At 38.9% G+C, this 72,089-nt stretch overlaps 3 protein-coding genes and 1 long non-coding RNA gene across 6 annotated transcripts; 2 read left to right on the forward strand and 2 right to left on the reverse strand.

Moving 5' to 3' along the window:
• The first annotated feature begins 14,689 nt into the window (after positions 1–14,689).
• Positions 14,690–21,131, forward strand: LOC104100491 (uncharacterized). The gene is made up of 3 exons (XR_687265.4): positions 14,690–14,799; positions 15,437–15,547; positions 20,873–21,131. It is a non-coding gene; the product is annotated as an uncharacterized lncRNA (long non-coding RNA).
• A 1,310-nt stretch (positions 21,132–22,441) lies between these two features.
• Positions 22,442–22,852, reverse strand: LOC104100496 (uncharacterized). Its single transcript, XM_009607733.1, has one exon. The coding sequence runs from the start codon at positions 22,850–22,852 to the stop codon at positions 22,442–22,444; it is 411 nt and encodes a 136-aa protein (XP_009606028.1).
• A 6,330-nt stretch (positions 22,853–29,182) lies between these two features.
• On the forward strand, positions 29,183–30,492 carry LOC104100493 (salicylic acid-binding protein 2-like). Its single transcript, XM_070188905.1, is given in 5 exon segments — positions 29,183–29,191; positions 29,280–29,356; positions 29,616–29,941; positions 30,232–30,371; positions 30,463–30,492. Coding segments are annotated over 5 exon segments (582 nt in total).
• A 21,687-nt stretch (positions 30,493–52,179) lies between these two features.
• Positions 52,180–63,672, reverse strand: LOC104100729 (DEAD-box ATP-dependent RNA helicase 10). 3 transcript variants are annotated; one of them, XM_009608037.4, is made up of 14 exons: positions 63,543–63,672; positions 62,668–62,826; positions 61,322–61,445; positions 61,167–61,236; positions 60,881–60,943; positions 59,330–59,404; positions 58,461–58,580; positions 57,862–57,903; positions 57,700–57,774; positions 55,238–55,384; positions 55,016–55,153; positions 54,210–54,321; positions 54,013–54,101; positions 52,180–52,502 (listed from the first exon to the last, which is right to left on the reverse strand). In XM_009608037.4, exons 2-14 carry the CDS (start codon positions 62,801–62,803, stop codon positions 52,371–52,373), a joined length of 1,323 nt encoding a protein of 440 aa, XP_009606332.1. In that variant the 5' UTR covers positions 62,804–62,826; positions 63,543–63,672; the 3' UTR covers positions 52,180–52,370. The 3 variants fall into 3 exon arrangements, with proteins under 3 accessions (XP_009606332.1, XP_009606340.1, XP_018627808.1); XM_009608045.4 differs by having other exon boundaries at positions 62,668–62,841; positions 63,543–63,644; XM_018772292.3 differs by having other exon boundaries at positions 63,553–63,624.
• Between the last annotated feature and the right edge of the window lie 8,417 nt (positions 63,673–72,089).

Below are 72,089 nucleotides of genomic sequence, written 5' to 3' on the forward strand. Positions count from 1 at the left end.
AGCAACCTTCAACATCAAATATGTGGAGTTCCACCTAGTAGGAACATCCAAGCACAATAATTTTTTAGAAGTTATCCTATCAAGATCACAACATTCTTTAAACTTTTTCCATATTGCGGGAGATTGTCTTATGTACCTAACAACTTGTCTTATTCGTTCAACAGACACATTCCCTTCTCTCAACCCATCTTGAATAATTAGATTGATGATGTGAGCCATACATCTCACATGAACATGCTTACCTTCCATCAAGTTAGTGTTCCATCTAGTAAATTGCTTGGATAACTCTCTAACCATCACATCATTAGAACTCGCATTATCAACTGTCACAGTAAATACTTTATCCACTCCCCATTCAAGTAAACACTTAGCAATACTACTAGCTAAATCTTGACCTTTGTGACTAGTAATTGGACAAAAATTCAATATCCTTTTATGCAATTTCCAATTCTTGTCAATGTAATGGGTTGTAACACACATATAATTAATTCTTTGAATTGAAGTCCATGTATCAGTCGTAATACATATTCTCTATTTTTATTCTTTAAGAATTGACTTCAAAGCAAGTCTCTCTTCATGGTACCTCTCAAGACAATCCCTAGTCATAGTAGTACGAGATGAAATATGAAATAAAGGTTGAAGAGTTCTCACAAAGTCTCTAAATCCATCTTTTTCAACAGAAATAAAGGGAAGTTCATCTTTAATAATAATACGAGCTAAAGCCCTCCTACATACCTCTTGATCAAATTTCCAAGGGATAAGTGAAACATCACCTGTTTGACCTTTCTGTTGAAAAGCTAATGTTGTCTGACTTGTTTCTGCCTTGTTGGGATTGCTCGGACATTTGGGAATATGCGATAACAAATTACTTGTGCCGCTATTCTTGGTATCAACTACATATTCTTCTGAACAATACTTGCATTTCGCTTTTTTCACACCCTCAGCATCAGTGAACTTGGTGAAGTGGTGCCAAGCAACTGATCTTTCTTTAACCATTTTTCTTTTCTTCGAACTAGATTGAGATTCACTATTGTTGGTTGTGGAATCATTTGAAGCATCACTTTCACCAAATTTTTCAACAATTTGAAGTTCATTCGGTGTCTCTGCCTCATCACCCTTGCAAGTTCAATAAATGGGGCAAGTTCAATAACAATCGTAAAGCACAATTTGAGCAGTAAATGGGGAGACAGGGTTGTAATACTCGAAACGATCGACCGGGTCGTTACAATCTCCTTCTCTTAAACAAATGTTCGTCCTAGAATGGGTTTAGAATTATACCTGGAGTCTCAAATAGGTGTGGATATTTACTCCGAATCTCCCGCTCAGTCTCCCAAGTAGCTTCTCTGATTGGCTGGCCTCTCCACTGCACTTTCACTGAAGTTATGTTCTTTGATCTCAACTTTCGAACCTGCCCGTCTAAAATGGCCACTGGCTCCATATCATAAGTCAAATTACCATCCAACTACACTGTGCTGAAATCTAAAATATGAGACGGATCCCTGACATACTTCCAGAGCATAGATACATGAAACACTGGATGAACACTCGATAGACTAGGCGGCAATGCAAGTTCATAAGCCACCTCTCCAATCTTCTTAAGCACCTCAAACGGCCCAATATACCGAGGGCTCAACTTGCCCTTCTTCCCGAACCTCAACACACCCTTCAAGGGTGAAATCTTGAGCAAAACCTTCTCCCCAACCATGTAAGCAACATCACGGACCTTCTGGATGGCATAACTCTTCTATCTAGACTGCGCCGTGCAAAGTCGCTCCTGAATCAATTTAACCTTCTCCAAAGCATCCTGAACCAAATAAGTACCCAGTAGCCTAGTCTCACCAGGCTCAAACCAACCCACCGGAGACCGACACCATCTCCCATATAAAGCCTCATACAGAGCCATCTGAATGCTCGATTGGTAGCTGTTATTGTAAGCAACCTCTGCCAGTGGCAGAAATTGATCCCAAGAACCCCAAAATTTATAACACAAGCGTGTAGCATATCTTCCAATATCTGAATAGTGCGCTCGAACTGTCCGTCCGTTTGAGGGTGAAATGTTGTACTCAGCTGAACCTGTGTACCTAATTCTCGCTGTACTGTCCTCCAAAACTGTGATGTAAACTGTGTACCTCGATCTGAAATGATGGACACCAGCACACCGTGTAGGCGAACAATCTTGCGGATATAAATCTCAGCCAATCGCTCCGAAGAATAATCAGTACCAACTGGAAAAAAATGCGCGGATCTAGTCAACCGATCCATAATCACCTAAACAGTATCAAACTTCATCAATCACATAAGCCTAGTTCGGCAACGCGAAACCTTAATTTCCTTAGCAAAATGTTTTTCGGGGTCGTTACACATAAGTCAACATCCGGTCAACCTTTTCAACTTAAGTTTTAAACCTTGGAACTAAGTGTTCCAAATCATTCCAAAATCTTACCGGACCCAAACCAATTACCCCGACAAGTCCAATAACAACCGTAAAGTACAATTTGAGCAGTAAATGAGGAGACGAGATTGTAATACTCGAAATTGCCGGGTCGTTACAGTAGGAGGTCGTGATGGCACCTAGTCACTAAGACTATGTAAGCCTGACAGATTTGCGGAAATACATAATATAAAACTGAAGCCCAATTCTCAACACATGAAATAATTACAAAACTTTCATTCAATAATTACAACTCTCAAAACCCAGTGGAAACAAGTCACAAGCTTCTAAGAGCAAATAATAAGTGTCTCTATACATCAGAGTCTAAAGAAAATAAGAAAAACAATATAGTAAGGATAAAGGGGGACTCCGAGGTCTACGGACGCTAGCGGATATACCTTGAAGTCTGCACGTGCAGTCCAACTCACTAGTATCTGGTATGGTGGGAAGAACCTGGATCTGCATAAAAAAATGTGCAGAAGTGTAGTATGAGTACACCACAACGGTACCTAGTAAGTGCCAAGCCTAACCTCGGTAGAGTAGCGACGAGGTCAGGTCAGGGCCCTACTGGTTTAAAAGAAGAGTAAGGCAGAAGATATAATGATATTTTGAAATGACTGAGAATTTAAACAATAAGAAGTTTCAGACAATATCAGCACATTAAATAGAGGTAAACAACAAGGGCACTCTCGAGGTACTGCCTCGTAGTCCCAAATGTAAATATGCATGACATGGGGGGATCTCCCGAGGAACCGCCTCATATTCCCAAAGTAAATGTACAAGACAGGGGGATCTCCCGAGGTACCGCCTCGTAGTCCCAAATGTAAATATTCACGACAGGGGGGGATCTCCCGAGAGAACCGCCTCGTAGTCCCAAAGTAAATATGCAGTACAGGGGGGTCTCCCGAAGAACCGCCTCGTAGTCACAAGGTAAATATGCAGTAGGTAATCGAAGGAAACACGAATTTACAGCAAGAAATCTTACAGTTAAAGATTTAATTCAAATCAATGATAGCATATAATTCAACTAAGCATGTTGCACAAATTGAAAGTAAGAGTTAAAGCACGTAGACATACGATACTAGGCTAAATATGATCACTACATATGCTAAGGCAACTCAGTCAATGAATTTAAAAGAAGACAACCATGCAAAAACTAAAATTTCCACAATTAGATCATGTACGCACTCGTCACCTTGCGTACACAGCACTCATGTATCACATATTGTTACAACAATACCAAATCATAAGGGGATTTCCCCCACACATGGTTAGACAAGTCACTTACCTAAAATCTCGCTCAATTAATCGATAAGGATGCCTTTCCCTCGATTTTCCGACTCCGAATGGCCCAAATCTAAGCAAAAGCAATTATATATCATGAATACAACTACAAGAAACTAATTTAAATACTGAAACTACGACTTAAGCAAAAAATTAAAAAATAACCCAAAAACGTCGACCCGGGCCCACGTCTCGAAATCGGATAAAAGTCACAAAATACGAACATTCATTCAATAACGAGTTCACCCACACCAAAATTTCCAAAATTAGACACCAAGTCGCCACTCAAATCCCCAAATTAAATTCTCCAAATCCCTAGCCTAAAACTCCCATATTCTACCTTAAACACACACAATCTAGCTCAAAAATCCCTCAAAATCACCAAACCCGAGCTTAAAATATTTGAAATGAAGCAAAAATCGCGAACCCTTGTATTTAATTTTCTGTCCAGCATTTCCGCTTCTGCGGACACTTAGCCGCATCTGCGGCGTCACAAATGCGACAACATACCCTCTTATGCGGTTCACTTGCTTATGCAGTCTCCCCTTCCGCACATGCAGAACTTCCGCTCCTGCGGTCCCAAATTTGCTTCTGCGGACTCGCTTCTGCGAGATGAAGGCCGCTTCTGCGGAGCCCCTCATGCCAGTCCCTTCCGTTTCTGCGCTGCCTCCTTCGCATTTGCGATCTCGGAGATGCGAAACTTCCCTCGCATCTGCGACCTCTACCCACACTGCTCCAGACCACTTCTATGCCCAAATTCCCACTTCTGCGGGCTCACATCTGCGGTCAATCTTGCGCATGTGAGATTATACTAGAGCTGGTACCTTCAGCCATTCTCCCAAATCCAAATTCGATCTGTTAGCCATCCGGAATCCACCTGAGGCCCCCAAGACCTCAACCAAACATACCAACCAGTCCTAAAACATCATAGGGATTTAGTCGAGCCTTTAAATCACATCAAACAATGCTAAAAACACCAACTGCGCATCGATTCAAGCTTAATGAGCTTCAAACTTCAAACATCTACATCAGATGCCAAAACATATCAAATCAAGTCCGATTGACCTAAAAATTTTTACACAAGTCATAATTGACATTACGGACCCACTCCAACTTCTGGAATCGGAATCCGACCCCGATATTAAAAAGTCCACTCCCGGTTAAACTTCCCCAAAATTATCCCATTTTCCAACTTTCGCCAATTGACGCTAAAATGACCTACGGACCTCTAATTCAACATTCGAACACGCTCCTAAGACCAAAATCACCCTACGGAGCTATAGGAACCTTCAAAACTCCATTCCGGAGTTGTCTTCATACAGTTCGAACTACGGTCAATTCCTATGACTTAAGCTTCCATTTTAGTGACTATGTGTCCCATTTCACTCCGAAAACAAAAACCAAGCCTCCCGACGAGTTACGTAACCACAAAATGAAATAGAAAAAGCAGTAATTAAGGGTTCGTGGCTAATTCTCTCAAAATGACCAGTCGGGTCGTTACATCCTCCCCTTCTTAAAACATACGTTCGTCCTCGAACGAGTGTAAAAACATACCTGAAGTGGTGAAAAGATGAGGATAGCGGCTACGCATATCTTGCTCAGTCTCCCAAGTCTCCTCCTCGACCTGATGACCCCTTCCCCTCCACTAAACCTTCACTGAAGCGATGTTCTTCGACCTCAACTTCCAAACCTGCCTATCCAAAATGGCCACTGGCTCCTCAATATAAGATTGATCCTTCTCCAACTACACTGAGTTGAAGTCTAACACATGAGGCGGATCACCGTGATATTTTTGAAGCATGGAAACATAGAATATTGTATGAACTGCAGAGATACTATGTGGCATTGCAAATCTGTAAGCCACCTCTCTAACCCTCTCAAGAATCTCAAAAGGCCCAATATATCTATGGCTCAACTTGCCCTTGTTTCTGAACCTCATAACACCCTTCACGGGCGAAACCTGGAGCAGAACCCACTCCCCGACCATGAATGCAACATCGCGAACCTTCTGATCTGCATAACTCTTCTACCTGGACTGGGCTGCATGAAGTTGATCCTGAATCAATTTAACTTTTTAAAAGGCATCCCGAACCAAGTGTGTACCCAATAGTCTAGCCTCGCCTGACTCAAACCAACCCACTAGAGACCGGCACTGTCTACCATACAAAGCCTCATACGGCGCCATCTGAATGCTCGACTAATAACTGTTGTTGTAGGCAAACTCCGCAAGTGGCGAGAATTGATCCCAAGCACCCCCAAAATCAATCACACACACACAAAGCATATCCTCCAATATCTGAATAGTGCGCTCAGAGTGTCCATCCATCTGAGGGTGAAATGCTATACTCAACTCCACACGAATACCCAACGCACGCTGTACGACTCTCTAGAACCATGATGTAAACTGCGTACCCCGGTCAGAGATGATAGATACCGGTACGCCATGAAGCCTGACGATCTCACAGATGTAAACCTAAGCCAGCTGCTCCGAAGAGTAAGTAGTAACCACATGAATGAAATGAGCTGACTTGGTCAATCTATCCACAATCACCCAAACTGCATCAAACTTCCTCTGAGTCCGTGGGAGCCCAACAATAAAATCCATAGTGATCCGCTCCTATTTTCACTCTGGAATCTCTATCTTCTGAAGCAATCCACTCGGTCGATGATTCTCATACTTCTGCTGCTGACAATTTAGGCACCGAGTGACATACTCCACTATGTCTTTCTTCATCCGCCTCCTCCAATGGTGCTGCCTCAAGTCCTAATACATCTTCGCGGCACCTGGGTAAATGGAATAACGCGAACTGTGAGCCTCCTGGAGAATCAACTCACACAAACCATCTATATTAGGCACACATAGTCTGCCCTGCATTTGTAATACACCGTCATCACCAATAATGACCTCTTTGGAATCATCGTGTTGAACCGTGTCCTTAAGGACTAGCAGATAGGGGTCATCATACTGACGCTCCCTGATATGATCATAGAGAGAAGACTTAGAAACCACACACGCCAACACTCTGCTCGACTCGAAAATATCCAATCTGACGAACTGGTTGGCCAAGGCCTGAACATCCAAGACTAAAGGCCTCTCTACTACTGGTAGATATGCGAAACTGCCCAAACTCTCCACCTTGCGACTCAAGGTATCGGTCACCACATTGGCCTTCTCGGGATGATAGAGAATGGTGATGTCATAATCCTTAAGCAACCCTAACCATCTCCGCTACCGCAAGTTAAGATCCTTCTATTTAAACAGATGTTGTAGACTCCGGTGATCGGTGAAAACCTCACAAGGAACACCACACAAATAGTGCCACCAGATCTTCAAGGCATGAACAATAGCTGCTAACTCAAGGTCGTGGATATGATAATTCTTCTCATGCACTTTCAGCTGCCGCGACGCATATGCAATCACTCTACCATCTTGCATTAATACTGCACCAAGCCCAATGCGGGACGCATCACAATACACTGTATAGGACCCCAATCCAGTAGGCAAAACTAACATTGGGGATGTAATCAAAGCAGTTTTGAACTTTTGAAAGCTCTCTTCACAATCCTCGGTCCACCTGAATGGAGCACCCTTCTGGGTCAATCTGGTCATAGGTGCTGCGATAGACGAGAAACCCTCTACAAATCGACGGTAATACCCCGTCAAGCCAAGAAAACTCCGGATGTTCGTAGTTGAGGACGGTCTGGGTCAACTCTGTACTACTTCAATCTTATTTGGGTCTACCTTGATCCCCTCACTCGATACTACATGACCCAAAAATGCCACTGAGTCTAGCCAGAATTCACACTTCAAAAATTTTGCATATAACTTCTTCTCTCTCAAGGTCTGAAGCACAGTCCTCAGGTGCTGCTCATGATCCTCCCTACTCCGGGAGTACACCAGAATATCGTCAATAAATACAATGATGAAGGAGTCAATATAGGGCTGAAACACACTGTTCATCAAGTGCATGAATGTTGTTGGGGCGTTGGTCAGCCCAAAAGACATCATAAGGAACTCGTCATGAACATACTGAGTCCTAAAAGCAGTCTTCGGGATATCTGGCTCCCGAATCTTCAACTGATGATAGCCTGAACGCAAGTCAATCTTAGAGAACACTCTAGCACCCTGAAGCTGATCAAATAGGTCATCAATACGTGGCAATGGATACATGTTTTTCACTGTAACCTTGTTCAACTGGCGATAACCATCCTTCTTCTTCGCAAAGAAGACAGAAGCACCCCAAGGTGTCACACTGGGTCGAATGAAGCCCTTATCGAGCAACTCTTGCAACTGTTCCTTTAACTTTTTCAACTTTGCTGGGGCCATCCGATAATGTGGAATAGAAATGGGCTGAGTGCTCGATAATAAATCAATGCAAAAGTCAATATCTCTATCGAGCGGCATGCCTGGAAGATCCGCTGGGAATATATCTGAATAGTCCCTCACTACCGAAACTGACTCGACGATAAGAGTATCGACACTAACATCTCTCACATAGGATATATACGCATCACACCCCTTCTCAACCATTCGCTGAGCTTTAAGAAATGAAACAACCCTGCTAGGAACATGATCCAAGGTACCTCTCAACTCTAGTCGCGGTATACCTGGCATAGCCAACGTCACCGTCTTGGAATGACAATCAAGGATAGCGTGATAGGGCGACAACTAGTCCATGCCCAAAATAACATCGAAATCCACCATAATGAGCAATAATAAATCGGCTCTGGTCTCAAAACCACTAAGAACAATCAAACACGACCGATACACACGGTCAATAACAATAGAATCACCCACGGGTGTAGATACATAAATAGGTGAACTCAGAGAATCACGGGATACACCCAAATATGAAGCAAAATAAGATGACACATAGGAATAAGTGGAGCCTGGATCAAATAAGACTGATGCATCTCTATGATAGACTGGAACAGTACCTGCAAAAATAGAATATGATGTAACTGCCTCCGTCCTAGCAGGAAGGGCATAATATCTGGCCTGGCCTCCCCCTCTAGGGTGACCTCTACCTGTCCGACCTCCACCTCTAGCTGGTTGTGCAGGTGAGGTGGTAACTATGCTGTAACCATAGCCTGAGGACCTGAGCTAACATGATGCCTGAGAAATCTATGGAGGCGTACCCCTCTTAAATATGGGGCAATCCCTTACCACATGACGAGTGTCGCCATACTTAAAATAAGCTCTCGGAGGACGTGACTGTTGTGACTGGATCGGGCCCGATCGACTGGACTGACCATAGAAAGCACCCCGTACAGGAGACACACTAGACACTGACAGTGCATAATAAGGATCCCGGGGCCTAATAGTGGCCGGTGAACCGCTGGCGGCTGGAAGTGCTGAATGAACAGGGTGACCCATATAACCCCTACCCTGAGGAGCTACCGATGGGGCACGAGTACCACTGTAAGTGCCAGACTCTCGAGACTTCTTAGCCTATCTCTCCTCTCTATCCCGAGTCAGCATACCCTCCAACCTCCTAGCAATCCCTACTACTTGCTAGTACGTAATATCCATCTCCAACTCTCAATACTGGGGTTAAGCCCCTCAATAAATTGATGAACCTGCTCTCGAACCGTAGCAACCAAGGCATCTATATTCCCAGCCAAATCACTGAATCAGACAGCATACTCTGACACGATCATAGCACTATGGCGTAACTGCTCAAACTCTGCGCGCCAAGCATCTATGAGACTCTGGGTAACATACTCCCTCAAGAATATATATGAGAACGAAGTCCAAGTGAGTGAGGCTGCCTCAGCCAGACTATCCAACTCGTATACGTGCCACCACTAATAGCTCGCTCCTCTAAGCTGGAATGCAGTGAAAGAAACCCCACTAGTCTCCGCAACACCCATAGTGCGGAGGATACGGTGGCACTCCTCAAGAAAACCCTGGGAATCCTCTGACTCCAAGCTACTGAAAGTAGGAGGGTGGTACTTCTTGTACCTCTCGAGCCTGAGCTGCTCCGCCTCAAACATTGCTGCCCTAACCTCGGGCTGAACTGGAGCTACCGTTGCATCGGTAAGATCTCTGGAACCTGGTCGGCTTGAACCTGCTTCTCTGGGGTACCGGCGACAGGAGTCTGTGCTCATCCCCGGGCCTAAGATGTGGCAGGAGCAAAGGGTATCAATCCTATTTGAGCCAATATGTGGAACATGCTCAGAAACTAGGTTAGAGTCTCCTGGAGGGTTGGTGCAGTAACAGGCGTCTCAGGTGCCTGTCTTCCAACTGGAGCTACTGGTGGCCCCTTTGTAGTAGCTCGTGCGGGTGCTCTGGCTACACCACGTGGACGTCCTCAGCCTTTACCCCGGCCCCGGCCTCTCAAGGCTCTAGCAGGGGGCGCAACTGTCTGATCATCCGATCCAGCTGTACGTGTCCTCACCATCTGTGAGAGAATAGAAATACAGAAGTTTAGAGTCCGAAGTCAAAATCTCGCACGATAAGGAATCAAAAAAAGTGAAACTTTTTCTAACAGTTCCATAGCCTCCCGAAGATAAGTACAGACGTCTCCGTACCGATCCGCAAGACTCTTCTAAACCTGCTTGTGACTCATAACACCTATGAACCTAGAGCTTTGTTACCAACTTGTCACGACCCCAATTCACCCTCCGTAGGATGTCGTGATGGCACATAGTCTCTAAGACTAGGTAAGCCTAACAGATTTGTGAAAATACATAATATAAAACTGAAGCCCAATTCTCAACACAAATCTCAACTCATGAAATAATTATAAAACTGTCATTCAATAATTACAACTCCCAAAACGCGATGGAAACAAGTCACAAGCTTTTAAGAGCAAATACTAAGTGTCTATATACATCAGAGTCTAAAGAAAATAAGGAAAACAACCTAATAAGGATAGAGGGGGACTCCGACGTCTGCAAACGCCGGCAGATATACCTTGAAGTCTCCACGTGTGGTCCAACTCACTGGTATCTGGTCTGGTGGGAAGAACCTGGATTTGCACAAAATGATGTGCAGAAGTGTAGTATGAGTACACCACAATGATACCCAGTAAGTGCCAAGCCTAACCTCGGTAGAATTGTGATGAGGTCAGGTCATGGCCCTACTGGTTTAAAAGAAAAGTAAGGCAGAAGATATAATAATATTTTGAAATGATTGAGAATTTAAACAATAAGAAGTTTCAGATAATATCAGCACAGTAAATAGAGGTAAACAATATGGTCACTCCCGAGGTACCGCCTAGTAGTCCCAAAGTAAAAATGCAAGACATGGGGATATCCCGAGTAAACGCCTTGTAGTCCCAACGTAAATATGCAGTACAGGGGGATCACCCGAGGAACCGCCTCGTATCCCAAAGTAAATATACAGTACAGGGGGATCTCCCGAGGAATCGCCTCGTAGTCCCAAAGTAAATATGCAGCAGGTAATCGAAGGAAACACGAATTTACAACAAAAAATCTTACAGTTAAAGATTTAATTCAAATCAAGGATAGCAGGTAATTCAACAAAGCATGTTGCACAAATTGCAAGTAAGAGTTAAGGCACGTAGACATGCGATACTAGGCTAAACATGATCACTAAATATGCTAAGAAAACTCATTTAATGAATTTAAAAGAAGACAACTAAACAAAAATCGAAATTTCCACAATTAGCCCGTGCAGGCACTCGTCATCTCGGGTACACGACGTTCACGTAGCACATATTGTTACAACAGTACCAAATCCTATGGGAATTTCCCCCACACAAGATTAGACAAGTCACTTACCTCAAATCTCGCTCAATCAATCGATAAAGATGCCTTTCTCTCAAATTTCTGACTCCGAATGGCCCAAATCTAGCCAAAAGCAATTATATATCATGAATACAACTACAAAAAACTAATTTAAATACTGAAACTACGACTTAAGCAAAGAATCGAAAAATAATCCCAAAAGTTCGACCCCGGCCCACGTCTCGAAATCGGGTAAAAGTTATAAAATACGAACACCCATTCGATAACGAGTTCACCTATACCAAAATATCCAAAATCCGACACCAAGTTGCCATTCAAATCCCCAAATTAAACTCTCCAAATACCTAGCCTCAAACTCCCACATTCCACCTTAAACACACACAATCTAGGTCGGAAAATTAATGGGGAAATAAGGTTATTGATAAAAAATAAGTACAAGAGACTTACCTCAAGAAATCCCTCAAAAACCACCAAACCCGAGCTCAAAATGTTTGAAATGAAGCCAAAATCGCGAAACCTTGTGTTTAACTTTCTGTCCAGCATTTCCGTTTATGCGGACACTTAGCCACATCTGTGGCGTCGCAAAAGCGACAACATACCCGCTTCTGAGGTTCACTCGCTCCTGCAGTCTCCCCTTCTGCAACTGCGGAACTTCCGCTCCTGCGGTCCTAAATCCGCTTCCGCGGACTCATTTCTGCGAGACGAAGGCCGCTTCTGCAGAGCCCCTCATGCTAGGTCCCTTTCGCTTCTGCGCTACCTCCTTCGCATCTGCGATCTCGCAGATGCGGAACTTCTCTCGTATCTGCGACCTATGCCCACACTGCTTCAGACCGCTTTTGTGCCCAAATACCAGCTTCTGCGGGCTCGCACCTGCTGTCAATCTTGTGCATGTGTGATTACACCAGAGCTGGTGCCTTCAGCCATTCTCCCAAATCCAAATTCGATCCGTTAACCATTCGGAGTAAACCCGAGGCCCCCGGGACCTCAACCAAACATACCAACCAGTCCTAAAACATTATAGCGACTTAGTCGAGCCTTTAAATCACATCAAACAACGCTAAAAATACAAATTGTGCATTGATTCAAGCTTAATGAACTTCAAACATCTACATCGGACGCCGAAACCTATCAAATCAAGTCCGATTGACCTTAAATTTTGCACACAAATCTTAATTGACATTACAGACCTACTCCAACTTCCGTAATTAAAATTCGAATCTGATATCAAAAAGTCCACTCCCGGTCAAACTTCCCAAAAATCATCCCATTTTCCAACTTTCGCCAATTGACGCTAAAATGATCTACGGATCTCCGATTCAACATCCGAACACCCTCCTAAGACCAAAATCACTCTATGGAGCTATTGGAACCGTCAAAATTCCATTACGGAGTCGTCTTCATATAGTTTGAGCTACAGTCAATTCCTATGACTTAAGCTTCCATTTTAGGGACTATGTATCCCATTTCACTCTAAAAACATAAACCAAACCTCTCGGAGAGTCACGTAACCAAAAAATGAAATAGAAAAAGCAATAATTAGGGGTTCGAGGCTAATTCTCTCAAAATAACCGGTCGGGTCGTTACACTAGGTTGAAATCCCCTTCTTTAAAGATCAAAATCGCCCAAGAATGCAATAAATGAGCTAAAAATAGTCTAAGTCCCGATTTAAAACAAGGCACTACCCAGATGCCCCTTCTTCGCGAACGGTGAAAGGGCCTTGCGTTCCCGAAGGCAAATGGCCCAGGCCCAGAAAACTTGGCCATCACGAACGCGGAGGCTTACCTGCCCTGCCCTGCCCTACGCGAACGCGGGGGCACCTTCGCGAATGCGAAGAACAACGGTGCCACCCCCTACCCAGCTCGCCTTACCCTTCGCGAACGCGGATCCCCTCACACGAACGCGGAGCATAAATTTATCCCAACCCAATTCCTTCATCGCGAACGCGAGGGTCTTTCCGCGTTCCCGAAGAAGGAAACCAGAACTGGAAAATCTGATTTTTTCAACTTAGCTCCGGGTGGTTCGAAGCACACCCGAGCCACTCGGGACCCCGTCCAAATGTACCAACAAATCCATAAATATAATACGGACCTGTTCAAACTCTCGAAATGCGTAAAATAGCGACGAAACTAAGAATCGCACCCCAAAACTCAATTGAATCAATTTATGAACTTCAAGTTTCCAAATCGCTCCAAATGCGCCGAATCATGCTTAGACTACTCGGAATGACACCAAATTTTGCGTGCAAGTCTTAAATTACCATACGGAACTATTCCTCAACTCGAAATCCCAAACGGGCCTCGATAACACCAAATCCTACTTCAAACTAAATTTAAAGAACTCTAAAACCTCTAATGCGGCAACTTTCACTATTAAGCGCCGAAATGCTCCCGGGTTATCCAAAAACTGATCCGAATATACGTTCAAGTACGAAATCATCATACGAATCTATTGGAACCGCCAAATCCCGATTCTGAGATCGTTTACTAAAAATGTTGACCAAAGTCAAACTTAGCCTTTTAAGGCCAAACCAAGGAACCAAGTATTCCGATTTCAACCCGAACCTTTTCAAATCCCGAACTAACCATCCCCACAAGTCATAATACAGTAAAAGTATATGTGGGGAGTCTTATTTAGGAGAACAGAGATCTAGAAAGCAAAACGACCAGTCGGGTCGTTACAACTACGAGTGCTTGTTGCTCTCTTATTTCAGTTCAAAATAATTAATCTCTTCTTTCATGTATTTGATATAAAATTTAAATAACTACGGATAGTAAATTTGCTAAAAGTATAATTACGAATGATAAGTATAGTATAAATATTTGATGTGTCTGAGTAATTTTTCTTTGTTGGCCTCAATTCCTACCCTTGTCTTGTTTTCTCTTCTTGTCACTCAAACCAGAGCTTAAAGTAGAGTATAACAAAAACTGAAGCATTATTTCTTAGCTACATCATAAGATACATGTATAGTTATGTTTACGAGAGTTATCAACTAAGTATGAAAATATTTTGTGTCTCTCTCAACTAACACAAGTTGGTGTGAGACCTCTTTATTTTATTTTTTAACTATATAATATATAATAATAAACGAAGGCTTTATGAACGACGAGGGTAAAATAGTAAATGACTGCAGGAATATATCTGGAATTTGGGTAAAAATTGCTCAGACGGAATCCACAAAAATGGACACGTGGTTCTTTTCCTTAGTTTCCATTTTTACAGCTAGGTCCTTATATGACTATTGTTCTCTGAAAAAAATGCGCTTCTATTGAGAATAAAAAGGTCACTCTCCTTCTTTTCTTTTTCTTCTTCAATACATTTCTCTTTAGTTGCTTGGATTCGTCTTCTTCTTTCTTGCTCAACTCTATCTGGTGAGTTTTACTTCTTCCTTTTCCTTTTTGGCTATGTATTTGGTGAATTTCGCCGGTGACTTTTGGATTCATCGCTACAGAGAAGCAGTGAAATTGATATCTTCTTTTCGTTTCCTTTAATTATTTTTTAACATGTGTGTTTCAAAGTAAAATTTTCGGGTTTAGCCTACTCTAATTTTCACTTGATTGTTCTTTGTACTGCATGTATTAGCTATGGCTTGTGAAAATTAATTTATAGGGGTCGACTAATTTAGTTTCAATTTCTTCAATTTGAAACTAAAATTTAGGGCATCTTGAACTTTTGGGTGATTTTTTGTTGGATTTTTCACATGCAGATTAATAATTTTGTCTAATTTGCTCGTGCATATTTCTTTTCTCACTATCAACCAATTTTACTAACAAAACTATATTTCTCCTTTTCTTTCTCAAAAATTATTATTACTTTTTTATTTCTGATGACATTTCGACCAAACTGAATAGTTTGTCACTATTTTGATGCTTCTTCTGACAGAAGAATTTGTTTTGAGGAAAATTTTCATTCTAATCAACAAATTTTCTTGGAAAGTAACCTTTTCTTCCGTGAATTCTTGAATTTGCTAAAAAGTTTTAATACTGTATCTACTCTTTTCTTTCATAGATGAATCTCAAAGAGGCCGTGGCAATTTTTGCTTAGCTGGGATATAAAGTATAAAATTATTTGGGCATAGAGATCCCGAAACCAACATCTTGCCTTGGCAATCCCTCGATGGTATGTGATTTAAGGCATCTCCATTAGGGGTGTCAATGTTTCGGTTCAGACGGTTATTTTCTAAAATTTGTACCATACCAATTTTTCAGTCATTGATCATGCCTAACTAAAAAGGACTAAGCGGTCGTTACAAATATAATCCGGTTTACAAGTCCGGAGTCGAATTTCACAAGGAATTAATGTACTAATCACAATTTTTAGTTCAGCAAGAATTCAAATAATCAACTTCCAACAAGATTGAATAATGACTTAGTGTTTACTAACAATTAACAAGGTAATTAAAAACTATAATTTTATTACTAACAAAGCAATTGTCGTAGACAAGATTAGGAAAATCTAGAGTTACGATTTTCCCTCTTATCAGAATCCTCCCTGCTACGTCTGCTACAAATTCGCCTAGATACTCTCTACCGATCGTGAGAACTTTAGGCGTCGTAATTCTCTTCCGAGCAAATACAACAATTTACTAAACGTATTCTTCCGAACTATGCTAGCTAGCACTCGTTTACCGCTCACTACAATCGCACCAAGATTTCGTTATTCCTAAACCCACCTTTAAACCCTCCGTATTGATCCCTCATATACGTTAGGAGTGATGTTCAATAACTACCTAAATATGTACCCTTTTTTCAAGTAATACACACTAAATAGGTATAGCCGATTGAGGGCCCTTCAATCAACCACAATAATCACGTAGTTGAACACGTAGGGAAAATTCAATGGCAAATTTATATTAAACGCATCAAAGATTCATCCTCCAAGAGGTTCCATCAACAACCCTATAATAAAGAGTTTAGCTACTCATAATTGTTTTAATAATCACAACATAAGAATTCATCATCAATGATAAAAAAGGGAGAAAGAAAGATAAAAACTCGTTTCCGAATCTTCCGTCTTGCTCCTTGCATGTTCTTGTCTTCCCAATTCTCCTAAAAATCAAGATACCCTCTTTTTGGGAGAGCTGGGCTTCATATAGGTCAAGGACAGTCGCCTATGAAATTATAATTTTAGCCCTGGACTAATTTTTCTCGAAAGGACGTGCGCGGCCGCGCACCTGGGCAGGTGACTGCGCATCTGGCCGCGCACTTTGGCTAGTTTCTGCCTGACTTGCGCGGCCCAGTGCGCGGCCGCGCACCTAGGCAATTTTCTGCACTCTTCTTTGTTCTTTTTAAATGCGCTAACCTCTTTCGATCCTCGAACAAACTCCCAATTTACTCCACAAGCCTTTACTTGGCCTTCAACGCTCCATATTATCTCAAAACACTCCTTAACCTCATTGTACCCCGGAATTTCTCCTTCAAAGCATAAAAATACTCAATCAGAGTAATTTACTATCATTTAGCGCTCAAACATCAGTGAAGTGCAGCCAATTTAGAGTGCAAATAGTGGTCAAACTACATAGTTATAGCCTACTATCAGTTATTCTATGATGCATAACCAAAATTAGAGTTTTCGAAGGTATCGGTACGGTTCGGATAATTTTCGGTATATTTTTTAAATGTCATGTAAAAGTCACTAGTAGAAGTAGAATGCAATAACATACATACTTTTATAGGACTTAGCAAACTCTCTAGATATTTTTACTCTTTAAAGGGTGATGAATTAAGAAAGCATTAAAGATGACCAGAGTATAGATCAATCAATTATTTTACAGCAGCGTAAAAGAAACTAAACAAAGATATTAACCGAGTGAAAGATATTAACCAAGTTGGAACTCAAGAATAAAGTCTATAGAAGATTAAATATTCAAAAAGATAAATCTAAATCATATGAAAGGAAACATATTCAATACATTGTAGTTTGCTACTAATCGCTAGAATAGCTTGTGTCTTGCTAGTGAATATGTTGGAAATAATTTAGTTTCAATAGGAGTAGCATTATAGGTTTGGAAATTAAGATTTTGAGTTTAATCACTTGTTTGCTTGTAACCGTTTTCACAATTCTAAAGCCCAAGAAAATTTTTAATACATTATTATTATTCTTAAACTTAATATATAAATATATTTTTCACATGTAAATTTATTCGGTACGGTTCGGTATTTTTTTGGTTTATTTTTATAAAATAAAAAACCTACCCTAATTTTCGGTACAGTTATAGATTTATAATAAAACCTACGGTTTTATTAAAAAAACCTAGAAATCGATTCGATACAGTACAGTTCGGTCGGTTTTTAAATATCCATGGACACCCCTAATCTTCATCATATGAAACATTTTCTAAGCCATAATATGGTCTCTTTCTCTTTCCCCCATTGGAAACACAGGTCTAAGTCTCAATTTAACTCAGCTCATAGAAAGGCATCAACTTGTTCTTACAGTTACATGATTCCAATCGTTTTTCTAATTATATTTAGTCTTCTTGGGGCCATGATAATTTTGGAACTAAATTACTTTTTAAATTTTGGGTATGTTTATTTTCATCCTTTCCTATGTTCATATTTTGTGGATTTTAATTTTTCAACACATAACATTACCGGGTATTTGTGATCCACTTAATTGGGATATAACAATAGTACAATTTGGATTTCACAGGCTTTTAAAAGTGAATTGCTCTAGGTGGGAAAAAAGGGACAATACAAAAACTTCTCTCCTCTTAGTTCATGTTGATGTTTTAGAATAGACTCCTCTTTACTTCCTCTAAACTAACCGAATTTATGATTGTTATGTGCATATGCAATCTTTACCAGATAAAAACTTTTTGATAAGTGCCTTGGCAGTAAAGTTTCAATTGTCTAACATATTGTATTTATTCAGATAGGTCATATAATATGCAAAGGAGTATATGAATTTTATAGTAGGTTCTCTAAGGCATTGCCTTTCTTCTCATTGTTCTGTTTTTTTTATTTTGTAAATAATATTATTATGGATTTCCATAGTCTCTATTTTTTTAGAGTTAGAAAATAGGATGAATCCCTTTTAGAGTCTCCTCGGCAAGCAAAAGAGCCATCTTTCTTTTTTCCTCATGTGCGCGGTTGTATGTCAACATAAGCATTCAATTCCATGGATATATCGGATGAATTATTCAACAACGCATTTTATAAATCCACCTTCCAATTACATAGATAAGGGGCCTCATTAGTTTGAACATGTAACGACCTGGCCGGTCGTTTTGAGAGTATTAGCCCCGAACCCCTAATTATTGCTCTCTCTATTTCAGTTTTTGGGTTACGTGACTTGCCGGGAAGATTTATTTTTGGTTTAAGAGTGGAATGGGACACCGTCCCTAAATTGGGAGTTTAAGTTTTAGGAATTGACCTAACTCGAATTGTATGAAGACGGCTCCAGAATGGAGTTTCGACGGTTCCAATAGCTCCGTAGGGTGATTTTGGTGTTAGGAGCGTGTTCAGATGTGGAATTGGAGGTCCGTAAGTCATTTTAGCGTCAATTGGCGAAAGTTGAAAAATTGGATGATTTTTGGAAAGTTTGTCCGGGAGTGGACTTTTTGATATCGGGGTCGGATTCCGATTTCGGAAGTTGGAGTAGGTCCGAAATGTCAATTATGACTTGTGTGCAAAATTGGAGGTCAATCGGACTTGATTTGATAGGTTTCGGCGTCGGACGTAGCAGTTTGAAGTTTTAAAGTTCATTAGGCTTGAATCGATGCGCGATTCGTGTTTTAGTATCATTTGATGTGATTTAAAGGCTCGATTAAGTCCGTATGATATTTTAGGACTAGTTGGTATATTTGGTTGAGGTCCCGGGGACCTCGGGTTGATTCCGGATGGTTAACAGATCAAAAGTTGAAGTTGTGAGATTGATGAAGACTAGGCTCTGCTGGTGTAACTGCACCTGCGGATCTTTGATCGCAGGTTCGGGTTGTGTTGCGCAGATGCGGAGGAATGGACTGGGGGCTGTGTTGCGCAGATGCGAAGGAATTCCGCAGGTGCGGACTCGCACCTGCGCTTGGAGGGTCGCAGAAACAAAAACAGGGGTGATGAGGCTGGTCCGCAGAAGCGGGTTCGTTTGCGCAGATGTGCGCCCGCGGAAGCGAGGACTTGATCGCAGAAGCAGTTGGGCGGCTTAGTGGCCTCCGTAGATGCGAAGGACGGCCGCAATTGTGGTGCTGCAGAAGCGGCTAATGTGGCCGTAGAAGCGATTTCGATGGGCAGAAAAGGGCCAATTCCGAGGGTTTAATTTCATTCTACATTTTTGAACCTAGAGAGCTCGGATTGAGGCAAAATTTGAGGGTTTTTCAGAGAAAACATTTGGGTAAGGATTCTTGACATGTTTTTGATTTATTTTCACTAAGATATCATTTATTCTTCATTTAATTAAGGATTTGGGTTGAGAAATTTGTGAAAAAGGTGAAAAAATTCTTAGGCCAAATTTTGAGGTTTTGATTGAGAATTTTATATCGGATTTGAGTAATTTTGGTATGGTTGGACTCGTGGTCGAATGGGTGTTCGTAGTTTATAACTTTTACCCAATTCCGAGACGTGATTCTGGGTCGACCTTTTGGGCCAAGTTTCAATTCTTTGCTAAAGTCGTAGTTTCATTAATTAAATTAGTTTCTTGTAGTTATATTTATAGTATATGTAATTATTTTGGCTAGATTCGAGCCAATCGGAGTCGAAAAGTCGAGGGAAAGGCGTTCTTATCGACTGATTGAGCGAGATTTGAGGTAAGTGGCTTGTCTAACTTGGTGTGGGGGAAACTCCCCTAGAATTTGGTATTGTTGTAACAATTTGTGATACGTGAGCGTCGTGTACGCGAGGTGATGAGTGCGTACACGGGCTAAATATAAAAATTCTGATTCTTGCTGAGTAGTCTTCTTTTAAATTCCTTAACTGAGTTTCCTTAGCATGTGTACCTGTCATGTTTAGCCTAGTATCGTATGTCTACGTGTCTTAACTTTTACTTGAATTTTTTGCAACATGCTTAGTTGAATTACTTGCCTCCGTGATATTGTATTCAGTCTTTAACTGTATGATTCATTGTTGTAAAGTTATTGTTCCATAGGTTATGAGTTGTGTGTTTACTTTTAGGACTACAAGGCGGTACCTCGGGAGCTCCTATTGTCGTGTATTTACGGTACCTCGAGAGATCCCCCTGTTGTGTATTTATATTTGGGATTACGATGCGGTACCTCGGGAGCGCCCTTGTTGTTTACCTCTATTTGTTGCGCTGTTACCTTTATGTAATTTCTCGTTGTTCATTTCTCAGTCATTTCATTGTATAATTATATTTTCTGCCTCATTTCCTTTTATTCCAGTAGGGCCCTGACCTGACCTCGTCACTACTCTACCGAGGTTAGGCTTGGTACTTATTGGGTACCGTTGTAGTGTACTCATGCTACTCTTCTGCACATCTTTTTGTGCAATCCAGGTTCTTCTTACCAGGTCAGTTACCAGTGAGATAGCTTGTACGTGGAGATTTCAAGGTATATCTGCCAGCGTCTGCAGAACTCGGAGTCCCCCCTCTATCCTTATTATGTTGATTTCCTTATTCTATTTAGACTCTGATGTATAGAGACATTTAGTATTTTCTCTTAGAAGTTTGTGACTTATTTCTATCGGGTTTTGGGAGTTGTAATTATTTAAATTGCAGTTCTTGTTTATATTTCATATGTTGAGATTTGAGTTCAGTTTTATATTCAGTTATTCCGCAAATTGTTAGGGTTACCTAGTATTAGAGATTAGGTATCATCGCGACATCCTACATAGGGAAACTGTGGTCATGACAGAACCCAAAAAAAATCCTTTAGGCTAGGTGCTGAAAATTGAAGGTATGGTATAAGCTTCTTACTTTGAGTTAAGAGTTAGGATTAGTGTTAGTTGGTTGGATGTGTACAATATTACAGTATGCTTAAAAATAAAATATGAAGTTTTTGCACTTCTCAATAGCACGTAAGTGGCCCACTAGCCCTTCTCATGATAACCTCACAGCACTATGACATACATTTGTGTTTATTTTGCTTCTATTGCCACTTTAGTTTATGACTGAACTTTCAGATGTCTCAAAACATTATTATCCATCAAAAGTTTTGGATAGACTATCTTATAGCAGGTTAAAACCCATTAATGTTTAGTCAAAATAGCAGGCTTAAACCCATCAATTCTTAGTCAAAATCTTTCAAACATGCAGTACCTTTCTATATCTCTACATCTGCCACTAGAGTTAAGTTTCTATCCTACTTGATTGATCAAAATGCTCTTGATTATTGTTTTGTTGACCTTTTGAAATGCAATAACATAAGATTTTTTTTTTTGATAAAGTAATTGATTTCAATAGATGGCATCAAGAAGATGTAAGAAGTACATGATTTGGCATTTGAGCTTACAAAAAATATTCCGGCTCTTATACATAATTGGCTAAACCAGAGCTAAGGAACTAATGAAATCCAAAAGATGATCAATATTGTTGATAGGGTACAATCTAGACCAACAGAACAAATTGGCAATACACATAACCTTTAAAGAACCTATAGGAGTTGAGTTTCCATCAAAATATCTCTTGTTTCTCTCTGTCCAAATGCATCAGAAAATACAAGCAGGGACCATTGACCAAATTTTCCTGATGGCTTCATCAACTTTCCATAAACTCCAGCTCTTATAAGCGTCCTTGACTGTGTAAGGGATGACCCATTTGAGACCAAAAAGGCAAAAAAATGTACCATAAGTCTGAAGCCACCTCACAGTGTAGGAGCAAGTGGCAGGTACTTTCAGTTTTCTTTTGACACATGTAGCATCTGTTAGGTAACTGAAAGTTCCTTTTCATCAGGTTATCTTGTGTGAGGCATGCCTCATATAATGTTGTCCAGGTGTAACAGATAATTTTTGGTGGCATCTTGGTTCTCCAAATAAGTTTCCAGGGTCAGTTATCTATCATGGGATTACTAGAACACATCTGTTGATATCCCACCTTGACTGTGTAGATGCCTCCACCATGATTCCCCTATTTAAGTCTATCCACAGCTCGGGAGTTAATACTGCTTTGTTGTAGTCTTGCATAAAGTTCTAGCAACTCATTTATTTCCCAATCATGCATGTCCCTTCTGAACTTCAAGTCCCAATTGACCCCTTCCATGTATGCAGCAATAACCGCATTAGGATCTTGGCCTATGGTGAACAAGTTAGGGAATGAAACTTGGAGGGTAGAGTTTCCGAGCCATTTATCCTTCCAGAATCTGATGTATGTACCATTCCCAACTTCAAAATGGATGTTCTGAGCAAAAGTACTCCATAATTTGTTGATGCCTTTCCATAATCCCACACCGTATGGAGCACTTGAGACTTTTGAACACCAGTGATTCAGCTCTCCATGCTTGGCTTTGATGACAACTTTCCAGAACCCAGAATCCTCCATATTGTATCTCCACAGCCACTTCATCATCATGCTTTTATTGTGTGTTGCTAGATCTTTGATTCCCAACCCCCCCTTGAGTTTTTGGTTGGGTAACCTTTTTCCACTTGATCAAATGGATTTATGTCGTTCATTATTGCCTCCCTAGAGAAAGTTTCTTCTTAGCTTATCAAGTTGCTTCAAAACCTTTGTTGGGATGGAAAATAAAGCCATGTAGTAAGTAGGTATGCTGTCAAATACACTGTTAAGTATTAATCTGCCCCCAAATGAAAGATATTGCATTTTTCATGATGTAAGTTTCTTCTCAAACTAGTCTATGATCCCATTCCAAATTTCAGTGGATCTAAATTTTGCTCCCAAAGGTAAACCAAGATAAGTAGATGGAAATGAACCAATTTTACATCCCATAATACGAGCCAACTCAGCCAGATTTGGGACTTCATTAACAGGATAAATGGTACTCTTCGACATGTTCATGTGCAAACCTGAAATAAATTCAAAAATGAATAAAGTTAGGTTTAGCTGGATCACTTGAGACCTCTCAGCTCCACAAAAAATCAGTGTATCATCTGCATAAAGCAGATGAGATACAATTGTTTGAGTCCCAACATTTCTCCTAATTTTAAAAGCCTTTATCCACTGTAACTGACTGGCTTTCTGCAGCATTTTACTAAGCCCTTCCATGGCCAAGATAAAGAGGAACGGTGAGATAGGGTCACCCTGTCAGATACCTCTTTGTGGAAGAAAGAAACCCATTGGACCCCTATTCACTAAGATCGAATACTTAACAGTAGTGATGCTGAACTTGATCCATCTTATCCATCTTTCCCCAAAGCCCATGTGCCTCAGAATTGTGAGCAAGTATGACCAGCTCACTTTGTCAAAAGCTTTCTCAATGTCCAGTTTAAATAACCCTGGCTCTCCACTTTTAAGTCTCTAATCTAGTGCCTCATTTGCAATGAGAGCAACATCTCTGGTTTGTCTCCCTTTTACAAAAGCATTCTGACTCCCCGATACCAACTTTCCAATGACTGTTTTAAGCCTTTCAGCCAAAATTTTAGAAGCAATCTTACAAACACTGTTTATAAGACTGATTGGTCTATAATCCTTGAGCTCGGTTGTGCCTTTCTTTTTAGGAATCAGAGCAATTAAAGAGGCATTAATAGATTTAACCATTTGGCAGTTGTGGTGAAAGTGATTCATTACATCAATAACCTTCTTTTTGATAATCTCCCAAGCATATTGAAAGAATTCCATAGTAAAAATATCAGGTCCTGGAGTCTTATCTGGAGCACATTTTCTAATAGTTGAAAGAATCTAATGTTCCTCAAACTCCCTTTCCAAATAGTTTCTCTCAGCTTCTGAATTCCTAGCTAGATTGTCAAATCTAGCTGACGGCCTCCAAGGTTCATTCTCTGTGTACAACTGCTGGTAGAAGTTCAGGATTTCACTTTTGATTTCCTCCTTATCTTCAATGATGACTTTCCCCATCTGTAGCCTATCAATGAAGTTGTTTTTTCTATGAGCATTAGCCATCTTTTGGAAGTACTTTGTATTTCTATCTCCATCCTTAAGCCATAAGCATCTTGATTTTTGTCTCCATGAAACCTCATCAATCTTTGCTAACTGCTGAATTTGTGATTGCAGGTTGATCATTTGAGCCTTCTCAGCTTGTGTTTGAACTCTGCCCTCACATGATTGTTCCATTATAGTTAGTTCATTAAGTGCCTTATATTTTTGAGTTTCTAGTTTTCCAAATACCTCCCTCTTCCAGCATGAGATGCCTTTCTTCAGATTCCTCAGTTTTTGAGTCAAGATGAAGTCTGGACTGCCCACTACCTGATAACTGGACCACCATTCTTTAACTGAGTCTATGAATCCCTCTTCTAGCAATCACATATTCTCAAATTTAAAATAAGATGAATTGGAGTCCCAATCCCCACATTCAAGCATTAATGGATTATGATCAGACTCTACTCTGGGTAAAGTCACATGCTTTATTGCCTTAAAGCTGTCATTCTACTCAGATGAGATTAAGAACCTATCAATTCTAGAAGCCTAAAGTTGTTCTTCACCTCTAGACCATGTATATTGAGCTCCCTGTAGGGGTAAGTCCAACAGTTCCAATTCCAATATAATTTCAGAGAAAGATTTCATTGCTCTGGACCTTCTAAGACAATTGAATTTTTCATGCTCATATCTGCATACATTAAAATCTCCCCCTATCACCCAATGTTCATCCAAAATACCCCTTATTGCTGCCAATTCATGCCAAAGATCCTTTCTTGCTGCATTTGAATGTCGCCCATATACCCAGTGTAACACCACCTGAATTGTTCTTGGAGACTTTCTAGAATAACAGAAACCGAGTATATACCTTGCTGAATGTTAATGCTTTTCCACAACCTCCTGTCCCACAAAATGATGACCCCACATCTTGTGCCATTTGCTTGCAAATTTGCCCAGCTAGCCCCATCTATTCCCCCATAAAGAACCTACTAATTGTCGTGACCACTCTTTAATTTTTGTCTCCTGCAAACATACTATATCTGCCTTCCACTTCATAAACAAAGATTTGATGATCCCCCTCTTCTTACTCTCATTCAACTCCCTAACGTTCCAACTAAGGATTTTTAGTTTCATCCCAAATGAGTTTTGTGAATCCTGCCCCTTACCCTACCTTCCCCTTTACCTTGGCTTAAATTCGAAACTAATATTTTCAATTTTGCCACCCCTTTCTTCTTTTTTGTCTTTGAATAACCCCCTTCTGACTCTCTTTGCTGCAATTGAGATTGTCTTCTCTAGTCCATTCTTAGAATCATATTCAATAATTCGTGTTCAAAACTAGTTGCATTAACCCCAAATGCTCTGCATGCCTTCACCATAACCAACTTTGTCCATTTCGAAGTAGCTATAACAGAAGGAGTATTGACTAAAAGAGTTATCATCGTACCAAGGAAGGGAGAGAGTATCACTGTGAGATTGAGAAGAGTAATCAGATTCTGAGCCAAACACTGGTGCTAATTCCCTGATCTGTGGAGGAATAGAAGGAAATTCTATATCCTGGGGCAATTTTCCTTAATCATCAGCATCGCAGAGGCTTAGGCAAACACTCCCTTCTGAATTAGACATCATACGCTTAATTTCCAGAGCATGGAGTTCTATGGAAAGGGGATCAAGATTATGTGGTGGAGGTGAAGAGCGTATTTTAAGAAGGCATGGGTCTTGGGTTCTGGCCTTCCAGATCTGTAACTTCTTATTTCTTCTTTTTGGGCCTGTGTTGTAATAAGCATGATCTGTTTTCTTTGTGTTTGAAGGCCCAACTTCATTAATAATGCATGCCCCTTTGTCTGGTTTCTTAATAATAATTTTTTTAGGCCCAACATCCTTAATAATACTGGACCCTTTGGCTGGATTATTAAACCTACTATAGGGCCCCACCTCATTTGCATATGGCAATTTTGAATTAAAGGCTAAAGGCATGTGCTGTGCCTGTGGCCTATGTACTGATTTGACAGCTGCAGACCTCGAAACCATAACCCCTTCTTCTTCAATGAAACCTTTGTTGCTGCAATCCACCCCATCCCCGGCGACCCATAATTTAGTGTGAGCATCTGAAATTATAGAAATTGCATAGCTTAGTTCTCCCACTTTCAATTCAAGTTTACTAGGAATATGTTCAATTGATTTGTTGACACAAATCCTAGCCCAGTGCAGGTGAGTCCTTTTCTTGGTGTTTTCGTCGGTGTCAACGAAGCCGCCACACAATTCACCAATAACTCTGAAAGAGCTTTCCAACCAAGCATGGAGAGGAATTCCAAAAGCTTTTATACATCTACATTCGGAGTTTGGTTCCGCCATTGCCAATCCTGTGACCGCTGACTACCACTCCAATGACAACCTTCTTCCATTCCAGTACCAATCACCTGGCTTGACTCTAACTACTTCTTGGCGAGAAGGCATCTCAAAGAGGAAGAGATTGTGCGCAATCGGCGTAACCTTCAAGCCTGTTGCCACTTTCCATCTGTTAGTAAATCATTTTTGAATAACTTCATGGTTTGGAGACATGTTGAATGGGTCATTAAATCTCCCAACCAGACATTTAGCAAGAAAATGAGAGCTATTTGCTTCAGCCTCTACACTAGTTTTGATTTTGTTCTGATCTGCTACTGCACCATTCATCTCCATTGAAGGCCAAAGCTCAGGACTAGCAGCTTCAAAATAAGATCTTGACTGACTTTAATAACTCCAGTTCGACGCTAGTCTTTCTGGCCTCCAAAGAAATCTCAAGATTTTATCTGTAATGTCGCACCAACCTCCGTTTTTGATAATTTCTAGGATAATCACCGATGATTTCCTGTCACCCAACCATGCCTCAATACGAAAAAATCTATCGTAACTGTTGAAATTCTTATATACTCTGTAAATATAAGCCTCAATTTTCCTTCCCTATCTTCTGCACAAGTTCCCCTCTCCCCGTGAAGCATCTTTCAAAGCAGCGCATACCCATCTTAGATTGTTTTCATCGATTCTGATCTTGCCGATGAACCTCCTACTGTGTTCATAGAGTAAAAACCATCTAACCCGATTTTCACTGATGTCGATTAGTTCGAAAGACTTATCTCCTGCTGAAAAAAAGGCCCTCCCCTCCATCATCCTTACTAGGTTTTCACATTTCTTCTCAGAATACTGTCTGTTGGGCAGATTTAAAGCTTGTATAATAGTAATTTTACCATGAGGTTTTACTGAGTGCTCGCTCTTGTGTCTGAACTGGTAGCGAGCAGATGAAACTAGCCACTAGAAATAATTCTGTTAAAACTCTTTTTCTTCTACTGCCTACCCCTCTTGTTTATTTTTCAGTTGAAACAAAAGCTAGAACATATGATGTCTGAACAGGGGCATACGCATATAACATAAGACTTGCCCTTTCTATCCTTTGCTTTGCAATGATCATAGATTTAACTTGGTATTATCTTCTTATTTGAATTCTTAGTTTTCTTTTCTTTCAGTGCCAAGGTGAACGAATCTGCTATTAATTGCAGCAGACCCAAAGGAGTTTGGTGAAAATGGGGTGTGACACTCGCTAAGAAAAATTAGGTGTATAGAGCAGTGTGTCGTCTCCAAGCAAAAGAGATATTAAGATGGCCTCACAGACTACCGTTTCATAGATCAACAAATGTCCGTCCTCAGGAACTTCATGATATTGAATCCAAGGTAACCTTTCCGAAACATGTCTTTGTACTTTCAAATTAATAAATTTGTCTTCACAGCCATGCCATATGTGAACAAAATTTTGATCATTTTCAGGAAAAGGATTGTTAAGCGCCAAAGGTTTAAATTCCCATTTACTAAAAGCCACAAGGAAGTCGCTACAGAGGTTGTTGAAAACACTTCTGCTCTGAAACTTTTCCTGTCAAAATAATATGACATATCAGCTTGTTAGCATGAAAAGAGAATATTGCAGTAGTGGTGAAGTCGAATTGACCTTACCGAGGTAAGAAATTGAAATCCAGGTTCGTTCTTTAAAAGCTCTAAGTCCTTGGCAGTGAAGCATGTAGGATTTGAATTATCAGCAGAGGAAGAGAGTGATGATTTTTGCATCAACCACCAATGCAATAATCTAGAAGCATATCTTGAAACCAACGTCTCATCGTCCTTTGTTAGAGAATTTGGTAAAGAGGGCCATTGGTAATTCACAATGGGAACTACAAATGCCACTACTGCTAACCTACCAAGTTCAAGAAATTATAGGGAAAAAATAGAAGACCTGAATACATATTGTGGATATAAATATTGACCACAACAAAGACTTGTAACAATTCAACTTGACATTTTGTTCATTCGGATTTCATGGTATTTCTTAGCTATATGATGCGAAGCACAATTGCCCCGCTCGCTAAGCTACCAAGTTGAAGAAAGCATAGGAAAAAAGAAGACCTGAAGTACATTGTGGATACACATATTGACCACAATAGAGATTTGTACAATTCAATTTGACAAGTTTGTTTATTCGATTTTCAGTATAACTCTTAGTCGTCTCAGTTTTTTGATGCTTTCATCCCTTCGAGATCTATCGAGAATGTAATTTTACAACTTTGTTCCGCAAATTAATGTACATAGTATGAGGTGTGTTATGTTAATATTTAGTCAGCTTGATGGTTTTCTTTGGGTAATCATACTAAACAATCAAAACAATTATAAAATTATCTTTCTCAGTGTCAGACCATTAGCTGACTGAATCCATAAATCTAGAAAGTCGTCGTTACTGATATTTTTTTATTTTAATTTGACTTTATAGGTAGGTATCAACTGAACTTGTGTAATGTAGTTGTTATGGTTGAAGTAATGCCATTTATTTTATAAAATCTATTGAAGTACCAAAGGCGATCCATCTTTAAGTTCAATATATTAAGACTTATATTAACCAAAGAAAAGAAACTTACAAGGCCTAAAAGTGGAGGTTATCAAGAAGCAATTAGGAAAGCACTTTGTTTTGGTACTTGGTGCCACGGGCGGACTTAGGAGGCGGAAGGGGCTGAACCCCTTTTGCCAAAAAATAATAATATATATATAAGACAAAATATTATTTTTTTACCTCTATATATTATGTTTTGAATCCTCTAGACATAGCCCAAAAGCATAGCTTAGTGGTCAAGGAGGTTCAAAACCTTTGTGAGGTTATTGGTTCAGTTCCCACCAGCTATAATTTTTTAAAAAAATTTTAACTTCTTTTTTTTTAACCCCCTTAGCAGAAATTCTGCCTCAGATGGCATGGAGGTTAGAGCTAGTACAAGCTAAAGCCTCTGCTAGAAGTTTCGGGCGACAAGGTTACAACCCTTGATCTAGCAGCTTCTGGCATTGATTTGAGAAAAATAGACGAGCTTCGCACGCTTCATGACTATAATTTACCATTGATAGAGTTTATGGAAACCCAACTTCCACAAGAGGAGAAGGTTATATTAGTTGGGCATAGTCTTGGTGGTATGAATCTTGGACTTGCTATGGAAAAGTATCCACAGAAGATCTATGTTGCTGTTTTCTTGACTACTTTAATGCCTGATTCTGTTCACAACTCCTCCTATGTTTTGGATCAGGAAAATATATACCTGGATATTTTTATTCCATTTACATGAGGATGTTTATTATTCGTAAACGAGTTTTATTTATTATATATGTATGATTTTCTCACAATATATGTGGTCCTAGTTGGACACAGTGCCTCGCTTCATCTAGTCTAGATCTATTACTATGGTCTATGTATGTGGATTGCAAAAGCTTGATGTGTCAATTCAGATGTGTCAATTCGATTCATATGTAATCAACATGTTTGTTAGAAAGAAAAACAACACATTTGTTATGTTGATTCTAATGTATTTTTGTGAAGTATGATGAACGGACACCAGCAGAGAATTGGTTGGATACTCAGCTTTTAGAATTTGGTTCCCCTAAAGAGCCACTAACATCTATATTTTTTGGCCCCAAGTTCTTGACTTACAAGCTCTACCAACTATGTTTTCCCGAGGTAAGTCTTACTCTTAAGATCCATTCTATCAACGTATTTTAATATTTTTATTTACACCAGTCTTCTAAATTATCATATTCCGGTACTGTAGACAATTAGTAATTGTTATTGTGTTAATTAAGCTAGATTAAGCTATCAACTGATCATCAATGGTGGTTCCTGTCATCGACATGCAAACTCTCTAACCCACACACTCAGTAGCCAAGAACAATTAGAGAAAGAGAAAGAGAGAGAGAAGTTACAGGAGAGAAGATATTTTTATTACCATTAACTGATACAAGTGTACACTGTTATATAGAAAACACTATGCACTAACCACCTTCCTAACTAATTGTGAGAAAGCACGGAAAAAAATATATTATTGATATTAGATAAACAATACAATACAAGAGGTCCTTATTTATAGCTATACTATACAAGGATATACTACTCCTCTACCAATGTGGGACAATACTACACTATATACATGTTGTAAACTAACACTCCCCCTCAAAGCCGGTGCATACAAATCATATGTACCGGGCTTGTTACATATATAACCAATACGAGGACCAATGAGAGACTTGGTGAAAATATCTGCAAGTTGATCATTCGAACTCACAAACTTTGTAGCAATCTCTACTAAAAGTATCTTTTCTCTGACGAGTATATCCTTTGGCAACAAGACGGGCCTTAAGTCGATCAATTTGTCCATTGGGACCAACTTTGACTGCATAAACCCAACGACAACCAACAGTAGATTTACCTAAGGGAAGAGGAACAAACTCCCAAGTACTACTTGTATGTAAAGCAGACATCTCGTCACTCATAGCTTGTCGCCATCCTGGATGAGACAACGCTTCACCTGTAGACTTAGGGATGAAAACCGAGGACAAAGAAGATATAAAAGTACAATGGGGAGATGACAGACGATGATAGCTCAAACCGACATAATGAGGATTAGGGTTAAGTGTGGTCCGTATACCTTTCCGAAGTGCAATCGGTGTACTAGGAGCAGGGTCCGTAGCAGGAGCAGGGTCAGGTGCAGGACGAGAACCAATTGGACCTGATGAAAGACGCAAACGACGATGATAAGTCAAGAGTGGTGTTCTTGTGGCTGGGGAACTAGGGGAACAACACTAGACTCCTCAACGGTTGGTATGGATGAAACCTCTGTGGTCGAAGGTGGAGGAGGAGCTATAGTAAACTTCTCAAAGGTCGGTATAAGTAAGACTTCAGATATATCATGGTGGTCAGCAGAGGTAAAGAAAGGTCTAGACTCAAAAAATATGACGTCAGCTGACATAAGGTACCTACGTAGATCTGGAGAATAACAACGATATCCCTTCTGAACACGAGAATAACCAAGGAAGACACACTTGAGAGAACGAGGAGCTAACTTATCTTTCCCAGGGGCTAAGTTATGAACAAAACACGTGCTCCCAAAAATACGAGGTGGAAGAGAGTATAAGGGTGACTGGGGAAACAATACTGAATGCGGAATCTGATTCTTGATGGGAGATGAAGGCATCCGATTAATCAAATAACAAGTTGTGAGAACTGCATCACCCCAAAAACACAACGGAACACGAGATTCAATTAGAAGTGTGCGAGCAGTCTCAATAAGGTGCCTATTCTTTCTCTCAGCAACCCCATTTTGCTGAGGGGTATAAGGACAAGATGTCTGATGAATAATTCCTTGAGAAGTTATAAACTGCTGAATTTGAGAAGATAAATATTCTAAGGCATTATCACTGCGAAAAATGCGAATAGAAACACCAAATTGGTTTTTGATTTCAGCACAGAAACCCTGGAATATAGAAAATAACTCAGAACGATCTTTCATTAAGAAAAGCCAAGTACATCTTGAATAATCATCAATGAAACTGACAAAATAACGAAATCCCAAGGATGAACTAACTCTACTAGGACCCCATTTATCAGAATGAACTAAGGAGAAGACAGACTCTACATGACTCTCAACACTACGTGAAAAAAAGGCTCGGGTATGTTTCCCAAGTTGACACGACTCACAATCTAATGTAGACAAACTAGATAAACTAGGCACTATCTTCTGAAGTTTGGATAAACTCGGATGTCCTAAACGTCTGTGGATTAGATCTGGAGGATCTGTAACTAAACATGTTATGGAAGGACTGAGTGAGTTAAGATAGTAAAGGCCTTCTGATTCACGCCCTGTACCAATTGCCTGTCTTGTACTGCGGTCCTGCATAATAAAAGAATCGTCAATAAAATATATACCACAATGGAGGGCACGAGTCAAACGACTAACAGATGCAAGACTAAAAGGACAGCCAGGGACATAAAGAACAGAATCTAGGGTGATAAAAGACAAGGGATTAGCTTGTCCAACTTCTTTTGCCTTAGTTTGACATCGATTGACTAAAGTAACAGTGGGAAGAGATTGTGAATATACAATATTTGACAAAAGTGATATATTACTAGAGATGTAATCAGAAGCGCCGGAGTCCATGACCCATGAGCCAAGAGTGCTAGACTGAAAAACACAAGCAAAAGAATTACCAGTAACAGAAGTATCAGTTTGAGCAACTGAGGCTACTTGTGGAGATGTCTGCTTACTTGCTCGATACTGAAGGAGCTCATTATATTCTTCTTTAGATAAAGAAAATCCTTGGTTACCTGGAGTCTCGGTCTGAGCAATGTAAGCATTTTTGGGTGGACGACCATGTAAGGAATAATACATTTCATGAGTGTGTCCAAGTTTGTGACAATAAGAACACTTGGGTGTAGATCTTCCAAAATGACCTCCTCCTCGTCTATGCTCCATAGTTTGAGATGTCCGAACATCCATTATCTAGGATGCAAGAACAGAGGAATCAAGTATCTGTAATGAGATCACTGGTGGACTTGGTGCTGTAGCAAGGCGGAGTAATCGAGAGAATAATTCATCAACTGTCGAGACAGACGGACTAGCCAAAATCTGGTCGCGCACTGAATCAAGATCATTAGGAAGTCCAGCGAGGGTAAGAACGAGAACATCTTCTGTCGCTGCTCTTGTTGTTTTTCCACACTAGCATAAACTGGCATCAACTTCTCAAATTCCTTCATGATTGCCTGTACTTGACCCAAGTAAGTAGACATATCCAATTCCTGCTTCTTTAAGTTTGTCATCCGCGATATCACATCATAGAAGCGAGATATGTCATTAGTGTATAAGGTGTGTGCCTTTGCCCAAACCAAATAACATGTCTGGAATGGATGAAACAAGGGCATCAACTTGGAATCAATAGATCGCCACAAGATGCTACATAACTGAGCATCGATTTTTGCCCAAAGTGCTATTGCCTTTTCATCTCCATCGCTAGACTGTTTGATTAGATGATCTTGAACACCTTGACCTCTACACAATAACTCGACAGATGAAGCCCAAGCTAAGTAGTTTGAACCTCCCATTAAAGCTTCCGGGGTAATAATAGCACTAGATCTTTCAGAACTCATGTTTCTAGACCTAAAAGCATCAAATCCCAAAGACATTGTTGCAAATTATTACCAAATAAGAGAAAGAATCAACTTTTATCCACTGAAATAGTGTACGAAAACACAGAAACAAAATACTGAAATGTTGTAGCTGTCGGAATAGTATTGTAGCTGCCGGAAAAACTAAAAGTTGTCGGAATGAAATGAAAACAGTAGGGGTAGGATCGGAATTACCAGGCGACCCAACTATTCTGAAGGAATATTTTCCAAAAATGGTCGGAAGTGGTCGTGCGCGCCGGCGCGTGAGCTCACGCGCATGAGCTTTTGGTGGCGCGTGAGGAGGCTGCTGCCATAGTTTTTCACTGGGGTTTGGTCGCCGTACAGTGACGACTCTTGTGGTAGTGTTGGATTTTGCACAACACTGACAAAAATGAAGTAGATAGAAAACAACCTTAAAAAGTATTAATTTCTCTTTCGAGCAATCGCTGAAATTTATGCACAGCGATAAGTCTCTCACAATTGCTCTGATACCATGTGAGAAAGTATGGGAGAAAATATATTATTGATATTAGATAAACAATACAATACAAGAGGTCCTTATTTATAGCTATACTATACAAGGACATACTACTCCTCTACCAATGTGGAAAAATACTACATTATATACATGTTGTAAACTAACACTAACTACTAATAAACTAGCTCCCTCTAGTTTTGTTAATTGCACATTGGCCCCACTCTGATTTTACTAAGCTATTCTCCCAGCTATTATGATACTCCCCCTCAAGCTAGAGGATGAAAAACATTCAACACTCCTAGCTTGGAAAGTAGAAACTCATGTTAAGTTGTTCCCAGGCCTTTAGTCATCAAATCTGCAAGTTGTTGTTTTGTAGGTATATACTATTTCTTGACTACCCTTCCTTGATCTTTCTCTAACAAAATGACAATCGATTCCTATGTGTTTGGTCCTCTCTTAAAAGATTAGATTGGCTACTATTTGTAGAGCTGCTTTGCTGTCACAATGTAGGTGTACATGTTCTTCTATTCTGTTACCTAGCTCCTTTAGTAAGCATGTCATCCATATTATTTCTGCAACTGTTGCTGCCATGCTTCTGTACTTTGCCTCTGCTGAGTTTCTACTAACAATTTGTTGCTTCTTTGATTTTCAAGATAATAGTGAGTCTCCCAGTTTAACTACATAGCCTGTGACAGATCTCCTTATATTAGGACATGCTGCCCAATCTGAGTCACAATATGCTGTGAGGATGTTTGTCTGGTTGCTGCTCAACAAGACCCCTAGCCTACGGCTCCCTTTGATGTACCTGACCACTCTTAATGTTGCTTCCATATGAGACTCCTTGGGAGACTACATGAATCGGCTTAGTACTCTGACTACAAAGCATATATCTAGACTTGTTATTGTCAGATACAACAGCTTGCCAATCAGTTTTTGATAACTACAAATATCCTTCAGCATTGCATCTCCAGTATTTCCAACATGTCTATCATAATCAATAGTGGTGAACTTGTGGTTATGTTCCATAGGTGTTGAGACTAGCTTGCATCCACTTAACCTAACTTCTGAGATCAAATCCAATACATACTTCCTCTGATTAAGCAAAATTCCTTTACCTGGCCTCATCACCTCAATTCCCAAGAAGCACTTAAATTCACCTAGATCCTTCATTTTGAAGTTTCTGTGTAAGGTTGCTTTTGCCTATTCTATTAGTGTACTATTACTTCCTGTCAACGACAGGTCATCTATATATACTAAGACAACCACAATGTCCTTGTTAGTCTTCTTTGTGAACAAAGAATGGTCTAATTATTTTGAACAAAACCAGCTTGAGTGCATGTGTCAATTTGATGTTCCATTGTCTTGAGGCTTATTTCAAGCCACAGAGAGATTTCAGCAGCCTACATACTTTGGACTCCCCCTGGCTGTGAAATCCTTGAGGAAGTTGCATGTAGACTTCTTCAACTAGGTCACCCTGCAGAAATGTACTATTGACATTCATTTGGAATAGAGGCCTACAGTTGGATGCTACAACACGAATGACTGCTCTCACTGTGACCATTTTTCCCACATGAGAGAAGGTCTCATGGTAGTCAAGGCCCTCTTGCTGGGTATATCCTTTGGCCAGTAACCTTGCGTTGAACCTATCTATCTCCTCATTGGTCTTATGTTTAATCTTGTAGACCCATTTAGAGCTTATTGACTGTTTGTCTGCATGTAGATCTACTATCTCCCGGGTGTGATTATTTTCAAGAGCTTTGATTCTTGTTCCATTGCTTGTATCCAATTCTGATCAGCTCCAACCTTATTGTAGGTCTTTGGTTCAGTGACCACTGAGAAAGCTTTCAAATAGGATTGATATGTTCGAGACAAGTGTGCATAAGTAACATGGTTGGAAATAAGATACTTCCTTTTGCTTGGCAAGTTGCCAGCAATGACAGTCTTTGAGCCAAATTAGAGGTCATGTATGTCTTTGTGGCCTAGTAGCCACTATTGCTGGTGGAGGATTTAACTGAGGAAAAGATGGAACTGTTGGTGGAGGATCAGACTAAGTAGATCCAGAATCAGTTATGTCAGTGATATTCAGCATAAAGTATGCATATTTATATGTATATCGCCTCGCATTTTACTCATATTTCGTGAACTTTGTATGTGTAATGTAATGATTTATTCTAATTCGTGGTGTTTTTATGTGTAGGAGTCAAATGGAAGTGATTTGGAAAATTGGCGTGCAAATTAAAGTAAAAACGAAAGAATTTGGAGGAAGTACGAGTTTAGTGTCCAGGTTCGCGCCAAGCACCAACCAAAACATCGTTGACAATAGGCTAAAAAGTTCATTGTCCAGGTTGGCGTCAGGCGACAAGCGAGACGATGAAGGGAGGATTTTGTCCTAATTCAACTGGGACTTGGTGATTTCAACCCCACACGCCCCCAACATGATTAAAAGGGGTTCTAAACCTATTTTTCTTTTTTGAGGTGGGGGTGGGGTGGGGAGGATCAAACATATTTTGGAGACAGGGAACACACACCACGTTAGGAGGAGGCTTCTAACTAGTTTTCTTCTTTTATGTTCCTTTAATTTCATAGTTTATTAGTTCTAGAGTTGTGGGGTTCTACATGAACGTTGTAGTTTGAAGCTTAGATTGTTCTTATTATTTTATCATATTGGTTTATTTATTCAATCTTGCGCTTAATTATTTGATTGCTTGATCACCAATTGAATACTATCTACGAATCTAGGATTGAACTTGGGAGAGAGAATTCTAGATTGCATATAAGATTGAGTAGAGCAAGATCTTGAACTCGAGCATCGGGAACGGATTTGAGGTTAGGATAGGGATATACTTAATCGTCTTGCTTGGTTATTATACGGGAATTATTAATGTGTTCTTGTTAATCCTAATTTCATAGTAATATAGGCGTTGGGTTAGCTTGAATAGACGGGTAGGAATTCGAGAGAATACTACGAGTAATATTAACCATGTCAACCAATAAACCAGATAACTTAATTAGACAATTTAAGTGGAAAATTTAATGGGATTGTTAGCTAACCCATAGCTCTAGAATATTACCTCTCATTGAATTCGTCTCTAATATTGACAACTTGTTTTCTTTGATCTCTTAGTTTGTTACTCTAGATTTTAGTTAAATATTCACACCTTAGAAAATCGCTTGAATAGATTAATTGTTTGGGTTTAATTTAGTAAATAGTTAATCACAAGTCCCTGTGGGTACGATATCTGGACTTATAATTCTATATTACTTTTGCAGAGATTGTGTTAGTATTGTAACGACCCAACCGGATGTTTTGAGAGTATTAACCTCGATTCCCTATTTATGGCTCCCTCTATTTCATTTTTTGGTTACGTGACTTGTCGGAGTGCTTGGTGTCGGGTTTAGGAGAGTTTCGTAGTGAAATGGGACACATGTCCCTAAATTGCAAGTTTAAGTCGTAGAGTTAATCGTACTTTGACTTGTGTGAAGACGACTCCGGAATTGAGTTTTGACAGTTCCAATAGCTCTGTATGGTGATTTTGGTCTTAGGAGCGTGTCCGGACGTTGATTTGGAGGTCCGTAGGTCATTTCGGCGTGAGTTGGCGAAAGTTGGAAAATTGATGGAATTTTGGAAAGTTCGACCGGGAGTGGACTTTTTGATATCTGGGTCGGATTCCGATTCCAATTCCGGAAGTTGGAATAGGTCTATAATGTCAATTATGACTTGTGTGTTTGGTGTCAATCGGAGTTGTTATGGTATGAATCGGCGTCTGTTCCGGAATTTGGAAGTTCATAGTTGCTAAGCTTGAATTTGGGTTGCGATTTGTTGAATTCGTGTTGTTTGATGTGATTTTTGTCCTGGAGTAGGTCCGTTAGGTGTTTTGGAACTAGTTGGTATACTCGGACGGGACCCCGGGTGTGATTTAGATCGATATCGGATCAATTTTTGGACTTGTGCATTTTCTGAAATTTCCAGCTTCTGGTGTCATCGCACATGCGGAGGAAATGACCGCAGGTGCGGACTCGCGTGTGAGTGTGGGGGAGCGCAGAAGCGGAGAAGGCAGCCAAGGTCAGGGCTCGCAGGTAGGGGTGTTCATGATGCGGTTTGGGTCGATTTTTCCCTAAAAGAAAACCAAACCAAGTAAGTCGGTTTTTCAAATATTGGAACCAAACCAATTAAATCGATTTTTTATCGATTCGGTTTTTGTCGGTTTTTTCGGTTTTTTCGGTTATTTATCGGGGTTTTTCTTAAATATGAGACATACACTACCAAACGCATATTCCGGCGACTACATTTTCAACGTAACACTATCAAATCAATTGCTTTTTGAGAAGTCTATCATTTACCAAGATATATTGATGATAATTAAATCAAATAGTGATAAATAATTCAAGTACTCAATTAAAAATCGATTATTTTTAACGTGAAATAAATTATTGTACTTAGTAAAAGAAAACTACCAATCAAACTAGAATATAAAGGCAAAGAATTAGATTATTATAATAGCAAAGAACTAGAGTAAAAATACAAATAACTAATATGTACTATAAAATTTTAGAAACTTTATTTTAAAATATACATATATATAGGTGTAATAATAAATTTAAATAGCTACTTTTACAGTTGGTTTGGTTCGGGTTTTTTCGGTTATTTTTTATTAAAACCAAAACCAAACCAAATTTGATCGATTTTTAAAATTCAAAACCAAAACCAAACCAAACCTAAAAAGTATCAGTTTTTTTGGTCGGTTTGGTTCGATTTTCGGTTTTTCGGATTTTGATGAACACCCCTACTCGCAGGTGCGTAAAGGGTCTTTGCTTCTGTGATGGAGAGGAACGCAGGTGCGGCCAGAAGCGCAGGTGCGGCGCTCGAGCCGCAGGTGCGCATGCGCGGGTGCGTTCCTATTTCCGCATAAGCAGATCCTTTGGACTTAAGTGAAGTCCGCACTTGCGATGGTTTTTCCGCAGATGCGGCAGTGTAGTCGCAGGTGCGACGTAACGGGGCAGAAAAGGGATTTTTTGAGGGTTTTGCTTCATTTTTATTTTGGGACTTTGAGAGCTCGGATTAAGGCGAGATTTTGAGAGATTTTCAGAGGAAGTGTTAGAGTAAGGATTCTTGACTCGTTTTTGATTAATTCTCATGAATCTACTGTTAGTTACATCTTTTAATTAGTGTTTTGGAATTTAAAATTGGGGAAAAGGTGTAGAAGTTCTTAGACTAAATTCTTGAGTTTGAAAGGTGAAATGAGATCGGATTTGAATAATTCTTGTAAAGTTGGACTCGATATCTAATGGGTGTTCAGTTTTTGTAATTTTGGTCAGGTTCCGAGACGCGAGCTCAGGTTGACCTTTTGGCGCGATTTTTCAATTCTTTGCTAAGATCATGATTTCATTATTTAAACTAGTTTCCTATAGTTATATTAATAGTATGAAATTATTTTGGCGAGATTCAAGTTGTTCGGAGTTGGAAAATCGAGGAAAATGTCTTCTAATTGATTGATTGAGCGTGGTTTGAGGTAAGTGACTTGTCTAACCTTCTGTGGGGGAAATTCCCCTTAGGATTTGGCATTGTTGTGAAAATCTGTAATATGTGAAGGTCGTGTACGCAGGGTGACGAGTGTGGACACTGGCTAAATGTTAGAATTCCGATTTTAGCTACGTAGTTTCCTTTTCATGCCTTAATTGAGTTATTTTAGTATGTTATAGTCATCGTGTTTAGTCTAATATCACATGTCTATTTGTCTTATCTCTACTTGCAACTTGTACTACATGTTTAAAGGAATTACTTGCCCTTCTTAGTTCCGTATTCATTATTTGACTGTGGGATCCTTTACTTGAAATTGCTATCCTTGAAATATCTTGCTGTTGAGTTTGGTGTTGAGTTGCAAAGGTCGTGGGTTCTATTGAGGCAAGGTGTAAGTTGTGAAATATCATTTATTTAGTTGATATGTTTTGGATTTCGTGTTATTGTTGAGGTGTTGTTGTTATTGTTTGTACGAGGTTTCTGTCGTGCTGTTGTTATTGTTTGCACGAGGTTTTTTCCATGTTGTTGTTACTATTTGCACAAGGTTTCTGCCGTGACGTTGTGATTATTGATACGCATGCGATGTTATAAGGTCTGGGTGTTGAAACGCATGCGGTGAGATAAGGTTGGCTTGATACGCGTGGCTAGTAGGGGAATTACTAGAAGTCATGCGGTGTGATAAAGTGGGCTAAAACGCGGAATGCTATTTCGGGAAAATAATTTTCAAAACAAAATATAAAGGTTTCCTCGGTAATATAAGGAAAGACTTTGAGTTATTTTATGATTTGGGACTACGAGGCGGTACCTCGGGAATTCCCCTGTCGATCTTCTCTATTTACTGTATTGTGTGGTTGTTGTTTCCTTAACATGTTAGATTCTTGTTTTCCTTTCGTGTTGTATTTGCTTTTCTTTGATTCCGTGTTGTTACTTTCCATAAATTCTTTATTGTTTCACTTCCCTATCATTCTTATTATATCATTATATTTTCTGTCTTGTTTCTTATTATCTCCAGTAGGGATTTGACCTGATCTCGTCACTACTCTACCGAGATTATGCTTGGCACTTACTGGGTATCGTTGTGGTGTAGTCATACTACGCTTCTGTATATTTTTTGTAAAGATCCGGGTACATCCTATCGGCCTTGGTATTAGCGCGTCGAGTGGCTTGCTTTTGGAGGCTTCAAGGTACACCTGCTCGCGTCCGCAGGCCTCGGAGTCCCCCTTCTATCCCATTCTTTCTTATTCTTTACATCTTTATAGAAAATGATGTATATGAGTGTTCGGTATTGTATCTAGAGCTTGTGAACCTGCCTGTCAACAATGGCAATTAGCTCATCCTCATAACCCAGGCTCTCATCTAGCAAAACTGTGATGTAATCTAACACATGTGACCTGTCGGGATGATACTTCCGAAGCATAGACACGTGGACCAGATGAACTACCGATAGCAACGTCCACAACTCATCTCAACACCTCAAATGGACCTATAAACCTTGGGCTCAACTTTCCCTTCTTCCAAAACCTCATGATTCCATTCATCGGTGAGGCTTTTAGAAGAACCTTCTCACCCACTATAAATGATAAATAACGCGCCTTATAATCCGCATAACTCTTCTGTCTGGACTATGTTGTGCGAATAAGGGTGAAAAGTGGGTCGGTCCGAGCCCGGGACCGCGGGCTAAGTGGGTCGGGACCGGTAAGACCACTAGAGGTGGGCTTGGGCCGGTCTTATGGGGCGGTTCATGAGTAGGAACCATTAGGACCTGGATCGTTTGGACCGCCAAGGGACCGACCGGTCCCTTGGCGGGCCCAACGGAAATTCTTTTTTAAAAAAAACTAGCCATTTGGCTATTTAAAAAAGAGTTGTTGGGCTTTAAAAAATAGTCGTTGGCTATTTTGAAAATAGCCATTTAACCCAATTTTGCCATAATATTGCATTCGGTGAACAATTAGACCATGAATTAATGAATGCTCTTTATTCTAATAATTATAATACTATTAATGAAAATGATGAGGAGGAAATTGATCTTGATGAAACTCAACCGGATGATGATACACCCACTCCTGCTCCTGATGTATTATGTAACTTGTATTTTGGCACATCTTGATTAGTTTCTTTTTCTTCTCAATTGTGGTATTAGCACCTTGTTGTGCTCATTCCATAGGGGGGAGGAAGACTAAGAAAGATATTGCCATATTTGTTTAATGCTATAATAAAATTACAAGGCATTGCTTTAAATATCTTTTTACAATATTTTTGTCTTTAAATTTGAATTAAAAAATTTAGGTAACAATTCTATAATAAAATTATAAGGCATTGCCTTACATATTTTTTTAACATCTTTTTGTCTCTAGTTTCTATTTAATTTTTTATTTTAAAAAATCACTATTTAGTTGTTGGGCCCACTTAGCCCGCGGGCCCGACCCATTTAGCCTGGGACCATGAGTTCGTGGGCCTGGTTCCGGGCCAGTTCCTACAAAAAGATCGTTTAGCCCGGGATCGCTAAGCCCGTTTATTTAGGGACCGGGACCGTGGCCCATGAGATCGGCCCACTTGGCCCGTTTAGGAATCGGACCGGCCCGCATACCACCCATGTGTGCGAAGTTGTTCCTCAATTAACTTTACCTTTTCCAAGGCATCTCTCACCAAATCAGTACCATGTAGCTTAGCCTCCCCGGGCTCAAACCATCAGATGGGCGAACGACATCGTCGACCATACAAATCCTCAAATTGAGCCATCTCAATGCTGGACTTATAACCGTTGTTATAAGAAAACTCCACCAAAGGCAAGAATCGATCCTACTGCCCTCCGAAGTCAATCACACATGCTCTAAGCATATCCTCCAAGATCTGAACCGTCTGCTCCGACTATCCGTCGGTCTGTGGATGAAAGGTTGTGCTGAGCTATACCCGAGTCCCCAACTCACTTTGTACTACCCTCGCGAAGTAAACTAATGGCCTCTATCTGATATGATAGAAACAGGCACACCATGTAACCGAACAATCTCCTGAATGTAAATCTGGGCCAATCTCTCTAAAGAATACGTATTCACCACCGAAATGAAGTGTGCCGACTTGGTCAACCTGTCGACAATGACCCAAACTGCATCAAACCTCCTCAAAGTCCGTGGCAACCCAACTACAAAATCCATAGTGATGCGCTCCCATTTCCACTAAGGTATAACCATCTGATGGACCTGGCCTCTGATGCTCATACTTAACCTGTTGGAAATTTAGGCACCTCGCTACATACTCAACTATGTCCTTCTTCATCCGCCGCCACCAATAATGCTGCCTCAGGTCGCGATACATCTTCGTAGCACCTCGATGAATAGAATACCGAGAACTGTGTGCCTCTTCTAGAATCTTTTCCCTCAACCCATCAACATTAGGAACTCATAGCCGAACCTGGAGTCACAGAACACCATCCTCACCAATATTAACCTCCTTGGCACCACCCTATAGTACCATCTCCCTAAGAACCAACAAGTGCGGATCGTCGAACTGACGAGCCTTGATCTGCTCAAATAATGAAAACTGGGTGATGACGCATGCAAGAACTCGGATGGGCTCTGAAATATCCAACCTCAGAAGTCTGTTAGCTAGGGAATGAATGTCCCAAGCCAATGGCCTCTCCTCTGCTGAAATGAATGCCAAACTACCAATACTCTCAGCCTTTCTTCTAAGGCATCCGCAACCGCATTCGCCTTGACCGGATGATAAAGGATGGTAATATCATAATCCTTTAGTAACTCAAGCTACCCGCGCTGTCTCAAGTTGAGATCCTTCTGCTTGAACAAATGCTGCAAGCTGCGATGATCAGTGTAAACCTCACAGGACACCTCATAAAGATAATGCCTCCGGATCTTAAGAGCATGAACTATCGCTGCCAACTCCAAATCATGCATGGGGTAATTCTTCTCATGGGGCTTCATCTGACGTGAAACATATACAATAACTCGCCCCTCCTGCATCAATACACAACCCAAGATAATGCGTGAAGCATTGCAATACACAGTATACATCCCTGAACCGGAAGGCAACACTAGAACTGGTGTCGTAGTCAAAGTTGTCGGAGCACCCTTCTGGGTCAATCTAGTCAAAGGTGCTGCAATAAATGAGAAGCCCTCCACAAACCGGCGATAATAACCTGCTAACCCCAAAAAGCTCCTAATCTCAGTCGCTGTGGTAGGACGAGGCCAACTCTGAACTACCTGAATACCCTCGCCGGATACAACATGCCCCAAGAATGCCACGTAATCTAACCAAAACTCGCACTTGGAGAACTTAACATATAACGTCTGTTCTCGCAAGGTCTAAAGCACCACTCTCAAATGCTTCTTGTGCTCCTCCGTGCTACGCGAGTAGATCAATATGTCATCAATGAAGACAATAAAAAATGAGTCAATATATGGCTTGAATACCCGGTTCATCAAATCTATAAACGTTGTCGGGGCGTTAGTCTAGCCGAAAGACATCATTAGAAACTCATAGAGGACATATCTAGTCCGAAAATCCATCTTCGAAACATCCAAATCATGAATCTTCAACTGATGATACCACGATCTCAAGTCGATCTTAGAGAACACCCTGGAACCCTACAACTGGTCAAACAAATCATCAATACGCGGCAACGGGTACTTGTTCTTAATGGTAACTTTTTTCAACTGGCGGTAATCAATGCACACCCGCATAGTCCCATCTTTTTTCTTCACGAACAACACTGGTGCACCCCAAGAAGACACACTCAGTCTGACGAATCCCTTTGCTAGCAACTCCTCTAGTTGTTCTTTCAATTCCTTCGGGGCCATGCGGTACGGTGGAATAAAGATAGGCTGGGTACTTGGAGCCAAATCAATACAAAATTGATATCACGATCTGGTGGCATGCCGGATAGATCAGAAGGAAACACATTGGAGAACTCCCGGACCACGGGCACTGAATCAATCGGCGAAGTCTCTATAACCGTATCCAAAACATAAGCTAGATAAGCCAAATAACCCTTCTCGACCATGTGTCGAGCCTTCATAAAAGAGATAACCCAACTAGATGCACTGACAGGTAAACCCTTCCACTCCAATCTAGGAAACTCTGGCATTGTCAAGGTAACAGTCTTGGCATATCAATCAAGGACGACATGATATGGAGACAACTAGTCCATGACCAGGATGACCTCAAAGTCGGTCATATCAAGCAATAAAAGATCCTCTCTAGTCTCATAACCACAGCAAGTTAAGATACAGGACCGATAGATCTGATCCACAACAGAATCGCCCACTAGCGTGGACACATAAACATAAGTACCCATGGACTCACGAGGAACACCTAGAAAATGAGCAAACATAGATGAAACATATGAATACGTAGACCCTGGATCAAATAGTATTGAAGCATCCTACCACAGACAGAAATAATATCTGTGATCATAGCATCTGAGGCTACTGCATCTGGTCTAGCTAGAAAGTCATAGAACCTAGCTGGAGCACGACCTGACTAGCCTCCACCTCTAGGACGACCCCTACCCACCTGCCCTCCGCCTCTGGGCAGCCAGATGGCTGGTGCGGCAGCGGGTGCTGTAATCATAGGCTAATGACCTTGATGTATTGCCTTGCCCCGAAGCTTGGGGCAGAATCTCCTCACATGACCAAGATCCCCGCACTCGAAACAACCTCTCGGTGCGGAAAATGACTGACCCTGAGTCTGACTCTAGGGATCTAAACTCTCACTGGAGGAACACCGAATATATGGTGAACGATAGGATCTCTCTGGAATGACGCTAAAATAGGGCCGCACTGGAGCACCCCGAGGAGGAGGCGGTGCTGGATATGTGGGCCTGCTAGACTGACCCCTCACAAACTGACCTCTGCCCCCAAATGGGGCACCACTTAACCCTCCAGAATATTGAAACCGCTTGTCCCACGGCGTCTGCTCTCGGCTCCGCTGACGAACACCCTCAATCCTCCGATCTATCTCCACAACCAGCTCATAAAAAGTCCTTATCTCAACCTCTCGGGCCATAGTGGTATGGATACTATAGTGCAAACCCGCAACAAACCTCTGCTCTTTCTCTGCATTGGTGGGAAGTATCATAAGTTCATGACAAGACAACTCAGAAAATCTCGCCTCATAGTCGGTCACCGATATCTGACCCTGCTGAAGCTGCTTGAACTGAAATCGCAACTCTTCCCTCTGAGAAGGTGGAATATATCTATCCAGAAAGAGACGTGTGAACTAGTCCCAAGTCAAGGAAGGAGAACCGGCTGGTCTGCCGAGAAGATATGACTGCCACCATCTATGGGCCCTACCCTCCAGCTGAAAAGTGGTAAAGCCCACCCTATGGGACTCCAATATCCTCATGTTGTGCAGTATGTCCCTGCAACGATCAATAAAGTCCTGGGGGTCCTCATGTTGCTCACCTCCAAATACATGAGAGTGTATCCTGGTCCATCTATCCAATAGCTTCTGCGGCTCGTCGGTCGCAGCTGGTATGGGCTCAGGTATAGCTGTTGCAACTGGCTGAGTTTCGCCCATGTCCATGGTTGAGCATACAAGCCATGACCTCCTGGAATCCGGTGTGGACATGAAGACCACTTGGGTCGGCTCTGCTGTAGGTACCTCGCCCTTCTCCTCGATAATAGGATCCTCCACTAGATCCACTGGTGGCATAACTGGAGCAACTCTAGGACGCCCCCATCCTCTACCATGAGTTGGAGCTCTCCCTCGGCCTCGGCCTCTAGCAACATGGGGAGCAGCTCCTCCACGGTCGGGTACATCTGCTGCGCGCGTTCTCGCCATCTATGAGAGAATAAGAGAAAGATATTTACCGCAACATCAACTGCACGATAGGAGATGAAGAAAGGGAAGTTTCCTAACACCCCATAGACTCTCGAAGATAAGTACGAACGTCTCCACACTGATCTGCAAGACTCTATTAGGCCTGCTCATAACTTGTGAGTCCTACGTGAACCTAGTGCTCTGATACCATGTTGTCACGACCCAATTTCTTTTATAGATCGTGATGGCGCCCAACGTCATCGCTAGGCAAGCCAACAGTGAACTAGCCATGTATTTATTATTTTCATTAATTTCAAAGTAGTTGATTTTTATTTATTAAGTAAATGAGAAGTGAAAAATTTAATAAAGTAAAGCGTAAATTAATAAAAAAGCAAGTACGGTGAGATAAATACTCAAAAGCCATCAAGTGTCTACTAGCATGTATCCAAGACCTGGTGTCACAAGTGTATGAGCAACTAGTAGAATATACAAAACACCTATGCTATTGTCTGAAATGAGATAGATAGAAAATAAATACAAAAGAGAGAGAGATTGTGGGTGTTGCAGAACGGACTCAGAGAGCAGCTCACCACTATGCCTCAGGGTAACGGGGGTGCGCGCCTGACTGACTGCTAGATGCACCTACCTCAGATCCTGCACGATTAGTGCAGAAGTGTAGCGTGAGTACATAAATAACATGTACCCAGTAAGTATCCAGCCCAACCTCGAAAAAGTAGTGACGAAGGATCGACATCGACACTTACTATTGGTCAATAATAAAAATACATAAATTCTAAATAGGCATGGAAAACATGAATAATAATAATAATAACACAAAAACTAGTAATGAATAAATAGTTCTTTAATTGATAGTCAATTTAAAAAGAATCACCAATTGACACATGCTAACTTCACAATTTCAAGGGATTAAATAAAGTATAACCTCTCATGTCATAAATAAAAACCAAGTGTATTCGGGCTCCAAGCATTATCATCGTACGGACCGATCCAGAATAATGTGTACACTGCCGAGGGTCGAGCGGCACGAACCATAGATGCATCTATCATAGTGTCGAAGCGTTCGGGCCACTCCACGAGAAGAGAGAATACTCTTTGAATATCCGATTTAAGATCTACCACAAAAACTAATACACAAGGAAGTATAATTTCTATTAACGGTCAATTAATCCGCCAAAACTCAAAGTAAGTGAAGTTCGGTCTTTACGAATCTTTTATCAAGTTTCAATATAATTTAGGCCTAGAGTGCAAACAATACAAGTATTTTATGATTTGGGTCCTAAAACTACCCGGACTTAGCATGATTAATAGCTACGCACGGACTCTCATCACCTCGTACATATGTAGCCCCTAGAAATAGAAGCAAATAGTAATTTAAAATACATATGGGGTAAATTCCCTCTTACAAGGTTAGGGAAGAGACTTACCTCGTCTCAAAGCTCACTTTCCGGCTCACGAATTCATTCTAAGGCCTCAACTTGGTGCCGAACAATCTAAAGCTAGCCAAATATTATATAAATTAATCAATATACTCTCAAAAGTTAATAATTTAGCTATTATGGTAATTACCCAACACAAATTAGAAGATTCTTAAAATTTACCCCGGGTTCACGTGCTCAGATTTCGGAAATTTTTGAAGATAATATTACCCACAACCTCACTAATTCAAATATTCAATTTCTACCCAATTTCATAATTATTTTCGTGGCTAAATTCCATTTTTATCAAAACTTAGGCTTTTCAACTAAACCCATAATTTTTCCAATTTATATGTTAAGAATCTACCCAAAAATGCATGTATTAAACTCATATTATTTAGAAATTACTTATCTCAAAGTACTAGGTGAAAACCACTCTTCAAAGAGCTCTAAAATCGCCCAACAAGTGAATGAAATGAGCCCAAAAGCCTAAGTCCCGACATTAAATGAACCTCACTGCCCCAGCGATTTTGCTTCTGCAGGCCAAGGTCCGCTTCTACAGAACACATGCAACTCAATACTGGGCGCACCTACGAAAGGGCACCGCATCTGCGAGCTCGCTTCTGCGGCTCGGCTCGCGCATCTGCAACCTTGCCCACACTGGCTCCCTCTGCTCCTGTGATCCCCTCATCGCAGAAGCGAGTCCGCTTCTGCGGACACTGGATAGCCTGCTCTAGGCTGCTTTTGCGGTTGAGGGGCCGCTTCTGCGAGGTCGCGCCTGCAGCCAAAACCTCGCAGGTGTGAACTCACAAGAACTAGAGCACCAGCAGCTCCCCCAAGTCCAATTCTGATTCTGATTCCAATCTGTTTTGCATCTGGGGGTGCCACGGGACCTTCTACAATTACACTCACACTCCAGCAACATAATGCAGACCCGCTCGCGTGAACAAAATACCAAAATAATATCTAAAAATACGAATCGGACGCCAAAACGCATGAATCGAATTATGAAACTCAAAAACTTCTAGAAGCACTTTCGCACGTTCGATTCCTATCAAATCAACTCGGAATGATGTCAATTTTGCGTGTGAGTCACAAATCACCATTCAGAACTATTTCCAGGCTCGGAATCCCAATCGGACCTCGATAATACCAAATCCTACTTCAAACCAAATTTAAAGAACTTGAAAACCTTCAATGCGCCAACTTTCAATATTAAGTGTCGAAATGCTCTCGGGTCCACAAAATCCGATCCGAACACACGCCCAAGTCCAAAATCATCATACGAACCTATTGGGATCGTCAAATACCGGTTTCGAGGTCGTTTACTCAAAACGTTGACTCAAATCAAACTTAGCCATTTTAAGCCACTATTAAGGAACTAAGTGTTCTAATTTCAACCTGAACCCTTCCAAACCCGAATTAACCATCCCCGCAAGTCATAAAACAGTAAAAACACATACGGGGAGTCTTAACTAGGGAAACAAGGATCTAGAAAGCAAAACGACTGGTCGGGTCGTTACAAAATACATAGAGGGTGAGGTTACACGAGAGAAGATATTTTCATTACCATTAACTAATACAAGTGTACACTGTTATAAAGAAAACATTATGCACTAACCACCTTTCTATCTAACTACTAATAAGCTTACTCCCTCTAGTTTTGAAAATTGCACATTGGCCCCTCTCTGATTTTACTAAGTTATTCTCCCAGCTATTATGACATTGTGTGTCACTTTAACCTGATAATATAATACTTTGACCGAGAGGGAGGCCTTGTTGTAACTAGTAAAGTTGTTGTCATGTGATCAAGAGGTCACGGGTTCGAGCCGTGAAAACAGCCTTTTGTAGAAATGGAGGGTAAGGCTGCGTTTAGTAGACTCTTATAGTACGGTCCTTCCCCGAAACTCGTGTATAGCGGGAGCTAAGTGCACGGGCTACCCTTTTATAATACTTGACAACCTAGCTAACATTTGCATAGTAATTAATGTGATAGGATCTTGCATTAGCATCTCTACATTGTTGTCTTTGTCTATTTTAGGGATTGCAGTAATTTGGTTCTTCAAGGATGGAAGTCTAATTTCTAAATTAAAAAAGATGATAAGCATTGTTATGTTTCTCCATCCAAGTGTGTGTACTGTGTAGTGCTGAGATATATACTTTAACCGTATCAATTCTTGTAATGCAACTTTTTTCTGCTATTTTTCAACCATAAATTCGACCAACTTGGAAGAAGAAAACATATTGAGTATGAGTTTCGTCATTCTTGGAAAGAACAGTGAAAGACAGGCTATTTGTGGTGATGATGAAATACCTAAGTTTGACATTTTTCAAATTCTTTCCTTTACAGATGTGGGCTTGTTTTGTTTGCATTTTGTTGAGTGTGATTTGTGTGTGCGTGTGCGTGAGAGAGAGAGAGAGTGGAAAGAGATTAAAAATTTTGAAGAGACCAATTGCAAGAAAAGTTGCTGGTTATTCCATAGTTTCCGACGAAGAAGGGTAGGCAAGAGAGGAAGAAAAGAATTAAGAAAAGAAAAAAGCAAAACAAATACATAGAAAAAGTGAGAGGAGTTAATTATTCGGATCATTTCAGGCGCTCGAAATGTGAGAAATACTTGCCTCAACTTTTTGTGTCTAAATAGCACAATAAATACTTGGTTAAAGTGTTCAAATGGAACAGATTTAAGATGGAGTATTTAAGTGAAAAGTGTAGATAACTTTAAGAGGATATCGATGTATTTTGCCTACATATATATACAACTAATATAATTGTATACAAATTGTATATAAATTGTAGTTTGACCTGATTTTATACAAAAAATTGTATTCAGGTTGTAAATAAATGGTAGATAATTGTAGATTTTGACCGGATTCCATAAAAAAAATTAATATTTAAGTTGTTGATAAATTATAGATAAATCGTAAATACTGAATTTGTTATATTTTGTAAAAAGCTTAAATTACTTTTTTTTAAATAGAAAAACTTAGATAAACGGATAAATAAATTTAATATATATATATATATATATGAAAAAGTCTCTAAAAATAAGACGTTGCAAACCCTAACCGAACTAAAATAACCCGCCTCACTTTTAATTAAGCCAATCCGACCCAAGTGTGTACGCCGACTTTACTCTTACCTTGTGAAGGTATAGAGGTCAGTTCCGATAGACCATCAACTTAGTAAAAATATAGATTGAAACTGTAAAACCCACGATAAAATTGAAAAACTAGGTAAATTCAAGAAGATAAAAATAAGAAAGAAACACGTGCATTCACCCCTCTTCGTGCTGTGAAGAGAAAGGAGGAAAAAATGGAAATGGAGGTAGGGGGAGAAAAAGAACAAAAGGAAAGGGAAACTAGAGTGTCAAATTAGCAAGGTTTGTTAGTTTCAAAAGCTAAAGTCAATTGTTGGCTATGTTCCACAAATAATGAAAAATACATATTCATCAACATACCAAGCTCTTGAATCATTCACGAAGAATAATCAAAGGTTAAAATTCCTAAACGATATTTTAAATATTGGCTGAATCTATTCTTACAGATAACAAATTATTAGATCTAAAATTCATAACACTGTACCTCACAAACGGTGATTGTTGTTAAGAAAACTGATTTTATTAGAGAACAAATTTATTCATATAAAATAACCCAAATCAACCATACAGTAAGCCCCACTGAGATCCGACTTATAGCCTATTCGGCAAACCTTCTCCAAAGCCAAAACTACTTTCTTTTTTTTAAAATTTGAAATGTTTGGCCAAACTTTTAAAAGAATAAAACATATTTTGAATAAAAGCAGAAGTAGTTTTGAAGAAGAAAAAAAAATAACTTATCCTCAAAAAAAAAATTTTGAAAAATACTATTGAAAAAAAAAATTTAAAAATTTTTTTTAAAAACTTGACCAAACACTAATTGTTGCTCAGAATCAAATTAATTAGCCAAACACAAACTAATTCTCACCAAAAATACTTTTGAGAAAAAATACTTCTTAACATAAACTATTTTAGAAGCTTGACTGTTAGACGTCCAGAGCTAATTGGACTAGCCACATTGCTAAAAGATCATTTACTATTTTATCCATTTTGGGGTGCACGTATATATTAGGATTAGGAGGCAAGGATCTTCACAAGAAAATGAAAATAATAGAGTCCCTAAGATCAAAACCATCCCAGCAGAATTGCAGAAATGTCAAATTACAGCCCAACAAGGAATAATGAAAGAACTAATTAAGTTCAAAATTGAACTAACATAGCTTAATTATATATTCCTCAATTAAGTCAAAATTGGACTAAAATAGCTTAATTATATATTCCTCATTTTCTCTTTGGCTTCTTTGATAGCTTCCCTGATAGTTTCCCGTTCTTAACTCCCAAGTATCTGTCAATCTCCTCGTCACCATCATCTCTGCCTCTGTGTTTCCTATTGCCACCACTTTCTTTGATTTTCTGTATCAACACACATTGGATGTTAATTATCTAATAACTCCATTGAGCAACATATTACCATGAAAACATGCACAGAAAATCCTCCATAAACTACTAATAACCTATACAATAATAATGTATCAGGAGAGTGCCACTGGTTGCATGGGACAAAGTATGTGTTCCAAAACGATTTGGGGGGCTAGATATAAAGAGTTGTAGAAAATGGAATATGGCATCAGTGGGGAAGCTGCTATGGAAACTAGCAATGAAGCAGGATATTCTATGGGTGAGATGGGTGCTTGAGTTGTATATGAAAAATGATGTGAATATATGGGATCTCATCAACCACCTCTTGACTGCAGAGCTGGTATTGGGAGAAACTCAATTCACTCGATCTGGAAATGAATCACTGGTACCTTGACGGCAGATATCTGCTGACATCAGATGGAGCTTACTGTGTATCTATGAGTTATAATGCTTTACTGGGGGACATGGTGAAACTGACAGAAGTTGATTTAATATGGACAAGGCTTATGCAACCAAAGCAAAGATTCATAGTTTGGTTAGCACGCCAAGAGAGACTACTAAAAAAGGAAAGACTCGAGAGAACACAAGTGCCAGTGACTGAAGATGCATGTTGTTTATGTGAGGAGGGGCTGACTGAAACTCAAAATCGATTACTTTCTGAATGTTCGTGGGTTACTGAAGTAAGGAGAGTTGTCAGCCTGGCAAGGAATTCAGATACAGAAGCATGGGGTAAGACGAACAATAAGATGGATCAAAACAAGGCAGTCTAGGCACAATGATATACTACACCTGGCAGGCTAGGAATTGGAAGCAGTTTAGGAACATCAATGTAAATACAAGTTTTGTTAAAGAACAGATACAGAAGGAAACTAAGCATAGACTAGATATGATACAAGGTACAAAAAGAGCTCGAGGATGTCAGTGTTAATACAGAGATTATGTAACTAGTTTTCCAGTTGAGGCCTAGATGACTCAAGCACCCTTCCTAGAAGGTGGTTTGAGCTTTAGGTGCTCTTTAGGTGTATCAATTTGGTTGTTATGGTAATATTTCACATTTATTACCAAAAAAAATAATGTATCAGCATGCAAACATCAGGAAATATGAGCAACTTCAACATTTCATGGAATAAGTTGTATGCATGTCACCTCTCACAACATTCCACATCCTCTCGAACTGAGAAATGCACATAACACGAACAACAGCTCTACATCCAAACCACACTCAAAGAATCAAAATATGCTCGCACTATCTCTACCTTATTACCTCTCTGACATTAACACCTGAGCCTAATGAAAATGGTGAAAGAGGAGAATTCAACTATAATATTAAGTCCTAAAAAGGGAAACTAATAATAAAAATTAGGGCTCATTTCACTTGATTTAATTGACTAAATTTAAACAGTCTTTAACCCGTGCATTCAAAAGCTGACCACCTAGTTATTGCCGCCCACTGAAGTACCCTCCCCCTCCCGCAAAGGAAAAAACACAAGGAGACGAAGATTACCATCTGTGAGATCCTCTTGGCTTCTGTTACACGCTCCAAGAGTAGCAAAACCTCCTCTTCCTCCGCAGGATACTCAGGTAGTTTCTTCCCTGAAGATTATCAATTTTAGTTTGGAAAACATGTACTAGACAGACAAGAAGTGCTAGAATAAGAATATATTAGAATCTCGGAAATATAATATTCCTGTATTTTCATACCAATAAGCTTTTCTATCTGTATATACCACTCCAACTCATACTGATTCACTAACGATATGGCAACCCCAGAACGTCCTGCTCGTGCAGTTCTTCCCACCCTATGTATATAATCCTGAAGGCCATGCATACAGTGATAAGCTAAGATCGCATCAACAACAACAACAACAACAACAACCCAGTATAATCCCACAAGTGGGGTCTGGGGAGGGTAGGATGTACGCAACCTTACCCGTACCCTGCGCAGATAAACTGTTTAAAAATCGCATCAGAAAATAAAATTAAGATTATTCAAATTGAAATGATGAGCATGAAGTGAAGTTTCATTGATCTTATTGCATAAACAAAGGACCGAGACATTCTTTTAATTTTTTGACTATGGTGTCCGGGCCAGCTTGCTGGCACCTCGACAATTCCACCGGGCACCAACTACCTCTCGCACCAACACAGGTACAGGGTAAGAGTTTTAATTATCTAGCATTTGGACAACTTTTAAAAAGTTTGTTTTGAAAGAACTTTTTGGAAGAAAAATATTGTGCAAAAGAAAACTTGTCTGGATAGCTGCAGTTTTTTGGAAGATTTGTGGGTGTTCTGGGAGTGGAAAAGTTTTTTTTTTAATCAAGGGAGGTGGAAGAAGTTTTAGGTATTATTTTTTGAAAGCCAAAAACAAACCAACACCTTCGAAAAGTTTTTCAAAAACTTCCTAACCAAAAAAGGTCCATGCCTAACCATAGATAAATCCAGGACCACCCCAATGAACAGAAAAAACAACATACAACTTTACACGCAGTAAGAATAAAAAGATCCACCTTTGAGTTTGTTGGAATATCATAGTTGATAACCATATCAACAGATGGGATATCAAGTCCTCGACTGGCTACATCAGTGCAGATAAGGATATTGCAGTCTCCAGCCTTAAATTTGTTTAGAGCTCCAAGCCTTTTTGTCTGTCCAATAAAAGATGATATTTTTGAGGGGGAATGATAACCAGCAAACTGAAAAGATGCATGCCTTGAAGTTCAAAAATATACCTGAGTCATCTGACCACTAATTGGTATAGCTCTCAAGCCAAGATTTCGAAGCATCAGAGCCAGTAGACGAGTTGCATCACATGTACGAGTGAAAACCATTGATGTACTGCCAGACATCTCAGTCAGAATATAGACAAGATAGCAGTCCTGTGGGCACAAAATAATATAGTCAGACAACAAATCATTATTCGATAATTAAAGTGGGACCAGAAATCATTATACAGCAAACAAAAGGAATTACATCCTTAACCCCTCAACTTCTGGGGTCTTTTACGTTTATTCCTCATATACTATCTCTAGCATCCAGTCCCACAATTATCGGGCACAGTGGCGTAGCTACTTTGTCCCAAGGGTGGTCAGCCGAACACCCTTCGCCAAAAAATTATATTGTGTATATAGATCGAATACCACTTCACATGATCATATATTATATTTTGAATACCCTTAACTTACGTGTAAGAGTTAGCCCAATGGTCAAGGGTGTTCAAAATGAGGAGTTCATGTTCTCCAAATTAAAACTAAACAGACACCATCACACCACCATGTTTGGTCTAATTGACTCTGCTCTTTTAATCCATAAATTTCTTGATAAATAACTGCTAAAGGTTAAATTTGTGTAAAAACAAACAACCAATCAAGTAATTTTATTAATTAAAAATGCTTATTAAACAAATTGTAAAATTTAAAAGTCAAGCTCTACAAAAAAAAAATTTAACAAAAAGCTCTTTACAGGGTACAAACCCTCTCAACTCTATCTTTCCTTTGGTTGCTTACTATAATTTCTTTTGTTCTCTTTTTATGTTAGTTTTGATTTATAAAATTGTATTTCTATTATAGTAATTGTTTTTATGGTTTATTAGTTAAATATTACGTAGTTTGATTTAAAATTGTCGGTGCATCCATTATTCGGGGAAAAAAAAATTCTTTAAAGTTTGAACACCCTTAGCGAGATTCCTAGCTACGACACTGCTCGGGCACTAGTTAAACTAGTCGTCCTTTTTGAGAAGGAACTAGATAAACTAATCCTTCTGATAATTTTTAATGCCAAAAAAACTAGATTTGCCGATACGGAGCTTTAAAGATGCTATTTTACATATTGTTATTAAGGCCACCCTCCGCAACCTACCTCTCCACCTTAGCAGGTTCTGAATTCCCTGCTGCCTCCCCCTCAGTTAGCCTTAATTTTCCGCATGTCCTCCCCCCCCCCCCCCCCAAGAGCCTTCCATGCTCTGTTATCTGACCCCACCCCCTTTTCCATCACTCATCTCTTGTCCTCCATGCCTAATCTAACACCTTGCACCCCACCACTGTAGCACAGCTCCTAATGCTAGATCCCTCCCCTTTGCAGAAGCTTCCAGCCTGCAGTGCCCCATGTCCTATATTGAAACTCACCAGAATTCTTCCCTGCCAACTCCGTGCCGTCACTTTCCCCTTCGCCCTACCCCTATCTCATGCAGAAACCCTAACGTTTTTGTTTTGAATTCAACCCAAATCAAGGGGAGAAAAACTTCTTCACTTAATTTTCTTCTTAGTTCCAATGTTGTAAGCCATACATTAAATCTCAAAAAAGGTCTGCTCACCAGGGAAAGAGGAGGTAAAGCCTGACCAAAGATGTAAAGTTTTTTTTGGTGTGTGTGTGTGTGTGGTTTGGGGGGGGGGGGGGGGGCGAGGATATGCATGTCCTTAGAACATCTTCTCTGCCCTTTTGTTCGAGGGGAAATGTAATGAAAGAACTAGCACAGGGCCAGATTCCTAATAGTTGAGGGAGTAATAGTGCTACTAATAATACAAGAAACAATATATCAGGACTAGAAGTGTGTGAAACCCCATAGCAGAGACCAAGAATACAGCAACTTGCTTGATTATTTACATATTTAGAGAAAAGAGACTAAATGTGCGTAAATGGGTTTTTTAACAGCATATGTTGAGGCAGTCTAACTGTGATAAGCCCTCTATGAGGCCTGGCCTTTGCGTCAGTCGGATTATGTTCACTTCAAATAATCAAGAGATGCAACTACTTAAACAGTTAAACTTTCATGATTAATACTTTTGGGAAAGCTACAAATATGAATCTTGTAAAGAGTGACAGGTCATCCTAGTTATTACTTTGTAAAACTAAGTTAGCAGCACAATCATTATGATCATGTCTCTTCCCTCTTTTATCCACGTGATTGTTTCTTATTCTAGTGGTGCCACAATGTCAAAACTCCCACATCCTTTAGCCATATAATGATGATTATTATGAGAGCACATCAACACAAATAGTGTTCTGTAGTAGGAATACACTTTCTCTGAACACCATCGGCGCTTAAGCAGATAAATTCAAGCTCATCGATTGTCATCAACAAGATGTAATTTACATGGAACATCATTATTAAGCCAATTGCTGGATACAATGCTTGCCACTTGACTTGCTTTCTCCCAACAAACCTATAAGAGAAACTTTTCACTAAAGAACTAACCTTATACTTGGCAGGAAGAAAACGAAACTGCTGCTTCAGTGTATCAACTGTGGAATACTTAGATGCAGCTTCAATCTGAAACAAATTATAAACAAAGTTATGCAAAATACTCTTGACCACCTACAAATTATACAGTGAAAATTGGCGTCGTTATATTTGTACCTTGACAGGATTTCTCAAACAAGCCCTCTGAAGTTTCTTTACCTGTAGTTCAATGTACAGGTATATTTAGAATCAGACTTCCCATGCAACAAAGTTCACTCTTCGAAGGTTTCATCAAGAGTGACACAGCAGAAACTATTAGTCATGGAAATAAATTCCTTAAAGAGAAAAGCAGAAGAGGAGCAAATTAACTTGCCATTCACAACAACCCCACTTTCTCATTTTTCTTTCCCAGACAATTTCATGTAATAATCATATTGCTATTATGATATAGAGAATAAGTGCATCTACTGCCATAACAATGATTACTGATCATTAGCTGCATGGCAATATGAGAAAAAGTTGAAAAACAAGTAAAAAGCTCCTCCATTTTATGGTATCTTCTCATAAATGTCAGACCGAGCATGATATTTGGAAAATAAATAAGGGAAATTTTCATGAAAGCACTTTTCCTACCCAAGTACTCACGAAAAGATAGGTCCAGCCATCAGAGAAGGGAATTTCTCTTAAGAAAGGAACCTAGAAAGAGAAAGTGTCCACACAGAGAATAGACTATTTATAATTAACAACGGATTCATATAAACCACGTGAAAGGAAACCTTTTTGGTCATTGTAGCAGAAAATAGATAAGTCCTTCGATCATGAGGGATAGCATGCAAAATCTGATCAAGGGCCTTTTCAAAATCTTCATTTAGCAGCCTGTCTGCCTCATCCAATACCTGTTGCATGGACAAATTCATGACTCAGAATATGCATGCATGCTCTTATCCAGCTAAAATAATCTGTTGTGAAACACATATTTATATTTTTTTTAAAACCTAGACTTGGTTACAAATAGAAATCAAGATATTAAAAGATGGAATTCTAATACAAGTCTGAATACCAATCGAATCGCATATAATGAACTGCATTTTATTTTTGGATAAATATTGCTTCAATTAATGAATTTCTTGCTTGGTCCAATTGTCCGCAGCTAAGGCGATGAAGCTATTGTGCCTCATGCTGTAGTCGGGGGAAAAGCATTTAACTGTCAACCCACATGGAAACAAGCAAGTTTCAGAGGAACATATCAAGTAAAGTAGTCAAATGCTTTCTGCGGCTCAATATGTTGGAAAGTTAAAAAGCAAAGACCAACGAAATTTGCCAATGCAGCCAGGAAAAAATGACAAGCAGCTTCTCCTCTGACAAGAGATATACTGCATGCACGCTGTGGGGAATATGGACCAGACGACATTCGAAAATCATATCACTTGCCAAACATCAAAAGGCCTAGCCTTGAACATGCAGCAAATATCACTTTTAATGTCAACAGTGACATAATAACATATGATATCCTTCAACCAAATGCCATGAATCAACATTGCACTTTTGGGTTTTCATCCAAAAGAAAACAAAAAGAGTGCATAAACAGGCAGAACGAGAACATCTCTGGAACATTTTCAGCATAAGACTCAATGGACAAACTTACCAAGTACTTTATCGTACGAAGAGAAAACCCTTTAGTATTGGAAAGATGGTCCAGTAGCCGACCAGGTGTTGCCACCTACATCAGACAGCATGCAAATGAGCACTCAAATAAATGTCAGAGATTAAGCATATTAAAAAATCTGTAATAACAACATACAATAGCTTTAGCAAATCTGGTGTAACAAGTCGTCCACATGGCTTACTAAACTGACAAGGCAACAGAATAGATGTTTGGATGTTGAAAATAAGCCAGCAAAATATTTGACTGAGTACACTTAGAAGTTTTCTTTGTTAGGTAAGCAAGAATTGTATCAGTAAGTTGCATCAAGATGATGCATAATGATACTTCATGAGCCTTACAAAAACACAGCCTCTGACTGCACAAACATGTCTGCTAGTTGAAGAAATCTAGTAAACTATCAATATCATGTACATGTTTTAACTTGAACCAAAAAGCTAACAGAAAAGGTTGTTGCAATTTGTAAATATTCTCCTTTTTGTTCAAAAAACATCTCTGATTTCATTCCCTCCAAATAGTCCACGAGATACAAGTAGGGATGGTTGCCCATCTGAGTACGCTTAATAGCTGATATTATATTAATTCCACTCACTTAATAGTTGATAATATATTACTTCCACTAAAGACTTCTATAACATGAGCTTTCGGATAGATACTTTTGAGCCTCTCATAAGGAAAAAGGTCACTGATCTTACTATCCTAGGATGTGGCATGGTGCTGAATGAACATGGTTTAAACTGAACAAAGAGATTTGCCAAGGCAAGGCCAATGGTACACCAATTTTGTTTTTGCTTAGATTGCTAAAAGGATTCATCATCAACCTTTTACAACCATCAAGTACCTCTTCCAAAAGAGGTATGGATATTAATCATTCATGAGGATTTCTGTATAAGCCAAGGCATTTTGCAAAGTCAACACAGAAGCACATTTCCTATCAGATAATCTAAGAAGAAAAGGCAGGTAACATCCAGTAAAGGCCTAGATAGCAGGATTAGGAGCCCTTCTCGCAAAATATAGGCAACAACTTAAACAAAAAGCTGAGAAGAGAATGCATTTTCAAACAACTGGGGCAAGGTAACTGACTTTTTTTGGATAGGTGGGTAACTAACTATTTGACATCTAGTCTGGAATATTTTATACATCCATAGAAAAACAGATGACCCACAAAATTATTTAAAGGAGACATCACAAACTTATGAAGCTAACTGCACGGTCCAAATAATAGCATGCGGCTACAGTGACCTGACATGCTTAGTCAAGGCTGGGATGGTATACTGAAGCAACAGCATCAGAGGTAAACTGCAGCTGGTGCTCCTCTGTTTGTCCCCTAAACATGCACTGCCATATGAATATTGCACCACCAACTCTTTTTTTTTAAAAAGGTCAAGTTTATATTACACCACCAACTCTGCCTCATATAGTATTGCCTTATAATAAATCTTTCGGAAGAGATTTTACCATCTGTAGCTCCATTTCTACTTGCTTCATCTTAACAAGAGACACAAATATGTGGTAGTAGATATTAGTACTTACAACAATGTGAGGCCGTTTCCCAAGGTTGATGCTCTGCTGTACTTGATCTACCCCTCCAACCAGCTGTGAAACAATTACCAGCAATCTTTTAACAAAAAAAATGTCTAGTTGAATGCCAATGTCAACCATCATATATGACTGTTTCAATTATGACATGCTCTACCCTGTTCTACAGACATGTTGCTACATATACCTATTGTCTAACAAGTGGTTATCAACCCAAAGACTACATTTGAAGGGGAAAATGAATTGTTCATGCATGTAAATATGACTTAGTCAAGCTCACCACTGCACATTTTACTCCAACACCGGATCCTAAAGCTTCAAACTGTTCAGCAATTTGAATCGCGAGCTCTCTGGAATACACAAAGAAAAAAGTTGGAAACTAAATCACCAAAGAGCTTCTACAAAATAAGACAAGTAATCAGATGGATAAGGGACCTTGTTGGAGAGAGAACGCAGGCAAAAAAGGCATGCGGAGAATCTAATAGAGCTTGCAGTATAGGAATTGCAAAAGCTCCAGTCTTTCCAGAACCCGTTTGAGCCAGACCAATTAAGTCTTTGCCTAGAACAAAACCCAATCAAACAGTTTATAAGAAAAAATACTTTCACCAAATAGAGGATGATATACAAAAGGTTTAAACAATAAAAAAGGATCAAAATACAAATAATGTTCTTTGGAAAAGTCTTCCAATCTACTATACAAATTGGAACACTTTTGAGTGCTTCGAAGTCCAATGATAGATAAGAAAATGTATGATGCCAGCAATTTAGGAAATGAACTCTATGCCGCCAAAGGATCTCCCCCCCCTCTCTCTCTCTCTCTCTCCAAATTTTCAACTTCAATGTATGTGGAATCACTGCCCAAAGCTCACCCCCTACTAGTTTATTAGCATCACTCACATTACTTGCTTGACTGAATTTTGCATGGTCCACCATACGTCCCTCAAATGCAACATAATATTCCATAACTTAGTGGAAAATTTGCATTGTACAGACATATGATCTCTGACCAACTAGCAGTCATATAAGGATTTTACAGGAAAACCACATTACCTTTCCCCTTGTCATTCTAAATTTTCAAGTTCCTAAAGAATTTCTAGTTCAAAAATATTATATTCCATTACATTGGATTGTATCAAATACCATCACTTGAGGCAATTGCATAAAGCTGCTTTATCCAGATTTGGATACGCCCTGCCTACAGCACCATTGTATCCAGAAACTAATTCTCTACCCCTAATGACAGGAAATTTCATCAGACCCCCCCCCCCCCCTCCCTCTCTCTCTCTCTCCATGTTTAGTGTTTGACATTTTAACAACTTACCCTTTATCTTTTTTAAATCTGAATATAAACTCTCCCAGTAGCCAGAAAAAGGAAGATTCCTAGTTCACAACTCATCCCAACACTTAATTACCTCTCTCCATAAATTTGCTCTACAACAAAATGTTACGTCTCTATTTCGCACTTCTCTATTATTCATAAAACTAAGATATTCTTGTACTTCTCAAACAATGGATTCCACAAAATCACGTCTTCAGACATTTTGCTACCACGGGCAAAAATAGGATAGTGGAAGTTTCAACCCCACAACCCAAAACAGACCTAAAACACACTAGCATAATCAGCTTAGAACTTTAAGCCTATTTGAATTATTAGCACATATCTTAAGTCCACGCGAAATATCATATTTATAAGGAGAAAAAAAGTAGAGATAAGCAAGAAAGAGTAGAACATGCGTTAAAGACAAAGATGAAAAAACATAAAGAAGGGAAGAAGAAAAGACCTTCAAAGGCATGAGGAATAGCTTCAGCTTGTATTTTAGAAGGGGTTTTCCAACCCAAACTATCACAAGCCTCAATCAGTTGATCAGAAACTCCCAGTTCTTTGAAAGACTTCACTTCTTCTTTGGATTCTTCCATTTAGAGGTTCTCCACAGTGGGTTCTATTAAGACAGTAACTTCAAATCAACAAACTGAATCACGTTACTGAAAAGGGACTTAAAGCAAACAGAAAAGTAATTTTTCTCCCAATTTCTTCTTTTTATTCCAGTCCATTTAATAATCCTCTTTATTTTCCAAAGACAAATAAATAATCTCACAGACATCGACTCTGGATATTTCCCTTTAACTTTTCAATACTCAAAGCAGCAAATTTACCGGGATGATTAAAAAAAAACGTATGAAGCAAAATATATTTAATATTAACTTAACGAGGAAGTTTGTGACTCTCATACTTTGAATGAAAGTTTTGGCGTAACTTGTAAAGTTGTCAAGAGGTAACAGGTTCAAGCGGCAAAAACAGTTTCTTACATAAATGAAAGGTGAGTCTGCGTACAATAGTCATTCCCTGGACCCCGTTAGTGCACCGGGTTGTCAAATAATTCATTCAAAGGCATTTACAATCCAATGTAACGTTACTATTTTTATTTGAGAAAAAAAAAACAATCCATTTAAAATTGTGTAAGAAAAGAAAGACAAATTATACCATTTAAAGGACAAAGATTTATCTCGTGTATAACTCAACAACATATTAACAAATAACAAATCACTGTAAGTCTTCATTAATCATACTCCAATTGAAAAACCATAACAGCAGATGTTAGACGACTCACAGTCATAAACAGCACGAAAAAAAAAGCAGAAAAGGAGAAGAAGATACCTCTAAGGACGTCTGAAGACGGAATGGAGGCAGAAGGCCGCAGGCAGTGACTTTCGGCGGTGGCGAACAATTAGAAGGTGCGCCCTCTTTTCTAAGTTTTGCCCTTTGAAGTCTATTTTTTTTATTTTTTTAGACGCGTTAATAATTTTTTTATAATTTATTTTTTTAATAATTATTTTTTAATTAATAATATTGTCAAACCATTTAATTTTTTTTGAAATATTATTGATCTTAGGTAATATTTTATCAATTATAATTTTTTTAAAATCTTTTCTTTTTCTTTGATGCAACTATTATAAAAAAATTCTACTTTTGTACTAAAAGTACTAAATATTTTTTTTAATACCTATATACCTATTATTTTTTTAAAAAAATAGGGCCCAAATTTGGGGGCCTAAGGCACAAATAATGCTAGAGTCGGCCCTAGTGCGAACAATAGCAAGCGTACTATATATCTTCCTTTCAAAATATAGAGTAACAATTTACATAAACCTTGGGTCATATACGTTAATTACAAGATCTAATAATCTATATTTATATACGAGTATCTATGAACATGCGTTACACGTTAATAATGGCATGTGATGATTTTAATATTTTTTTATATAAAAAAATAATAAAATTTAATTAATAAAAAAAATTATGTATAATAATACAACAATCATCTAAATGACGAAAAATATTATTACATTAACATATACATGAATTTTAAAAAAAAAAAGACATCATCAAAACTTACACAAATGATAAATTTTGTCATGTTAGTTAGATAATTATATATTATAGTTTAAAAGTATTTAATGTGGTGGTATTTTAACGAACACTTCTGTGTGGATAATATTTTTTTGTGTATGTTTCCTCCTAATGCTTTGGTTGCTCTGCCTTAACCAGAACTCTTGTTGTCAATCTTGATATCCCTCTTGAAAGTGCAACATATAGTTGCTCGTGCAAGAAAATATATTGCGGTAAATATAATCCAATTTTTTGGATGTTTATCCTTGTGCTTTATTTATTATATTTGCAAAACATAAACATACTAAAAATTATTTTCACACAAATTTAAAAGGATTTAAATTTAAAAATTATCTTCCTTAGTTTCGGAAGACGAAAGTTAAATTCAGGGATAAGAATATACTTAGAAGCACATTGACCAGTATCATAATTTTTGCATATATGACGTTATTGTTAAAACTTCTATATACCATTTGTGTGTTATTACATAAGATATTCGGCGTATTTAAGTTTTTCAGTAGCATGACGGGCATATTTTTCTTCCAAATCAACCATATATAATGGAAGATCAACTTAGTATATTATTTATGCGGTGACACTAACATATGGAAGAAATAATAAAGTTGACAATAAACATATATGGCATAAGGTCGTTTGGTATTAAAGTATTTAAGTATTCTTCTTGGTAGTAATTATTGGTATCATTTTCTGTTGAGTCAAAAACAGAAAAATATTTTGTTTTTGCTATAAAATTTTGCAATCAACCTTTTACTTAGTTGATCAACATATTCATTTATGCTAGCTAATATGTCTTTTTAATTCTATCATGCATTTTGCAGTAATTGTATTTTAATCTAATGGTAGAATTTTTTTCTTATTAAATGCACTACTATTACCATTAGGATTGATAACAAAGTGTTCAGGAAGAATCAAATCATCTTTTATTGGATGCTCTTATTCGTTTCCGACACGAAACAAGAAGACACTGAATATTGGATCTGTTCTTACTTTATATTTATTGTCAGTTGAATCTTTTTCATTTGAGGCCAGAAGTATAACTTTGGCAAGCTAGATTTTACAGTCTCTACTTTTGTCGATTTTAGAACTATTGGTAGTACTTGACATAAATTACCTCTCAAACCATTAATTTTTTACCAAACGGTTCATTAATATCCAATATATCTTTAGAACTCCGTTTGACACTTAGTCATAAGTGCTTCATCTAATATTATCAATTTTGTTTTTCTTATAAATTTAGCACAATTATTTTGCTTTGATACATCTGTGATGGTTATTTAAGTTGTTTGAAGAGGTATATCAAATCTAAAGTGGGTGGCCTCGCAATAAAATCGGTGTTGGTATACCACTTGCTATTATTGTTAACACTGTCATGCCTATTAATATGATATTTGCAAGTAAGGCATGACATAGATATATTATTTCGATTCCGTCGGAGACATCTACAAAGAATAATCCCGTTATAAATTTAACACAATTGCTCTGCTTTGATATATTTGTGATGACTGTGCTTTCTCATACACTTGTATAGCATTTTGATTTTTAATAATCTATTAACCTTTTTACTTTGTGTTCTAATGCTCTTTTATGGAATAAATTTATGTACCCTAAGATTTTTTTTAACTTGAATAAGAATTTTACTCATGTGATGAATTTTAAAAATAATTAAATTGGATTCTCTTGCTAAATAATTAATTAAAAGATTCAATTATTTGATTTTATTATAAAAATAATAATTTATTCTATGTTGATTCAGATCTTAATATTACTTTATCTATTGGTTTGAATATTTAATTTTAATTATAATTTTATCCAACATAAATTTTATTTTCAAAGAGTAAAAGATTGATATAACATTTGTTTTTAGATCTTTATGTTTGTAGAATCATTAATGGTATTGACTCTTACCAGCTATTATTTTTCTCTTTCTCGCGCATTTATATTTTTAAATATTTTCTTAATTGTTGTTTATTAATTGAATATTTTTTAATATTATACGAAAAATTGATATAAAAACACTATTTGAGTAGGAAAATAATTCAAATATAATATAAAAGTATATTATCGTGGAAGTATTTTTTTTCTCAATGTCAACTTTTTATGTAGTCCATTTAATATTACCTTTTTTGGGTATTGGACATTATGGAGTGGTAATGTATTACCAATACGGAAGATTCTGATGAAATTAATTTTATTAAACCTTCCTACATATTTTTAATAAGAATTTAATAGACAAATTTTATTAATTTAAAAATCTTAATTATTAAAAATCAGCACAGAAGGTATTGTAGTCCAAAAAATAAGTTATTGCAGTTATGCCCTTTCCCTATGAGTTCTTCCGTTTAATATTTTAGGGTTATTTTGATATATTAATATTGTATTTATACTTTTATAATAACATAGGCTCTCCTTTTTCTAAATGGATTTGGACAATATAATACATTCTCAAATTAAATTAGTAATAGGACATTATAATATATTTTCAAATTAAATTAGCAATAGAAATTTTTAAGAAGTATATCCTAAAAGTAATAGGATTACGTGACTAAAGATATTTACTTGCTTAATTTTATATGAATTAGATACCCGGAAAGTAATTATACAAATAGGATTCCTAAAGGTAATCATGTAGGATTCTTAACGTGTAGTATTATGTCCTAAAACTAAAGGATTATAACGCTAATATCTAGAATTCCGATTATATCCTTTTATTATGAGTTATTATGCTTAATATTATAAGGTTATTTTTGTAAACTGACATTGTATTCATGCTTTTATAATAATATAGATATAGATTTATAGATATAGATATATAAATATACATATATCTATATTTATATATCTATATTAAAAGCATGATGGACTTAGCAAAATATCGTTCGTTTTTTTTCCTTGAAAAACTAATTTCAGTTTAGATAAAGTAGTAATTTAAGTTATTTTTCTAATATGTAGGTATAGTTATTTAATTATTTTTTTAATATTTATGACTTAGAAATTAACTAAAACATGCATACTAAATCCTTCATTATTTGAACTATTATATATGTAAGAAAATTCTAATATTTAAGGTTTAAAATTAATTAAAAATTTACCTATATAAATGTTTTTCCCAATTGAACAAATAGCTAAATTTGGACATTACTTTCTAGGGATGTGAATCACATTTTATCGGGGAAGCAATTGATTTATAAAACAAAATATAGACCATATTGAGATGTAATTCGAAAAACTTTAAATTGTACAACTATAATGTAACGACCCGACTAGTTATTTTGAGAATTAGCGTCTCGTTCGGTGACTTACAGTCTCGAGCAGTTTCATATTATGTGTCATGACTTGCGTGCGTGGTCGAGGTCGGTTTTCGGATGATTCGGGGTCAATTTGGAAGAAGGATTATTGTGTTAGAAGCTTAAGCGGTAAGAGTTGATCGGAGTTTGACTTTTGTATAAACGATTCCGAAATGGCATTTTGATGATTTCAATAGCTTCGTATGGTAATTTTGGACTTAGGTGTGCGTCCGAATTTGGATTTGGAGGTCCGTATGATAATTTGAAGCATTTTGGCGAAAATTAGAAAGTTGAAGTTTTGGAAGGTTGAGAGGTTTAAAAGGGAGTTTACTTAGTTGATATCAGGTTCGGATTGCTATTCCAAGAGTTGGATTAGCTCAGTTATGTCATTTGGGACTTGTATGCAAAATTCGACGTCATTCCGGGTTGATTTGATATGTTTTAGTACGAGTTTTGGAAGTTGGAAGATTTGAAAGTTAATAAGTTCGATTCGAGGTGCGATTCGTAGTTTCAACATAGTTTGATGTGATTTGAGGCTTCGAGTAGGTCCGAGTTATGTTAAGAAACTAGTTGGTATGTTCGGACGGGGGTCCCGGGAAACTAGGGTGTGTTTCGGATGGGCTACGGGCGATTTCTCCATGTTGTTGGACTATTGATTTGCTGGTATCTGGTATTCTTCATCGCGTTCGCGATGAAACAACCGCATTCGCGTACTGTAATTTGGAGTCAGGCAAAAAAAAATTCTTCGCGTTCACAGGGAGTGTTTCGCGATCGCGTACGTGTGAGTTCTCCTTCATCGCGTTCACGTAGCACTACCTTGGCACTAGTATTTTTCTCCTTCGCGATCGTGTAGTACATTTTGGGGGGCAGTAGTTTTTCCCTTCTTCGCGATCACGTAGTACATTTTTAGGCAGTATCCATTCCTTTTTCGCGATCACAGTTGCATTTTCGCGATTGCGATGTGTAAATCGCTGGGCAATAGAATATAATTTCCAAAATTGAAGGTTTTGTTTCATTTTTTCATTTTTTTAGCTAGAGGCCTCGGATTTGAGAAATGTTTCGTTTGGTTATTCAAGAAATTCCTTGCGGTAAGTGTTCTTTATCCAAAATTGATTATATTTCATGATTCCATAATTATTTTCATCATTAAATTAGTGGATTGAATGGAAAAAATGTTTCAAAAATGTAAAATAAGGATTTGAAGGCGATTCGATATCGGAATTTGATAAATTTGGTATGGTTGGACTCGTATCATAATGAGTGTTCGGGTTTTGTGAATTTTATCGATTTTCGAGGTGTGAGATCAGGGGTTGACTTTTGGGTTGACTTTTTAGTTTTAAGTAAAGATCTAAACTTTATTATTCGAAATTATTTCCTATGAGTTTCATTTATGATTTGAAGCTATTTTGGCTAGATTTGAGCCGTTCGGAGGGATTTCATTCGAGAAGGTCATTTTAGAGTATTGGTCTATTTGCGGTAAGTACCTTGCTTGACTTTGGGGGGGAGGGGGGACTACCCCTTAGTATTTGAGCCATTTATGCTAATTGTGTCATGTGAAGGCCGTGTACGCGAGGTGACGAGTACGTACTCGGGCTTAATTGTGAAAATTTGACCGTTTAGGGCTCTTAGGTTCTTATGTTCATTAGATATGAAGTTATTTTGTCATGTTAAATCCTCCATTTACTAAATTCACCCTTACGTGTTTTATTTAGAATTAATTGATTCATGATCTACCCTTATTGCCAATCAAATTCCTATGTGTCTTAACAGAGGTTACTGCCTCTTTTATTGTCATGCTATCTTTTCCGTAACTGCTTAACCTTAATTGAAGTTCTTATTACCACTTCCGTAATTGCTTAACCTTAATTGAAGTTATTAGTATCTCTTCTGTAATTGTTTAACCTTAATTAAAGTTATTAGTAATTTAGTATCTCTTCCGTAATTGCTTAACCTTAATTGAAGTTATTAGTATCTCTTGCGTAATTGCTTAACCTTAATTGAAATTACTATAGTCTCTTTGTCATTGCTTAGACTAAATTGAAGTTTGTTAACCCTTTCACTGTTGACGTATTCTTATTTGGGGTCATTGATTCATGTTATCTCTCGTATCATCGAATTGTACTTCTGTGGAATCATTGCTACACATTATCTCTCCCTTGTTGAGCTATTCTTGTTGAGACCATTATTCCCTGTTGTGTCTTTCTTTGTGAGCTCGTTCTTCTATTTCTCTGTGTTTTAAAGTTCTTGTGTTAATTTACTTGCCGTATTCTCGGGCTATTGTTGTTGCTGCTGCTGTACTCAGTGTTGTTGAGCCGAGGACTATGCGTGGTTGTGGTATTGAAACTGTTTTGAGGAAATGTTGTGGCATATGTGCACATGTTATGAAAGTCATTTTATTGTGTTGTTATATTTTGGCATGCGTAGTGCTATTGAGAGGATTGTCGGGGTGTTCGCACATGAGTTGTCCGTGTTGTTGTTACTATTGATATTTGCACATGCGGCATGACAAGACGGGCTATATATTTGGGTTTGTGCATGTGGCGAGACAAAGTGGGAATATTATTGTGCACGTGCGGCGAGACAAGGCGGACATTTACTTTATTATTGCGCACGTGGCGAGACAAGGTGGGCTATATCGGGGAATGATTTGTGATGACTTGTGATGGACTGGGGACATTGTTATTATTGATATTTGTGTAGTGGTGTGCTTACCTTGTGTGAGTTATGCCGTGTACATTTTTGGGTTATCGTTTCTTATGTGTCATTCATTGTCTCTACTCTTACTTGTTGACTTGAATTGTGGTAGAACACTTGCACAAGCATACACGTAAATAAATCACCCATATCAGTTTAAGAAGATGAATCCTGATATTATTGACCATTCACGTGTACTCTCGTGTACTTGCCTTATGTGTGAGAGTTATCTTGTTGGCACGTGAGTTGTTTGTGCAGTCATGGGTTATTGTTATTATTTCCACGTGAGTGGTCCGTGCGGATATTAGATTTTGTTACTATCATAGCACATGAGTCGTCCGTGTGGTTATGAAATGTAATGTGGGCACAAGATGCCAAGTGATTAGGGTTCATAAATTGGGACCCATAATTTGTGATTACGAGGTTTGGAACCTCGTGGAAATTCTTAAATAAATATAGTGAAAAAGCGGTTGTTCTTAATGAGTTCTTACTTGTTTTCCTTTATTTGATTCCACCGGACTTAGACTGTGTTCAGCTTACGCTACAACATTATTACCTATTTGCTTCTTGTTGCTAATTGTTGTTTCTAGTGTTTCATTGCGAGTATTGTTTTGTCTTCCTTACCATGCTTAGCTTTATATTAACATTGCTTTTCTCGTTAGTTCACCTTCATAATTATTCAGGTTGTTTAATCCAGTAGGTGTCTTGACAGTCCCTCGTCACTACGCCACCGAGGTTAGTCTTGATACTTACTGGGTACCGCTGTGGTGTACTCATGCTATGCTTTCTGCACATTTTTGTACAGATCCAGGTATCTCGGAGTTGGTTGATCAATAGCTAGATGTTCGAATTTTTCTATGGAGACTCAAGGTAAACTTGTCGTCACGGTCGCAAGCCTCGGAGTCACCTTCTAATATTGTATATGTACTGTTTATTTCTATTCTGAAACAGTGTATTTAGAGATTTTTCTAGCAAACTCAGTAGAGCTTATGACTTATACTACCGGTTTTGAGGATATTATATCATGGTGGAAATGTTGGTTTCATTTAGAAATATCTGGTTTCTATTGAATAGTTTTGTTGGTTAATTGCTATCATTTAATTCAGTAAGTGTTAGGCTTACCTAGTCCCTAAGACTAGGTACTATCACGACATCCTATGGAGGGAAATTTGGGATCGTGATAAGTTGGCATCAGAGCCCTAGGTTCATAGGTACTACGAGTCATAAGCGAGTTTAGTAGAGTCTTGCGGATCGGTACGGAGACGTCTGTACTTATCTTCTAGAGGCTACAGAACTATTAGGAAGACTTCACTTCTTTCATTCCTATCGTACGAGTTTATTGATCTCGGAGTTTGAGCCTTTGTCATTATATTTTCTCACAAATGGTGAGGACACGAGCCGCAGTTACCGATGACGCTCCCCCCATAGCCAGTGTTGCTAGAGGCAGAGGTAGAGGAGGAGCACGAGCCGCAGCCAGATCACCTATTCGAGCAGCAGTTGAGGAGCCGCCAGTAGCTCCGATTGGGGAACAGGTACCAGAGGTGCCTGTTGTTACCCCGGGATTTCAGGAGACTTTAGCACAGTTCCGGAGCATGTTTGGTACATTGGCTTAGGCGGGGTTGATTCCAGTCGCACTAGCTACTTCACAGATCACGGGAGGAGCTCAGACTCTCGCCGCCCGTACTCCAGAGCAGCGAGTCCACGTTGGTCAGGTTCCACATGTCATGCCAACACAGCATGTTGTCCCAGTTCAGCCCGTGGTTAGGACAACAATATCTGAGGAAGAACAACTTAGACCTGTGAGGTTCAAGAAGTA

This window comes from Nicotiana tomentosiformis, chromosome 11, assembly GCF_000390325.3.
Source record: "Nicotiana tomentosiformis chromosome 11, ASM39032v3, whole genome shotgun sequence".
Classification (NCBI taxonomy): domain Eukaryota; kingdom Viridiplantae; phylum Streptophyta; class Magnoliopsida; order Solanales; family Solanaceae; genus Nicotiana; species Nicotiana tomentosiformis.

Bases quoted from the DNA above. Each gene is read 5' to 3' on its own strand.
- LOC104100496 (XM_009607733.1), bottom strand. From the start codon at position 22,852: ATGGAGGATTCTGGGTTCTGGAAAGTTGTCATCAAAGCCAAGCATGGA.
- LOC104100729 (XM_009608037.4), bottom strand. From the start codon at position 62,803: ATGGAAGAATCCAAAGAAGAAGTGAAGTCTTTCAAAGAACTGGGAGTT. The intron at 61,237-61,321 runs GTCCCTTATCCA...TGTGTATTCCAG, and splicing joins TGCGTTCTCTCTCCAACAAG to AGAGCTCGCGATTCAAATTG. The intron at 60,944-61,166 runs GTGAGCTTGACT...ATTGTTTCACAG, and splicing joins TTGGAGTAAAATGTGCAGTG to CTGGTTGGAGGGGTAGATCA.